At 38.2% G+C, this 71,828-nt stretch overlaps 8 protein-coding genes across 8 annotated transcripts in view; 6 read left to right on the top strand and 2 right to left on the bottom strand.

The window, feature by feature from the left end:
- Positions 1-982, bottom strand: part of LOC106544419 (vomeronasal type-2 receptor 26-like) — a 5,993-nt gene extending 5,011 nt beyond the window's left edge. The window contains exon 1 of the mRNA XM_014060678.2: positions 737-982. Within this exon, the coding sequence (XP_013916153.2) occupies positions 737-982 (246 nt within the window). The remainder of the gene's footprint in view (positions 1-736) is intronic.
- A 1,480-nt stretch (positions 983-2,462) lies between these two features.
- Positions 2,463-9,598, bottom strand: LOC106544418 (olfactory receptor 6M1-like). Its single transcript, XM_087714578.1, has 3 exons — positions 9,492-9,598; positions 4,134-5,121; positions 2,463-2,540 (listed from the first exon to the last, which is right to left on the bottom strand). The coding sequence occupies exons 1-3, from the start codon at positions 9,596-9,598 to the stop codon at positions 2,463-2,465; spliced, it is 1,173 nt and encodes a 390-aa protein (XP_087570704.1).
- Positions 9,599-23,518: 13,920 nt separating this feature from the next.
- Positions 23,519-24,460, top strand: LOC106544417 (olfactory receptor 14A16-like). Its single transcript, XM_014060676.2, has one exon. The coding sequence runs from the start codon at positions 23,519-23,521 to the stop codon at positions 24,458-24,460; it is 942 nt and encodes a 313-aa protein (XP_013916151.2).
- A 10,236-nt stretch (positions 24,461-34,696) lies between these two features.
- Positions 34,697-35,611, top strand: LOC106544416 (olfactory receptor 14A16-like). Its single transcript, XM_014060675.2, has one exon. It carries the CDS (start codon positions 34,697-34,699, stop codon positions 35,609-35,611), a length of 915 nt encoding a protein of 304 aa, XP_013916150.1.
- Positions 35,612-44,482: 8,871 nt separating this feature from the next.
- Positions 44,483-45,421, top strand: LOC106544415 (olfactory receptor 14A16-like). The gene has a single exon (XM_014060674.2). It carries the CDS (start codon positions 44,507-44,509, stop codon positions 45,419-45,421), a length of 915 nt encoding a protein of 304 aa, XP_013916149.2. The 5' UTR covers positions 44,483-44,506.
- A 5,939-nt stretch (positions 45,422-51,360) lies between these two features.
- LOC106544414 (olfactory receptor 14A16-like) lies at positions 51,361-52,275 on the top strand. Its single transcript, XM_014060673.2, has one exon. It carries the CDS (start codon positions 51,361-51,363, stop codon positions 52,273-52,275), a length of 915 nt encoding a protein of 304 aa, XP_013916148.2.
- Positions 52,276-64,548: 12,273 nt separating this feature from the next.
- On the top strand, positions 64,549-65,130 carry LOC106544412 (olfactory receptor 14J1-like). Its single transcript, XM_014060670.2, has one exon. It carries the CDS (start codon positions 64,549-64,551, stop codon positions 65,128-65,130), a length of 582 nt encoding a protein of 193 aa, XP_013916145.2.
- Positions 65,131-68,429: 3,299 nt separating this feature from the next.
- On the top strand, positions 68,430-69,344 carry LOC148046206 (olfactory receptor 14A16-like). Its single transcript, XM_087711945.1, has one exon. It carries the CDS (start codon positions 68,430-68,432, stop codon positions 69,342-69,344), a length of 915 nt encoding a protein of 304 aa, XP_087568071.1.
- Positions 69,345-71,828: the final 2,484 nt, after the last annotated feature.

The raw sequence follows: 71,828 nt of genomic DNA, 5'->3' as shown, positions 1-71,828 counted from the left end.
AAAAATATATTAATTTTAATCCTAAAATTTCTTGAGAATTTTTTTTCTAAATTCATGCTTCAATCCAGACTGTATTTTGGAATAATTTTTCTCATATGAAAAAAATGTAACTAGCATTTCTAATATCCTAACAAGAACACAATTTGGCACTTCTTGGAATTAAAGAAAGAAGCATTTTTTCACCATTGAAATATAATTTTAACTTCTAAATCAGTTTCACCTTTTTCTAAGCCTGTTTCCCAAACCACCAGTGAGCAGCTAAACCCTCAAGATGATAGCTATAATGGCTTCTGATAATTTCATAAGTACTATGATGCAAGTGGTATAGCTTGGACTAGATTTTAGAGCTTAAATCTAAGGTTCCAATACAAATAGTTCCTATATATAGCTATCGAGACAACAGCATGTAATCAGGACATCTGTATATAACTCCAGTGTTATTACATGGACTGATAAGGCATATTGACATCTAGGAATAATGTTATTCAATATTTTTTCTTCTTTTTAAGTGTATATGTTTGTATATATGTGTTACTTTATAAATGTCATTTATATAGCAAAGTGGTGCTGATTTTTAAATAACAAACATGGGTGTGTAAATGAGGGGTATGTAAGACATTAAAATTACTAGGCTGCATCATTAGATGAAGCCCCTCTATCTTATTTTCTCTCTTATCCTTATATGAACATCTTACAAAAATTATTAAAGTCACTATAAATAGATGAATTTTCCTACCTGTGGAATTTTATAAATACTTGAGATCGTGGCCATATGAAGGGAAGTTTCTGAATGAAGTGCCCCAGTGATAGCTATCAAATTCTTCCCTGAATTACATTTGTAATTTGGAACTGTTTTTTTCGGGCTATAAAGGAGATTCATGGTTGTCTGAAAGGTTAACCTGTCATTGAAGTAGCTGTCATAAATGTGAAATCCCATTGTTACATTAGCCAAGAGCCTTGGATTCTCATTGACTTCCTTCATAGCATACAAGAAGGCCAAGACCTGCTGGTAGTTCTTTATTACTACACTGCAATGAAAGCATTGGTATAATCCAACAATATTGTAGACATTTATAATCAAAAGCACATATTTCTTATAGAGACATTTGTTTCTCAGAATGTCATTTATTCTGCCAACAACCACATATTTCATTAGAAGTAAAGTATATATACATTTGAAATGATCAAGAAATGACTCAGAAAGTAATTTTACTCCCATTATGAAAATTTCACACCAGTTATTTAATTAGGTTTAGTGAGAGAAAGAGGCTCTTCTTATTGGTTTCTTTGCTGTTCAGATGCTTTGTCTATAATCAGTGGACAAGGTCTACCTGTCTCTAGGTGAAGACAATACTGTGTGCCAAAGGAAATCACATTTCCAATTGTTCCTTAGGTTAAAAATGTATGAAAGGAGAAATGAATTATGAAGTAGCAAAATACAACATGGTGTATAAACGAGAAAAGCAGCAGTTGGCTGGGCTCAGATTTACTACTAAAGAGTGATAAGACTTTTTCATGCTTAATGGGATGAATGCATCCAGCCATTAGGAATTAGTTAACAAAATATGGTTAAAATATTATTGCAGGGTGACTATTTTCTTTGGAGTTTTTGTCCTGAAAACTGAAAGGAAGAAACCATAGTGTCATTAATTATAGGGTCCTTTGATAAAATTGTCCTTTTACATTTCATCCAGTTATTTGTATAGTAGATATGGCTTAGGCCTAATTGATTTTAGTGAATTTAATTTAACTTTGATTTGATCATGATTATGTGTTCATTTTCAGTACCATGATTTGACTCACTTTTTGGTTCAGATTACCAAACTGACCATATTTACAAGAGTAAAAATGAGAAATGCATGTAGCTGTGGCCCAAGATTTATTTATGAGAAACTTTTCTTTTTCATTTTTCTTCCTTTCATATTTTTCTAGCTCTATAACAACCACATGACAAACACTATATTAAGAAAAGCACTTCGGAACCTGAATATAGGTCTTCCTGGCCCACACCTGACACTTAGAGTAACCACTCTGCTGACTTGCACAGCTTTGTAATATCCTTTAAGAGCTATTGATCAATATAATCATCTCATATATCTTTGAAACAAGAACTAACACAGTAAAAAGGATGGAAAGTGAAAGAGAAAGAAAGAACATGAAACATCTTCATTTATTTTGAGAAATTCAAGCTCTTAGAGATACAATGTCATTAAGACAAAATTGCAGTAAATAAGAACCAATTTGAATCCAAATGTAGAGGCAAAACTGAAGGAAGTGCTTCATATTCTATATGATACAGAAAGGTAGTTGGGATTTAAGAAAACTGTAAGTCTTGACAAATACAGAAAACAACATGATCTGGTAGACACATTAATAGAGTGTAGTTCTCATGAAAGAAAGGTAAAATGCAGAATTGAGAAAATGATATTTTGAAAATCTGTAACTATATATTTAACAATATCTTATTGAAATTCTCTATTTTGCTCAAGTAAGGAAATGTTGTTTCTCTTCTTAGGAATTATGATAATGTTTTCCTGGATCTCTCATTGAAATAAGAAATTCCTTACATAGGATCTTCAATAAACATTGATCTGGGGTGTTCCTGGAAAGACAGAACCTTGAAAAAGGAGACGAACTGAGAAGAGATCCCTCCAATGACAAAGTTACCTGGCTGGTAATATTCATGTGGAATTTGGAGGGCATCAATCCTGTTGCAAAGAATGGGGTGCATCTTACATTCGGTTTGGGGCAAAAACACCAGCCATAACATCAGCAGACATAGCAACAAAAAAATCATTGCAAATATAAAAATGAATTTGTTTCCTTTAAAAATAAAATTCAAAATCCTACTCTAACTCATTAATATCTAAGGTTAGTTTTCCTATAACAATTCATCTTCAACAATTTTTCATTTTGCTGCTCTTTAGCCATGGAACAAATACAAGAAGTGAAATGAAATGTTGGTGGCTTTCTTTGCCCAGCATTTGTTATGTCCAGTTGTAACATTTATCTGTTCTGTTTCTGATTGTGAAACTGTTCACTGAAACTTCATACAAACATAAGCAAGATAATGATATAGTTCTCAATTAGGTCCCCAAAGTGATCACAAGTAACAGAGTATCTGAAGAAAACATGTTTGTGATTTCATTCCATACCTGTTCCTTATTGAGAGAGGGAGGATATTTGTTTCTATAACAAGTAGGAAGAATATACAGCTAGAAAAAAAGATTTGGGAGAAGGTAAAGAAAATGCTTATAATAAAATAACAATGAATACATTTTTTCAGTCAGAAACTTGTGAAACTCTCAGAGGAATTCCAAAATAGATTCCATAAAGTGATCATCCACATATCCATCTTGCTTGAATAATGAGCATACTCTTCAAATAGAAGTTTTGTTGCTGTACTGTTTTAAGAGCTCAGATATTACTATTAACATTGCATAGCAATCCATTTCAGTGTAGTTTTAACTAGCCAGTTTTTTGAAATTTACTTATTTTGTATTTATTTTATTTATTTTCCAACTTTTATACTGCCCGTCCCCCCTACAAGGTGAAAGCATATTTTAAAAAAAGAATGGAGTTCTATCAAGCCAAAGAGAATTAGTTTAAGTGACACTTAAAAGGAATCAGTAAGATTTTCCCCACATTCCTTTCTTGCCACTAAGTAGCAATTTATTTAACTAGAATTATCTAGATTAATGAGATCATATTGTTAATAAGACTTGGGAAACATTACATGATCATATTAGAAGAGGAAGATACAAATAGTGGAGAATACCAGCAGCTCAGGGTTGAAATGAGAGCTCCTTGGTGCACTCTGAGCTTGGTTGTTTTCTTGCAGATATGTCATTACCCAAACTAGGTAACATCACCAGTGCTATCAGAAGAAAAGAGATGTGTATGTTCTGTAATAAGGAGGTTTCTGAGATTATGATGCTAGGACCTGGAAGGAAAGTTGTTGCAGAGAAGTTAAGCACCTTGGTAGCTCTTCAGAAAGCTTTAAATTATAATTCGATAGGAGAAGAAAGGCAGCTAAATTAAGCTCAGAGATATCCATATAACACGAAAAGCCCAAGAGGAAATGTTGTATTTTAATCTATTCTCTTTGCAAAGAGAGAACCAAGATGTTTCACTCCATCTTTCAAAACTTGTTTGACTGCTTTATTTCTAAAGCTATAGATAATTGGATTGAGCAAGGGGGTTACTACTGTGTTGAGCATTGTTGCTAACTTGTTGAAATCCATAGATGAGCTTCCAGATGGTCTGACATAGATGAATATGGAGCTACCATAGTAGATTGAGGCCACAGTGATATGTGAACTGCAAGTGCTAAATGCTTTATTCCTACCTTGGGCAGAAGGCATCCTTATAACTGTGACAATAATGCAGACATAAGAGATAGTAGTGGCAGAGACAGAGGAAAGCAGTGTAAAACATGTTGAGGCAAATTCTAAAACTTGAACAAGCTGGGTATCTGCACATATCAAGTTTGTCAAGGGTCCCATATCACAGAAGAAATGATCAATGATATTGGGTCCACAGAATGGTAGTGTTGACTTGGAAACTATCCCAATTGTAATACAAACAAAACTAATGAACCAGCAGAAAATCACCATCAGGAAACATGTTTGGTTACTCATGATGGCTGTGTAACGCAATGGGTTACAAATAGCTAAGTAGCGGTCTACCGACATTGCTCCCAGTAGGAGGACTTCTGTGGCTCCTGCCAGAAAGTATAATGTGACTTGAAAGATACATGCAAAGAAGGAGATAGATTTCTTCTCTGAAATGAGAATGCTGAGCATCTTTGGTGTGACAGTGGTGGTGATGATAATTTCCAACCAGGAAAGATGTCTGAGAAAGTAGTACATAGGAGTGTGGAGGCGGGAGTCCAGATGGATCATGAGGACAACCAGAGCATTACCCATTAATGCTAACACATACATGATCAGGACAATGCAGAATAGAGGTAGCTGCATCTTCTGTAGATGAGAAAAGCCAAGTAAAAGAAATTCTGTGACAGCATTCCCTGAGATATTTTCTCTGCTCTTCAAGATCATTGGATCAGACAAGTAAACCAAATAAGCAAAAATCCACAAAATAATGTTGCTTCTATAAATTCTGAAAATAACACAAGAGAAAAACATAAATTATGTAATAACTTTATATATCTCAAGAATTTACTGCTTAGGTCTACTTTCCAAACCATCTGAGAGGATCTAATCTATCTATATATTATATTTCATGTACATACCCAATTCTCACACACATTACCACCAAAGTCTATTTTTTATTGGTTTTTCTTTCAAATCAATCAACAGATTTTTTTTTTTCTGGCATACAAAAGAAAATACACAATAAATGTAATGCTGGGCAGAAGGCTGAATGTATGAAATTCATGTACCAGTTCGTGTTAGCTTGTTCTATTTGTTTATTTCTTGTCCAAGAAAAAAATAGCAAACTCCTAGCAAATTATAGTGTGAATAGAAAAAAGAAAAAGAGGAAATAGAGCACAGTTAATCATTAATATCACTGCTTACCTTCTGGCTCTGGAATTTTGCAATTTTGAATCCTTCATTCAGCATTGGCAAAATTCATTGTATATAGTTAAGGGGGGAAGACATGAATAAAAATTATTCAAAATTATACAATAACTTGAATACAAGAGATACTTGTATATCTTAGTTTTACTACTTAACAACTTTATCAATATTTCTTTCTGCACAGATCAAGATTAATCAAACTATTAAAATAAGATAAAAATAAAAGCTGTTCTGCAATGCATTTGGCTTGCATGACTTTCTTTTTCAAACCATATTCTGAATTTTTGATAAAATATATTTCCTGAATGCATTAAGAATCTATATATAACATACAGGAAACATGCAGGAAAAAAGAAAATACTGTCTGATGGCATGAAATTATTAACTATTACAAAAGTTCTGCAGAAGAGGATCATTGACATGTTAAATAACCCTCAGCTATATTTCATTTAAGCTACAATAATCACTTGGGGATAAAGCATTCATACTTCATTGGGAAATTTGTTTCTCAGCACTAAATAAATATTGATTTTCTGCAATGTTATGATACAATTAACTAACATCAAGACCTCTGTAAAATATGAGAAATGACGTAATTGCTATTTGTACATGATGGCATAAGAAAAAAACATTTGAAGTTCGTTTTGAGTGAAAATCTTCAGGGACAACTAAGTTCATGAGAGTTTCTTTTTTGTTTGTTTATCAGATATAATAATGAGCTGTATAGTTAAAAAGTAAATTATATTGGAGATGTACATGAAGGATTTAGAGTCATGCCTGTCAATTTCAAATTATCCAGAAGAGGATATTGGGGTTCAGGATAATTTTAATCTTTGTAGGAATATTTTATTTTATTATTTTAATGTGTTTTTACTTATATTGCAAATGTAAAAATTTCCCACATCATTCACAAAGCATCTCTGGAAGGCTTACAAATTAGTTATAAAACATAAAAAACTATATATACATACATTATTATACCACGAGGCAATTAAAATAAAAATTAAATTAAATTTTAAAAAGGTGGAAGAAGGACCTTTAAGGTACTAACCAATTCCATGGCTACATTATCCTCTTTAAACACCAAGGAAGTCTACAAAGCCAAGTCTTCAGAGATTTCTGCAAAGCCAGGAGAGTGGGAACCTGCTTTACCTTTTTCAAAGGGTGGGGGCAACAATAAAACATGCTCTGTTCCTGACCCTGCCAGTGGAAATTCTTCTACTGACAGAATTCTATCAGTTTGCAAAATTCTTCAATTCTTCTGCAAACAAATCTCACTGTCTCATTAAGAGGAATAGAGTGGTGTAATGGAGTGAACATGGTTCTGCAGGTATCCTGGCCCCATGCCATTTGGGCTTTAAAGGTCATAACCAACACTTTCAATTGGACCTATAAGCAAACCTACATCCAATGTAGCTTCTGCAGCTGAGATATTTTATGGACCATCTTGGGGGCAATTAAGATTGCTTGTGTGGTCTTATTCAATACTAGCTGGAGCATCTGGATAGTTTTCAAGAGTAGCCCGATGTTGAGCCCATTGCAATAGTCTAGAAGGAGATCACCAGGATGTGAATAACTGGGGAAAGAAGTTGCACAAAGGCCCTTCTAGCCACAACTGCTACCTACTCTTTGAATCCCAGATTAACCATTGGGTCTGTTTTGTGTAGTGCAACTATTCACAACCAATGATAATAAACTCAAGATAGAGATACAGATAGGGCCCTTACTCATAGCCACAGATGTAGATAGGCCCTTACTCACAGCCACATATGTAGTCTTTTCTGTAGTCCCCATCCAGGCCCATACAATTTCTATGCACTGCAAAAGAAAGTCCACAACATCACTCTATCCAGAATGGATGTATATAGATGGATATCATCAGCATACTAGTGACATCTTAATCCATGGTGACAGTTTATCTCACCCAGCAGTTTCATGTAGATGAAGGAAGAAGACAGCACCAAAGCCTGCAGTGCACCACAAAGCAGAGGCTTTGAACTGGACCCCTCATTCCTTACCAACACTAATTGACAGTGACTTTGGAAAAAGGAAGTGAACAAGCACAAAACTACACCACCAAACCACAACTCCCTATAATAGCCCAAAAGGATACTATAGCTGATGGTATTGGAAACTGTTGAAAGATCAAGAAAAGCAAGAGGAATGTACTTCCTCCATCCCATTCCTACCAATCATCTAAAAGTGTAACCAATGCTGTATTTTTCTTATACCTGAAATCTGACTAGAAAAGAGCCAGATAATCCATGTCATCCATCTAGAATTGCATTGATACCGCTCTCAAGATACCGCTCTAAAAAAATATGAAAGACTGGATAACAATTATCTAGAATGGTGGGATCCATTGATAGCTCCTTGAGGAGAAACATTAGTGCCTCTTTAAAAAGATCTCAGAAAACTCCCTCCATTAAGGCCTTGAGCAGCTAGGAGAGAGACAGATCTATCTCACAATTTGTTGCAATTACATTCTGGAGGATTCTGTCCAGTTCCTCAAGTCCAACAGAATCAGACTATTTTCAGATGTTCCCAGCCACTTCTTTAAAATTTGCACCATGCTTGGCATCCAACTAGGAATGGATTCAGATAATTATATCTTCTGGATGCATAGAAAATTCTTTTGTCTGGCCCTGCAAATGTAGCCACATTAACCCTAAACAGGCCTATTGGAGGCATTCTGTGGACATGAGAAATATTGATGTTTCACTGCTTTTATCACCAGGAGTTAGGCCTTTATAGCAGTTTTAGCTCATGATTGATTGGATTTGTCTCTTGTTTTCTTCTAGCAGTGCTCTAGATGTATCTTTCTTAATCCTTTTCATCTACTTTAGCTCTTCTGTGAACAACATGGAGTAACGGGATAGTAATGGGCCAAATCAGGCCTCATGGACACCATCATGTCCAAAGTTCTGGCTGCTTCCCTATTCCAGGCAGCTACTAGGACCTCCACAGGTATGTGCAGCAGATTATTAGGTACTACTTCCAGCTCCCTTTGAAACCCGGTTATATCCACCAGTCACCTGGAGTGCCTGAATTGAATGGGTGCAGCCTTCCTGAGCTGGGTAGCATAAAGGAAGCTTAAATTCATCAGGCATGATCTGTCCATGGGATAGAAACTCCACAGCTAAATCTGAAATGGCCTTGGACAGATTAGGTACGGAGGTTACTATGCACCAGGGGGTGCTGATGCAATAACAACAATCTCAACTGCTCCCTTGAGCCTAACTTCAGGAATGGGGTCTCACAACAGGCAATTTGTAGAGTAATTCCTCTAATGACTACTAAAGATTATTGGATGACAACTACTACCCCTACACCCTTGCCCTGAGGTCTTGGTTTGTACCAAACTATAAACCTGTCTGGGCATATTTCAGAAAAAATACCCACCCCACCCCATCCCAGGTCTTAGTGATACATACCAGGTTGGCCTCCTTATTATTGAGGAGCCTTGATGACCTGGTACTAAGCAACCACAGTTAAGAAAAATACCCTCCAAGCAGTGATGTGCGGTGAGGGTTACCATTGGTGAGGCAAGAGCGCAGCAGCGGAGAGAAGCAGCGAGGTGGACATAAATGCCAGATGCCTGTCAGACACAGCGGCGAGGGTGTTGCTTCTCACCGCTGCCACACTCTGCCGCCTCACCCCTCCGCCTCCTCCGTCCCTGCCACAGGACTTTCCAAAAGACTTGGGCCATTGAAAGTCAGTGTCTGACTTTCTACAGAGAAAGGCGCGTGGAAATCCACAATTGCAACCCGACACGTGCTACCAGTGGAGCAAGGGCTCCAGGGAGCTTTTCCACCTTCTCCGACTGAGCTGGGGGGAAAAACACGAAGAAATCGAAGGTGTTTCTCCTCCACCACCGGAGCATTATGCCCCGCTGATCCGGGTGTGCTGACCTCCCTCCCCTTTAGCTCCGTTTCCCCACGCCCTCACCTTGCATGTCCAGATGAACCAGGCATGCGGGTCTCCAACTTAAGGGCCCGGGAGGGGGGATTGAGGGGAGGAATTCCCAAACTGTGGTCCTCAAGACGTGGACCCATCCTCATGGATTAGGTGACCAGGGTAAAGGGCTTGACCGTCGCCATTCTGGCCACGGCGGTTGGGCAGAGGCCCGGTGTTCAACCCTTCAGGATTCCCAGTAGCCTCATCGGAATGGAGCGCTAACCTCGAAGCTGACCCTGGGTGCCACTGAGGAGCAGCAGAGCCAGGAGCAGCAGCTGCCACCTGCAGGCGCAGCTGCCCCTTTCCCTGCGATATGGATGGAGCAGCTCCACAGGTGAAAGGCCGGGAAGTCTCAGGCTCCAGAGATGCCTTTTGTTGCCGCTTTCTACTCTGCTCTGCTGTGCCCGCCCCTTCTTGTCACCCACCCTTATCTCTGCCGCCCCGAGTTCTCTCGCCTCCTCCTATAGTTAACACTAAGCAGACACCAAACCACTGTGACTTGGAATCTGGAAGCAACTACCTTGGCTTTAATTATTTTTTAAAAAAACCTTTAAAATTCTTTCCTTTTCCTGAGGAGAGAGGTGAGGCCCCACCTCCCCTGCCTCTAGTTACTGCACATCTCTGCCTCCAAGCTATACTGATTTGCTGAACAAAGGCTGAGTCTGAGTACAAGAGGCTGGTACAAATCATGAGTATTAAACACCAAGTATGTTTTCCCTGAGAATAGCTCACTCTCTCACTTCTATCAAAATTCCCCCTACCCATTATTACTTGAATATGAAAACTTGCCCTGCCCTCTCCCCAAGACTACATAATCTCCTAACCTCACGTCATGGTTTCCCTACCTTCATCCAAGCACACAACCCGATCATAACAGGCAACTTTAGGATAACATCAATTCCACAGTGCTTCTGAATTCAGCCTAAGTGTTGTTGAAACCCTAAATCATTACAATATTATAACCACTCTGGTTTAATGTAACATAGGTTTAATTTCCAATCACTAGGAGTTCTTGGATCAACTATAACAATCATTCAGAACAAACTATTAAACAAATATTTTGTTTAGAAGATAAAATGAATGGGAACTACCAATAATACTGAACATTGGAAATTGTTAAAATCATTTTTCAATCAAAACACATATGAAAATAATTGCCTTGTTTAAATTATATGGCAGAAATAAGGCATTTCATATTATATGTTTTTTTTTACTTTTTCCTGCACAGAATATTCAAGAAATGTAAAGCACAGTTATTGCATTATGGCTTTAATTATTTTCAAAGAAATGGAATAACCAATGTTATACTCTGTTATATTTGCTATTATCTATCCAATGGCTGTAGTTGGGAAGTTTGTGTTTATTACTCTACAGCAGGAGTGTCAAACCCAAGGCCCGAGGGCCAGATCCAACCAATGGGGTGCTTAGATCTGACCCATGGGGCCACCATGGAAACAGTGAAAGATTGGCCCATGGTGCCTCTGTCTGTGAAAATGGAGCTTTGGAGGGTCAAGCGCTATTTTTCTGGCACAGGTTTGCAGGAGGCTGTCACAACCAAAACCGAGCTCTGTTTTCACTGTCAGAGAGTTGCAGGAAGTTGCAGCTGAAAACAGAACTCAGGAGCCCATTTTTGCTGACAGAGTGCTCAAGCCACTACAGGCGTTCCCAGTATGAGTGATGTTGAGCTGGCCATTCCCACCCTGGCCACACCCATCCCCCTGAAGCAAACACAACTCTAATGTAGCCCTCAATGAAATCAAGTTTGAAACTCCTGCTCTAGAGACCCTCAGCTATAATTTGCATCGGGCCAGAATTTTCCTTATTGAATTTAGTTATTGTTGAGCTGGATGCTATCTCTGTCACTTTTCCCAAAGCCATAACCTATTACTTCATTCACATAAAAATATGTATTCCATCTACAGCCGCGATGGCGAACCTATTGCACATGTGCAAGAGGTAAGGTGACCAGATTTTCAGATTGGTAAAGAAGGACACCATTGATTGGGGGGGGGAGGGCTTGATTAAAAATTTTATATTTTGTCAAAAGGTCACCCCAGGACACCGAAACCAGCATAAATATGAATCTGTTGCCAAACAAAATTGTGATCACGTGACCATGAGGATGCTGCAATGGTCGCTAAGTGTGAAAAATGGTCGCAACCATTAACTTATAAATAGACTAATGTTCTGAAAACCTGACCTAAATTACTATATATTTTAAATAGCTGTAAAGCTATGCTGAAAAAGTTGTTCTCAAGGTATTGTGATAAATTCAATAAAAAGAAGGGAATTCTTCATGAACTTAAGGAGAAATGAGAGTATTGGATAGTAAATGGGCAAATAAGATTACCAATCAAAGAGAATATGCACCTCAGCGTTGAAATGAGATGTTCTCTCCTACTCTTTCCTCTTCCTCTCTTCTCTCTCTGTCTCTCTCATCCTCTTTGTCTTTGTCTCTCTTCTCTTTCTCCTTCTTTTCCATTCTTCCTTCACTTATTCTTTTTTTCTCCCTTCTCTCTCCTCTTTGTCTCTTTCTGTCTCTCATCCTCTTTCTCTTTGTCTCTCTTCTCTTTCTCTCTCCTTCTTTTCCATTCTTCTATCACTTTCTCTCTCCTTCTCCCTTCTCTCTCCTCTTTGTCTCTTTCTCTCTCTCTCTTACCCTCTTTTTCTTTTTCTTTCTTTCTCTCTCCTTCTTTCCCACTATTCTGTCACTTTCTCTCTCCTTCTCTGTCTCTTTCTGTCTCTCTCCCCTCTTTTTCTTCCTCTCTCCCACTCTTTTATCACTTTCTCTCTACCACCCAACCTGTCCCCATACTTATCTTTGACTGATCATGTTTGCAATAATTTACCTTTTCTAAATAGGCGCAGTTCCCTTACCGGATCCCTCGCTCAATCAAACACACACACACACATACACACAGACAGACAGACATACACAAAACCATTTTTCTCCAAACTTTGGTCACAGCATGGTTCTGACTTCGGCTGGTGGGAACAGCTTTCTCCTTTCCCCGTCCAGTTTGACAGCGAGTCTAGTGGAGAGCTGTCCCTATCCCTGGTGACCGGGGTGGAGCGGGGGTAGCGAGAAGGCAGGCCCGGCTCTTCTTGGCTTCTGCCTCTCCTTGCAGCATACAAGAAATGGTTCATGGTCACAGATCAAAAGAGGAGATGCGATGGAGACAGAGCATCCATTAGCACTGCCCTCCCTCCCTTCCCTACTTCTGCGTCCTGCCCCGCTCACCATCTGCCAGTGGGCGATCCCTCGCTGATGGCGAAAAAAAGGCCCAACACCAGGCGGAGGGTGGAGAAGAGCAGCGCCATCGTCGCCTTCACTCTTTCTCCCAGCCGGAGGAGGTGGAACCAGGGTGGGGGCACAGAAAGGAGGCTGGGAAAACCGCCCCGGACGGCTTTCTCGCACACAGGACGGGCGCAACCTGGGAGACACAGAGAAAGGCGCCCTCTCGCCAGTCTGCCCGCCCACCCTTGGGCTCCCGGGGCAGCACCTCGCCAGCGCCGCCGCTGCCTCGCTGCTTCCTTCACGCCCTGCAGAGTTTCTCGCACACAGGATGGGCGCAACCTGGGAGACACAGGGAAAACTCCGCAGGGCGCAAAGGAAGCAGCGCAGCAGCGGCGGAGCTGGGAAGGTGCTGCCCCCCGGAACCCAAGGGTCGGTGGGCTGGCGAGCGGGCACCTTTCTCGCACACAGGACGAGTGCAACCTGGGAGACACAGGGAAAACTCCGCAGGGTGCAAAGGAAGCAGCGCAGCAGCGGCGGAGCTGGGAAGGTGCTGCCCCCCGGAACCCAAGGGTCGGTGGGCTGGCGAGCGGGCACCTTTCTCGCACACAGAGAAGGGGAGGTGGGCAGCGGCGGCTGTTTCACTAACTCCACGCAGGTTACTAAAGGCCCTCAGCAGCAGCAGCAGCCGCCGCCACCGACCTCGCGCGACAGTCCTTGGGGGTGCTGCGGAAGCCCTGCCAAAGCGCCCCTTTCCCCGCTCGGAGCGGGATGAGCAGCGAGTGGAGTCTCATTTAAAACGACAGCAGTGGCCGCTCGTTCGCTCCGCCGCTCTTGCGTGGAGGTCTGAGGAGGCAGAGGGGTGGGAGGGGCGTGAAGGAACCAGTGTGGTGGCACTTGGCAAGTGGGCGCCTTTCTCGCACACAGGAAAGGGGAGGAGGGCGGCGGCTGCTGTTTCACTAACCCCGCACAGGTTACTAATTCCTGGTTTACTCACCAGTGAAGCAGCAAAACAAAGCAAACGGCCGTGAAGGCGAAATGAAATGGAGACTCCTGCGACTCATGTGGTGTGCTAAGCAGACTCCAGCCAATCAGTGAGCTGGCTGGGATGGAAAACTTTAAGCACACCGTGTTTTCCATCCCAGCCAGCTCACTGATTGGCTGGAGTCCAGGCCAATCAGTGAGCGGCAGGCTGGGCTGGCTTAGATTTTTAGAAATAGATGGGGGAACTAATGAGCGAGCTAGTGGCAGCTGATGGGCGGGGGAGCGAGCGAGCCCCAAAATAAAGCAGGGTTTTTCTAGAACGGCCCGGGATGCGGGAAAAATTATGCAAAGGCATTCCTGTCCCGCCAGATGCGGGATGTCTGGTCACCCTAGCCAGAGGTGGTACACGGAGCCCACTCTGTGGGCATGCACACTATCTCCAGCTGCTCTTCTGATTTCTGGTGTGCATGCACACCAGCCAGCTGGTCTTTGCAAGCTCTGGAGAACTGAAAAAACGGCCTGAAAACAGCCACAAATGGCCAAAAATAGCCAAAAACCAGACTATTTTTTCAGGCCTTTTTTGGGCTGTTCCAGCACCGGCAAAGACCAGGTGCACATGCATGCATACATGCTGGAAACCAGAAAGAGCTGGCAACAGTGCATGTACCCACAGAGCGAGCTAAAAATGACCCCAAAATAGCCTAAAACAGTCTAAAAATGACCTGAAAAATGACCAAAATCAGCCAAAAATGGGCATGTGCACTCCTGCCAGCTGGTTTTATGGTTTATGGTGCTCTGGCTTATGTGAAGACCAGCTGGCCAGTGCACATGCATGTGCCAGAAAGTTGGTGCTCCAGTGAGCATACATGTACATTCCGGTTTGGCCACTCAGTGCCAAAAAGATTCGCCAACACTGATCTACAGTAGTGTCTCTCATATACAATTAAAAAGCTGAATCCATTTTCGCCTTTATACACTAGTACTTTTACTCAAGGGCCATGTTTGCTGGATATCTCATTACAATCATAATTAAATTAAGCTACAAATGTTATTTTATTTTTAAAAAATCAACATTCTATCAAAATTGTCTGATATTTACTGGTAAGTGTTAAGGACAAGGAATCATTTTATTATTGGCTGAATTTCATCATGAATTCTGTAATGTATTTTGTAAATGCTAATTTTGAACATGTGCAGCAAGAAGCTATTAATAATACTATAATATATACAGTGCTTATAAGCATGCCAGTATAGAATGAAAACATTAATCATGTCCTGATAGAAAAGTTGGGCTTGTTCTGTTTTTTTCTTAAATATGTGCAATTGTCTTCAACTGGATTAAACTATATTCTAAACTAGTTTAGTATTGTTTTGAGTAATTAACAATATTCTCCATGGACAGGAGTTGCTAAGGACTGAAATTGGGATGTGTTTTATTTTCCTACTAGGAAGCTGTGAATTCTACTTCTCTACTAAAGTTATTAAATGTTTTGTTTCTTGGCAGTCTCTTTTTCAATTATTAACAAAACATATAATTGCTTATTTTCATCAGAGAGATTGCATTAGCTGTTTTCAACATTTCCTTCCATGTTTGAAATATTGTATGTATTTTCTGATAATTGGTTGACCAAGCAATGTATTGTTTCACTGAAGTCCTTAGAGAATTTTCAAATCAGGGAGCTAAACAAAATAAAAAATACCAATAAAGTAATACATTTTAATGACAAACTTTTCAACTAAAATAGTAAGGAAGTTTGGGATAAATTAATTAATCCCATGTGGAATAAAAGAAATAACTGTCTATTGGGAATGACTGAACAAAATATTTGAAGTTATAAGAATAACGTGAAAAGAAATAAAAATACACAAAAATCTACTTTTGAACAGAATGGACATTTATTAAAACTTGAATATTTAACATATCTTGCAATATGATTGGTGGAACTAAAATCCTTTTATGCTGAATACTTATTGTAATCTCAATAATGTTAGAATTTAAAGTCATTTTACTGTTGCGTGTAAGCCACCTGGGGTTATGTGCATAGGATGGACATCTATATCAATCAATCAATTTAAAAATGATAATAAAAGTTATCTTATCTTATCTTTTGATATGTAATTTGAGGTAGATTAAAAGATAAAGGACTTTCAGAAAGTAGGAGAGGAAAGAGATATATGATTTGAAGGGCTATTCTTCTGTGCTATAAATTGGAAGAGACCCACCATTTGAAATGGAGGTGTTTCAACTACAATTACATTTTATGATTCTATGTATAAACTCACTATTTTCTCCATTTATTATAATAAAAATTGATAATAATTGACCAAAGCTGAAAATTATTGATACAGATAAACATTGCTTTATCAATTCTGATTTGTGAACAGTTAAGATGAAATATCTACTATCATAAGGTTGATAAGTAGATGAACAATGAATTTAGGACCAGTGTGATTGAGACAACTGATGCTGGGTTAGCTATCCCTATTGGTTTTTGCAGGCCAGAAAAAAAATGGTGTTTATATATGTGAATGGATGGGTAGATAGGAAGTGACTTTCACTATCACTTCCATACCGTTAGTTCTCAACATCATTTCAACCAAAATTGCCATTGCTAAGACATGTCATCATAAAGCATGATACTTTGTACTTACATTACTTATCAATGACAATCCAAACAGTCCTAATTGCAATCATTACTTCCAGATGTGTAGTTCATTAAGAGGAAACTTTTATTTGAGTGATTTATGACCTTCCCTGATAGCTACCCAATTGATTTTGCTTGTTGAAAGCTGCCAAGGACGGTCACAAATTGCATTTGAGTGATTATGGGATGGTGTGATTGATCACAAATGTAAGCTGGTTGCCAGGTTCCCAAATTTTGTTCATGCGGCAGGTCATAAATCCATTCATTTAATTCTGTCATAACTTTGAACACTTGCTGAAAGAATGGATCTTAAGCAAAGACTACCTCTATTGCTAGTCTTCTGAAGCTGCCACAGCCATTCAAATGGCTAGATTTGAGAGCTGGCTCTCAAACTGAGAAGTTTAGAAGACATTTCCAAAAGAATCATAAGGTGTGTCTGCCCAATGTTCACTTTTGAGGCAAGTTCACTATCCTTTACAGAGGTTCCACCACAAATCCGGGAAGCCCTTATCCGCGGAGACATAAGCACAAAGACTAATTCGCGCCATTCTAAGCACTAAGGAAAAACGCGACCCTACTGCGATGACATAATCGCGGTCAAATTCGCGCATTCCCAAGCACTCAGTACCCTAAACCTAACGCTAAACCTAACGCTAAACCTAACGCTAAACCTAACCCTAAACCTAACCCTAACCCTAACCCTAACCCTAACCCTAACCCTAAACCTAACCCTAAACCTAACCCTAAAACAAACCCCTAAACCTAATCCTAACCCTTACCTTAACTGAAGTCGGCTTTCTGCTGCGGCGCCGTTTTAAAGCGCCCTTCTGTTGCCACGCTGTTGTCGCGGCGGTGATGACGCGCGGTGATGACATCGCGGCTTTAGTGCCACGATTTTATCACCATGATTTTGACGAGCGTGGTTTTGTCGTGCCACACTTTACAGAGACACCAGGTGTGAAGCAGAAATTGCCACCTGTAATTTGATTAGATATGTTTATCATTTAAAAGTAGATGATAGATTAAAATTATTATGTTGTTACTTTAATCCACTTCTTAAAAGAATTTACTATCTATAAATCAGAGTCTTGTCCTTCAGATTAATTACGTTCATTAAATACTGTTAGCAGCAGCCTAAGATATAAATTTAAATAAGTCTTTCACTATTACTCTAGAGTATTGCCCAGACTTGGTCATAAGGTGGGGTTCCTTTGAAATGGTTTTTCCTACCAATTTCAACAACACAGAGATTACCGTCTCTGTGATAAATCTAGACAAAAAAACCGTATCTATCTGCATCTGTGGTGAGTTTCAAATTTTTTTAGAACCTCTTCTGTAGGTGTGGCCTGCTTTGTGGGAGTGGCTTGCTGGCCATGTGACTGGGTGGGAGTGGCTTGGCAGTCATGTAACTGGGTGGCGTGGCCAACTTGTAAAATGTGGTGAAACTCACTTAACAATGCTCTTGCTTAACAACCAAAATTTTGGATCAGAAACTCTGGCATTTGAAGCATGCAAGTCTTAAAGCTGTCAAATTACAAGACCCTTGCATTCCTTACCCTTTAGAAAAAAATCCCAGGGCTGTTCAAACTTGACAGCTTTAAGACTTGTGGACTTCAACTCCCTGAATTTTTCCTCCAGTCATGTTGGCTCAGGAACTCTGGCATTGAAGTGTGCAAGTCTTAAAGCTTCAAGTTACAAGACCCTTGCACCCCTAACCCTTAAGAAAATAACCCCAGGAATGTTCAAACTTGACAGCTTTAAGACTTTAAGGTTTAGATAGGACTCTTAGAGGCGGGTGAGGCGATTGGTGAGCCAACCAATCAGTGAGTGGTGGGTGGGGCAAGCGTTGTGCGGACGGGTGGGGGGATGGAGCTGGAACCGGTTCTAAATGGCACGGTAGATTTGTGGAACCTCTTCTATAGAAGAGGTTAGAACTGGCAGGAACCTACCTCTGATCTGTATCTATCATAGTTTCCATGTTTTCATTAAAAGGATGTTTGCCTATTTGAGATCTCAAATATCAGGATGATATCGAAAATGCTTGGGAATTGTTGAGTTACATTCAAGCTATCAAAAAGGTATATTAAAAGCCATATCCAGGTTTTTTGTTACCTCTGCCACCACTTTCCCAAAACTTTCTTAAATGTATCAAATATAGGCATTTTGCTAAATATCTTGGGGTTCAATATAAGTGCACTTGGGAAAGATGAAATAATTACTGGAATTATCAGGGCAACATTGGTATTTCTGTTAAATGATGGTGAAGGTCTTTCTGTTAAAAGGATATAAGATTCTCTCCTACATTTATTGAAAATTGGGGTCTTGTTTTCCTGCCTTTTTATGAATATTTCTTGTGTACATTATACTTTGCAGTTAAAGTTATTATCTGGCTTTGCTTTATTCAATAAACTGTACCATTTCATCTAACATGTGCAGATATTTTTTCCTAATCCATGAGCCTTCTGTTCAGTTTTGTTTAGCAAAATAGAATGATCCCATACTCTTACAAATTGTTGAAAGTAAAATTGAGTCTGTTTCCAAGCTGGGAGAAGGATGCAGGAGAAATGAATTTGGAGGCAATCTGCAATTGGAAAGCAGGTATCCATTTATTAGGGACTCGGAAATGAAGTGACACAGCAATCAGTTCTGGGATAGCTAACAAAACATCTGGTGAATGAGTTGGTTTTTATATGGTTCTAAGGCTTTGTGATTAGATGCCCAGGTTCATTGTGAAATGTACACATATCTATGTTTGAGTGTGCTCTTTTAATATTCTAATTATTGCTGCTTGGCTTCTATTGTAGCTGAGAGATCATACCTTATTATTGTAGCTGGGTGTGGAATGTAGACTTTAGGTGTCTTTAGTCTCTCTGCTTTTTAATATGATCGGTTCCAGCCTTCTGTGGAGGCTGTAGCTGAGGGCATTTTGTTTATGAATGAGTTTGTGAAAACTAAATATCCATTCATAGAGAATGGTTACTTGATTGGTTTTACTTCAGGGAAGTCTTTTCTCTTCAGGGTGTGGGGTGAATTTCTTTGGTAATATGGGGGCTTTATTATATTAAAAAGGGGTGTGTGGTTTCTCCCTACAAGATTTTTCTAATTCCAGATACATTTGAAGATATACATATATAACATAAGTGGCACGGGTATCACAATTCTGCTGTATTGACTTCATCAATGTCATAGCCTTTGCACCCATCTATGGACACTGCTGCTTTGTTTTTACCTGCTTAGCAGAGCATCTGTATCTTGTACTTCAGAGTATATGCCCTGCCCTTCCAATGATATGTTAATCTTTTCTTCATTTTCAGTTAAGTCTTTATTCTCTTCTAACTAGCCAAAGCTGTGCAGTAGTCAGATAAAGAGAGATGGTTGGTCACCTTAACAATCTGCCTCTAGGGGTATTCTTATTCCAGGGATGTGCAGTCGGGGGGGGGGGCAGGGGAGGCACAGCCTCACCACTGTCAATCATGAAAAGGAAAAAAATGTAAACGGGAAAAGGCAAGTGCTGAGGTTAGGCTAGCTAGCTGCTGCCACACCGTGAATGACTGCCTGTTTAAAAAAGCCTCTAAAAAGCACTCTCTACTATGAGGCAGGAGAACTGCATGCCTCATCTAGTCTGACTTTTTAGGCGCTCAAGCAGAGTTAAGCAAGGCTTAAAAGCCTAAAAAATCCCGAGGTACTTGAGTCACGCAATTAAGATGAAGATTAACTCTAGACAACAGCTTCAAAGGTGGTATGACTCAGAATCCTGAGTCATACCACCTAGACCCCTTCCAGTCAGGCTTCAGACCCGGTTACAGCACTGAAACCGCCTTGGTCGCATTGATGGATGATCTTTGGAGAGCCAGAGATGAAGGACATCCCTCCATCCTGGTCCTCCTTGACCTCTCAGCGGCTTTCGATACCATCGACCATGGTATCCTTCTGCGAAGACTGCGGGAGGTGGGAGTGGGAGGCACCGTGTTACGGTGGTTCTCCTCCTACCTCTCGGACAGGTCGCAGTCGGTGTTAGTGGGAGGGCAGAGATCGTCCCCAAGGCCCCTGAAATATGGGGTGCCGCAGGGTTCGGTCTTATCCCCCCTACTATTTAACATTTACATGAAACCGCTGGGAGAGATCATCCGTAGGCACGGGATTAGATACCATCAATACGCGGACGATACTCAATTGTATCTGTCCGCCCCGTGCCAAATCAATGAAGCGGTTGACGTGATGGACCGGGGACTTGAAGCCGTCATGGACTGGATGAGGATTAACAAGCTTGTGCTCAACCCAGAAAAGACCGAGTGGCTGTTGTGTTTCCCTCCCAAAAATTTGGCCATTAATCCAACACTCAGGCTGGGGGGTCAAATTTTACACCCCTCAGAGAGGGTTCGCAACTTGGGAGTCCTCCTGGATCCACAGCTGTCATTCGACCATCATATAGCGGCTGTGACCAGGGGGGCATTCGCCCAGGTACGCCTGGTGCGCCAGTTGCGACCCTACCTGAACCGGGAGGCCCTCACAACAGTCACTCGGGCCCTCGTGATTTCTAGGCTGGAATACTGCAACGTGCTCTACATGGGGCTGCCCTTGAGGTGCATCCGGCGACTTCAGCTAGTGCAGAACGCAGCCGCGCGAGTGATCGCGGGTGCACCCCGATTCACCCGCATTACACCTATCCTCCGCGAGCTGCGCTGGCTACCTGTCGATCTCCGGATGCGCTTCAAGGTGCTACTGATCACCCATAAAGCCCTACATGGCAGTGGATCTGGATACTTGAGAGACCGCCTTCTGCCAATTACCTCCCTACGACCTATAAGATCTCATAGGTTAGGCCTCCTCCGTACTCCATCGGCCAGCCAGTGTCGGCTGGCAACTACAAGGAGGAGGGCCTTCTCAGCAGCGGCCCCGACCCTTTGGAACGAGCTCCCCGTAGAGATTCGTACCCTCTCCACCGTCCAGGCCTTCCGCATAGCCTTGAAGAACTGGCTCGCCCGTCAGGCCTGGGGATAAGGACCATTACCCCGCCCGAATGTTGTATGCATGTTGCTTATTATTTTATTATGTGTTGTCGTCTTAGTGCTGTATTTCCCCTTCCCTGGTTTCTGTGAGCCGCCCTGAGTCCCCTCAGGGAAAAGGGCGGCCTACAAATAAAATCAATTCTAAAATTCTAAAAATTCTAATCCAATTTGAAGAGATTTCTGTCCTGATAGTAAACAAGGAATTAATTTCAGATTTAACACCTTGGTACTTTTCCCACAGGATAGCTATAAGGAATAAAAACAGTTATAATCTGCAGGAATTGAGTCCAAACCTTCACACAGATAAAATATTTTTGAAATGAAATTAACTGAGTGAACCGATCACTAATAGATACATTAATTATTATTATTAATATCAGTACAGACATTTCACCATATCTCTGGAAATGAATAAAAGAAATTAATGGTAGGATTTCTAAATGTCTTTTTATTTCTTTGTTTTTAAACATTTAAGTATTACCAGTAGCCAGGTGGCATAGTGGAGTATTGCAGACTAAATTTTACTATTGCCAGGATTTTGATCAAGGTTGACTCAGCCTTCCCACATTCTGAGGTTGGTAAAATGATTGTTGGGGCATTGTAAATTGCTCAGAAACTGCTGGAAAATATTATGTGGTGGTATATAAGTTTAAATGTTATTGCTATTGCTATTTTTTACAAAATGTGAGTATGTGATGTTCCACCTTGTTCAAAGAAATGCTGTCAGAGTTCATAGATATGCTGTGCCTTATTTTATGTGCAAACTCTCCTGGATGGGATAAAGATTGCTTTCTCAATTTAAACTATCACTTTCCTTTCTTCTGATTGTTGGAAAAAGGAATTTATTAATTGATAATTCTAATGTCTGATTTCTATTTGTGAAAAATATTGTATAATGAGATAATCATCTATAATGGTTACAAATATTATAAATGCTAATAAATACTTAAATTACAGATAACTTGTAAGTGCTTCACTTTTCACTGTTTAGACTGCTGGTATAACTGCAAGCTCAATTTTGTTATTCAATATGATAACTAGTACTGGAGCATTCATAGGTAGCTAGAGTTAATGGCCAATTATGTTAATAAGCACACTGAAGTCAGTTTTACTTTGGTTTGCTAATTTTATTAAAAAGCACTCTGAAGTAAATTTTATTGTGGTTTTCTAATTATGTTAATAAGCACACAGAAGTCAGCTTTATTTTAATGTACAAGACGCTTGAGGGAAAAAAAGACAGATATTAATAAACATTCAGAATAGGAATTTTTTCAACTGCAGATAACTGTTTCACTGCATGAAGGGAGAGATTTAACACCATGAATCAGAATCCATTTTGGAGATGTGTCTATATAAATAGTAAACAACGAATTAATTATAAGTTCAAAATTGCCAAGTAAAAGATATTGTTATATTTATTTGCTATATTTACATTGCCTTTCTTCTAGAAGTAGGAATCACTATACATAGGACATTCTTCAATTTTCCAACATTTCCACAATCCTGTAGAAGTTGTGAGACATTATGATCCGATATTTGCAGCAATATCCCAGGGATGAAAATGTATCTGAATAGGGTTTTTTTTTCTAATAGCAATAGCAGTTAGACTTATATACCGCTTCATAGGGCTTTCAGCCCTCTCTAAGCGGTTTACAGAGTCAGCATATCGTCCCCACAGTCTGGGTCCTCATTTCACCCACCTCGGAAGGATGGAAGGCTAAGTCAACCTTGAGCCAGTGAGATTTGAACCGCCGAACTGCAGATAGCAGTCAGCTGAAGTGGCCTGCAGTACTGCACTCTAACCAATGCGCCATGCGTCGGCTCTATTCCCAAGCAGTCATTTTGTTCAGTAAATGAAGTAACAGAACTAGAAAGAAGTAACAAAGGTAAATGTGATGTTGTTTGTTTGTTCTTTAGTATAGATGGTTAGAAAGTGGCAAAAGTGTGATTTAATACTGTATATGCCCATCCTGAATCTATTTTTCTCCAGGGTCTGATCCTCTGTTAATCCTGACTGTGCTTTATAATTCATTTATTTTTCTATTCTCACACTATATCAAAATGCTACTTTCAAATTTTATCTAACTGCATCTCTTTCCTTTGATTCCTTACAGCTATGCCATACAGCTTTGTCATAAATGAAACATGGATAATCAAACCACAGTGCCTTATTTTCTACTCCTGGAATTCTCAGCAACTCGGCAACTGCAGCTTCTGTGTTTCTTCTTGTTTTTTGTGTTATACCTGGCAATCACAATAGCAAATCTACTCATTGTCTGTGCCATAGCCTTTGAACAGGAACTGCATAGACCTATGTACTTTTTTCTGATGAATTTAGCACTGCAGGATGTAGGCTCTGTTTCTGTTATTGTTCCCAAATCCATGCTGAATTCCCTTATAGGTATCAGATACATTTCTTACTTTGGTTGTGTTGTTCAGGTTTTTCTCTTTATCTCTTTTCTGGGTTCTAATGTATCTCTTCTGACAATCATGGCATATGATCGGTATGTTGCCATTTGCCATCCATTGCACTATGAGAAGGTTATGAATTGGAAAGCCTGCATTGAAATGATGATTCTGGTTTGGGTTACCAGTCTTCTTTATGGAATGTTGCATACCACTGGAACCTTTTCAATCCTTTTTTGTTCTAACGTTGTCAACCAATTCTTTTGTGAAGTTCCACAATTGCTAAAACTATCATGCTCTGGTTTCAATCTAGTTGAAGTTGGAATTATTGTGGCCAGTGTAATTGCAGGATTAGGCTGTTGTACTTTTATAATTGTATCTTATGCCATGATCTTCAATGCAATGCAAAGAAGTCCTTCTGAACATGGAAGGCAAAAAGCCTTATCAACTTGTATTCCCCACCTTATAGTAGTGTTTATGTTTTTCTTAAATGGATTTTTTGCCTACCTGAGACCTCAGTCTAACACCCCATCTTACTTAGATTTTGGGCTAACTGTTATGTATTCGCTTCTTCCACCACTGTTCAATCCAATCATCTATAGCATGAGAAATAAGAATATCAAATATACTCTTTCTAAACTATGCAGATTCTACACTTCCAGTGAAAAGATGGCCAACTGACACATATCCAGGGAAGGATCCTTGAGGGATTTTCCTCTTGAATATAGCTTCTTCAAATACCAACAGAAGAACCAGCAATCCTTTAACTTACATGTCTCTTCTGGTTTAGGGAAAGTCTCTGAATTATCTCACAAGATCCTCTGATACAGCAAAAGATCTGCAAATTGCTTCAGGAGCTGCTGTTGTGCTGAAAGCTGGGGAGCAGGGTTGTAATCAGTTTGTGATTGAAGAAATAGTCACCTTAGAATTTATTTTTTTAAATGGATAGTAAGTTGTGCCTTTCATTTCTTGATCATTTTAAAAAGCTATTAATCTTTATTAAGCTAAAAGGGGCTCTTTTTTGCTACAGCCTGCTATTCCTTTTTGAAGATCTCCACCATTTGTGAGCCATTCTTTTTATTAAAGAACAAGGAAGAAGACTAATAAGGGAAGCTAAAATAAAGAAGTGAGACTATTTTTTTTTAAAAAATGATGGATAAATATAAGGGTATAAATTGTGATTCTAGTTGATTATTTTTAGAAATTTGTAGCTTGATCTGCTTTGCTGTGGGTGGCTAAAACTAAAATTTTCTGATTTTTATGACTCATGATTGGGCAACAAGTCTTAAGTGACTTATCAAAAAGCTAAGTTTTTCCCCTCATGTCTCTAATATATTCCTCACAGTTTTGCTTTTTCCTGTCTTTTTTTTTTTTTACTTCTATCAATAAAATAATGTTAGAAAGGAGACATACATGAGATGAAGGCCTCTCAAAACAAAAGAATGGTAGAACATCAGATGTTGCTTAGAGAATATCCTACATCCCTAATTGCTAAATGGGGATGTATAATGGCCTCTTTTTCTAAAAAGCATTGCCTCCTTCCTAGAGCTCAGAGAGAGAGAGAGAGTGTGACTGGTCTAAAATTAGTCAGCTGACTTTGTGCTTAAGGTGGTAGAAAAACTCACTTTTGCCAATTTTGTTATGCTGCAGCTTGATTCTACAGTTGTTGAAATTCATTTTTTCTCATTAATCTATACTCAATATCCTGAAGAAGTAAAAATAGAATTTTAGAAATGTCTGTAAATTTATTTTTAAAAAATGAAATATATTGGCATAAGTATTCAAACCCTTTCAACAACACTTGAAACTTAAGTCAGGTGCCTCCCAGTTCTCTTGATCATTGCTGACATTTCTACATCTTGATGGGAGTGAGTCTGTAGTAAATTAAATTGATTGGACATGATTTGGAAAAGCATACACCTCTCTATAGAAGTACCCACAGCTGAACTGCCTGCAGAGCTCAGAGACAAGATGATTGCAAGCCACAAATCTGGGGAAGACTACAATAAAATTTCTGCTGCACTGAAGGTTCCTAAGAGCATAGCCATAGTGGCTTTCATAATTCTCAAATGGAAGAAGATTGTCACAACCATGATTCTTCTAAGAGCTCGTGGTCAACATATTTTATGAAACACCAGAAGGCAAGATAAGAAACAATGGTTGGAAACTACTCAGGAAGAGAAGCAACCTAGAACTAATTCCAGTTCTACCTGGTGATGCCTCTATGAATCTTTGGCTTTTGCTGAAGGAAGTTATCTTTCCATAAAGTAAATAAATAAAATTAAGAGCCGAGGTGGCGCAGTAGTTAGAGTGCTGTACTGCAGCCACTTCAGCTGACTGTTATCTGCAGTTCAGTGGTTCAAATCAAACCAGATCAGGGTTGACTCATCCCTCCATCCTTCCGAGGTGGGTAAAATGAGGACCCAGACTGTGGGGGCGATATGCTGAGTCTGTAAACCACTTAGGGCTGAAAGCCCTATGAAGCGGTATATAAGTCTAACTGCTATTGCTATTGCTAAAATGGAAATTAAAGTTTTGGAAATCTCTATATAAAAATATTCCCCAAGTTATAATAGGGATCTTGCTTAAATATACATTGGAAGAAATTTTTGGGATATTATATTTATCACATTAAATGATAATAGTGATTTATTGTTGAATAAACTTAAATTTAGTAGAATCTTAGAACAAACTGAGTGATAAATCATGGTTATAAAAACTATATAGATTCCCAAAAATATGGTAGCTCCAAAACTAAAGGAACAATATAATTAAGCAAGTTATTTATATAAGGATTTAATGGGACATAATAATTTTCAATGTAGTTTGTTACCATTATTTTATTTAAATGTATATACCTTTTAGAAGTTTTAGCAGTAGACTATTTGCAGATGTTATTTTTCTAAATTACATTTTTCATTCATTTGTATTGACTCAGGAGGGCAAAATTGTTTTCCAACATTTTCCAAATACCTCAAGGTTCTGTCTTGGTTCTAGTAATCTTCAATATTTCCATTAATGATTTAGATGAGGGGATAGATAGGGGTCTCATCAAATTTGCAAATGTCCCTAAAATGAGGGGGGTAGCACTTTGGAAGATATATTTAAGATTCAGAAGGATCTTGTCACAACTTGAGCTTTGGGCCCAAGAAAATGCAGTTCAGTGGTAAAAAAAGTAAAGTCCTGCAACTAGACAAGAAAACCAAATACATAAGTAAAAAATTGGTGACACCTGGCTCAATGTTATTGTGAAAAGGATCTAGGTATCCTAGTGGACCCCCACTTAAGTATGAGGTGGCTGTATGCTTCAGCTACCAAAAAGAGGCATTGCAGCCCTGTGCTGCATCAATAAAAAGATAGTATCAAGATCACGAAACGTGACAGTATAACTTTATACCAGGAATGTCAAACTCAATTGCACTAAGGGCCACATCAGCACTGTGGCTGCCTTCAAGGGGGATGTGAGGGCACGGGTCAGGTGGGCATGGCCAGGTGGTCATTACTCAATGGGTGAGTGTGGCCTTGTTGGGCATGGCCATCTCAGCATCACTCATGTCAGGGGGAAGCCCTGTGGGAGATCAGGCAGGGCTGGGGGGAATAGAGTGGGTTTCTGGCAGAGGGGGGAAGGACCACGGTGGCTGCAAGGACCTGATCCACCAGAGGAACAAAGACAGAGAGATTGCCCCAAGGCAGCCCAGCTGGTCACAGTCACCACCACACTGCAGCCTCTGCATGCTTGGTCCCCACCATCAAACATTCTTTAGTAAGAATACTGCCCTCACCACCCACTTGCAAAGGCCCCAGCCAACAGGAATGGTGGAGAACCCCCATCTCCAAATGGCATCTGGGACTCCATAGTCCGCACAGAGCAGGTGAGTCCAAGCACCGCAATTGCTGGGCTGACGCTCCAAGAAGCAGGTGGAACACCAGCAGCAGGCAAAGGTAGAGGCACAAGGGGAAGCATATGATCCAGCCTGCCAGACACATCAGGCAACTACCCAGCTAGCCTGCCAGACACACCTGGCAGCTGCCCAGCCATATGCCCAGCCATGGGCGAGCAAAGACGGACAGTGAGTCAGAGCATTCAGGCAGATGGACGACTGCCCAGCACTTCCAAAAGGCTGGATCATGTGGCTCCTCCCTGGTGCATCTGTATCCACCTGCAGCTTAGGACCACCTGCTGGTCACAGAACGCAGAACCCACCTGCACAGTATGTGCTATGGAGCTCCTTGGTGGGCAGGCTGCTGCCAGACACTATAAGCCCCTGCACCCTCACTGTCTCCTGTGTGCACTTGGAGGCATCCAATCCCTCATTGTCTCTGTAGTGTCCTGCAGACCAAATCTGGGCCTTATGTTTGACATGTCTGGTTGAAAGTCATTCCTGCACTCAAACAATAAGGCTAGGGCATGTGAGCAAGCAGCAAACTTGGGCCATGTATGGTGTTGGTTCCTAAGCCTGGTCTTAGATATGACCCATGGGATCGCCCTGCCACCTCACCCTCATCCCCAGGTGGGCAGACAGGAGGTGGTGAGCACATGAGCGCTGGATTCCTGGGTTAAAGTTAAGTGCTCAAACCACAGCCAGTTTGCAGGGCACCTGCACGGTATGTGCTATGGAGCTCCTTGGTCCCCATGCATGCTCACTGCATCCTGTGCACACACCTGGGGGCAGGGATGGGTTGGCTCCTCATAGGCTCCAGGGTGATCCCACAGATCTAAGGCTAGTCATGTTCCAGCCTAGGTGGCTGCCACCAGGTTGTAGATCAGCACCGGTCGGCCTGGGCCAGGCAAAAATATCACAGGGAGGTCCTTCACTTCTTCCAGGGCAGCCTTGCCTCCAAACTACTCATGGATCTGATTTGTGGCCCTTGAATTTTACAACCCTGCTTTACACTATACTAGTGATGCCATTCTTGGTATATTGTGTTCAGTGCTGATCACTACAATACAAAAATGATGCTGGGATCCCAGAAAGTGTACAGAGAGGAGCAAAAAGATTATAAGGATCTGAAAGATAAATGATATGATGAATGGTTGAGGGAGCTAGGTATGTCTAGCATATTGAAGAGAGGGATTTGGAGAAATGATATATGTCTTCCAATACTTGAGGGGCTGTCATAGAAAAGAGGGGATTGGCTTATTCTTTAAAGTACCAGAAGGCACCATAAGAAATAGTGAATGGGAGCTTGTTAAAGAGTGATTCTAACTAGAAATAAGGAGAAATATGACAGTGAGTATAATCAGTCAAAGGAATAGTTCGCCTCCTATAGTTTTGGATGTTCCATTGCTGGAGGTTTTCAAAAATAGACTGGGCAACCATTGGACTGGAATGATGTAAGGTCTCCTGCCTTGAGTGGGGGTTTGGACTAGAAGACCTCTAAAGTTCCTTCCAGTCCTATAATTCCATATTCTAATAAAATAGATAGATTATTCCTTTATTTGGACAATGTTAGTTGGCATATTGCGTAACGCACTAGGAAACAAATCTCCCAATGCCCTCAAAATGGTTGTGTTTGTCCTATGATTGACAACTTTTTAGCTGTACATATAAATGCAGAGGGTCTTCTGAGATCTAAACAAAAAAAAAATTCAAATAGCAAAATAAAAAAAGCCTAAATTGTATCTAATTTATTCATCCACCTCTCTTTTTTCAGGTACAGTATATGCATCTGCTAAAATGAAACATGGATAATCCCATGCCTTACTTTCTATTCATTTGATTTTTAAACACTTGACAACTCTAAGTTTTGCACTTCTTCCTGTTTGCCTTATACTCAGCAATTGCAGCAGCAAATTTTCTCATCATTTTCTGCAGTAATTTTGGATGTTTGAAAAAATCCATTCATTCCTTTCTCATTAATGTGGTCCTCGGGAAGGCAGTGTGCCTGGGGATCGAGCGATCGCCTCTCTCTGCTGCCACCATTCCTGGCTCTGGTCATGGCCTCCTCTTCTCTTCTGTTTCATCTCTTGAACAACAACACCGCTGCAACGACTATGAAGATCTTCTGGCATGTCAGTAGCTTTTGCGTTTTTGCCCCATGTCATACGCCCCTCACAGAAGGAGACAACGGAAGACGGAGAAGACGCAGATGAGGATCCAGCGCCCCTTCCAATTGATGCCTATCCCCCTCCCTCCCAACCACTTCAGCCACCTCAGACTTTGGGCCCTTTTTGCACTTTTCCGGGCCTCACAGGAGGGAAAAGAGAGAACGAGGAACTCTCCCTCCCAAACCACTATTAGTTCCAGCTATTCAAACTTGTGCAAACCACTTGTGCAGAATTAAGATCTGCGTTTAACCTGTCTGTTGAGTGCGTGAATGTATGAATGAAGAAAGAATGTGCCCACTTTTAAATTAACTAATTTATTATATTAGTGTATTCTTTTAATGATTATTGTGGGGTGTGTATGAGAAGAGTGCTTGTGTGGTATATATGATAGGACTGAGAATGCGGCCTGGAACCCCCTCCACTGAGTGCAGAAGCAGAAGTGGATTGGGGCCCAGATCTGCCTCCCGGCCTAGAACGAATGGTATGTGCGGCCTGCCGGGAAGAATGGGGGCCATGGGAGAGGGGGAAGGGTCTATGGGGATGGGGGCGGGATGTCACTTGGAATACAACAATGAACTAATATCTGACTCATTTGCACTCCCACCACAAATGCTATTGGTTTCTATGGTTTTATTGTATACCTTATTCTATTGGCATACCACTAGGTTTCTCTTTCTTGAACTTCTGTCCCGCCTTTCACTTTTTGTTTTACAGAAAGGCTTAAATCTTCTATTCCTGTGTTAATAATCTGGATTTAACTAGTCCAGTTTGAGCTCTTTCCCCAGTTGTGGCAGGTAGAATAAATGGAATTTCTTAAAAACTAGTTTTTAAAAGATAATTTCAAGTGATAAAATATAGTTTAGGGAGATCTTCTCACTTGCTTTATGTTTCACCTCTTATAATTTGCACTGCTGGTATAATTGCCATCCCAATTTTCTTAAGAACATTGTGAGATATTATTATTCTATGTGATAACTGGTAGTTTGGAGATTTGGAGGTACAGTTATTACTGGCCAATTATGTTAAGTTAGTTAAGTCAGCAGTCAGTTTTACTTTGGTTTCCTAATCATATTAATGAGCCCACATTAAGCAGTTTTATTTTAGTGTAGAAGATTCTTGAGGGAAACAAAACTGATATTAGTCACATTCAGAATAGGAAGCTCTTGAACTGCAGACAGCAGTTTCACTTCATGAGAATTAGTGGAACATCATTTACTTTGTAAGATATTTAATACTCTTAAAAGCATATAACAGAAGACAAAATCCATGGAGAAAAATAGTCAGTTATAAATTGCAAGTTCATCAGAAAAGGTATTTCCCTCTTTTTTGTAGAAAATTTGATGTTTATTCAAATGCAACTTATATGTTTACAACTTTTTGCTGCAAAAGAATGTTGGCAAATAATTACATAATGATTTAATGAAATAAGTTAGGCTATTTTGGGGAAGAGAACAAATGGGAGGTTTTTTAGATAATATTTTAGAAATTGGACTTCAGACAGTAGATTTAAAGGGAATTTTGAAACAGAATATATTTTGGAGACATTTCAGTGTAAATACTAAACAATGAATTAATTACATATCTAACATGTTGATACATTTTGTGGTATTTACAAAGAGTACATAAGAGATATTACAGAATTTTTGGACCAAGCTTTCATGCATGGACTGATATCTCTGGATACAAATAAAAGAAATGGATAGAAGGATTTCTAAATCTCTTTTTATTACTAATTTTAAGCATTTAAGTAGTATACTTGAAAATGTGCTTACATGGCATTCCACAATGTTAAAAAGATGCTGACAAGTCAAGACTTCATAGTTGCAAAAGCTTGTGCCTCATTTCTGACTTAGTATACTTCAGTAAATATACGAAGGTAATACTGGCTTGTGTAATATTACTATAGGTAATATTGGCTTGTACTGGATAGGAAACTGTTTTTTCAAATTAATGTATCACTTTCCTTTTCATTGTTTGATAAGGGGGTTTATTCATTTTTTCTGCTAAAGTTTGATTTCTTTTGGTTAAATATATATTTATTGTGAGATAATTATGTCTAATATTGCCAAGTGAATATCAAAATACCAGTATTGTTATAAATAGTTATTTTTTCATTTACTATATACCATTAAATGCATGGCAAGAATTTAGTATTTATGTATTAAATTTAAGGGGTTTTATGCTATTTTTAGCCTAGCAGCTTATGGGGAAATTGAGAAAAAATCACCTCCATCTCTTTCTCTCCGTCTTTCTTCCCCTCTTCCTCCTCCCTCCTCCCTCTTTATGCTCACACACATGCACACAAACTCACACTCATTATACAATAAAGAAAATTTTTCTCTCAAAATTTCCATGTTAAAAAATACAGCAAATTAGAGTATTTGTGTATTTATTGGCTAGATTTACATTGCCTTTCTTCTAGAAGCTCAAAGAATCATTAAACATTTTCTGATTTTCCAATATTATCCTGTTTGAATGGTTAGACATTATGGTGGGTTAAATTATTCCCAATAATTTTCCATTGTTGAAAATGAATCTGAGCAGTGCTTGTCTTCTCCTAGGAATGCTTTTGATCATTAGGTGAAGAAACAGATCTGGAAAGAAGAAGGAAGAAAAAATTGAGGTTAGTGGTTGGTTCTTTAGTACAGACAGATAGAAATTGACAAGAGCATGCTCTATTAGCTCCATACTTCATCTATGTTTATCATGCTATGAGCCTCTGTTCATTCTTTTTGTCAGATCCCTAAGCTAAAAAGCCCCATAGCTTTTTGCCAACTATATGGTTCAATAGCAGGGGGGCAGCCAGCTTCATTTGCCACAAACCTCTACAGATAGGCATCGGAAGCCATGAGGAAATATTTACATTTATAGTGGCACTTGGCATGGAATGGCCACTAGTTATGGGTCTTGCATGGCTGAAAAAATGGAACCCCAACATTAATTGGAAACAAGGTACCATAAGAGTGCAGGTGCATGACTTTTGCTGAGAATCCAGGCAAAGAAACTGAGGGGGCAGAGCACCTAGAAACAGCAATGCCTGCTTACACTATGCCAACCCAGGGCATACCCAAAGAATATAAGGACTTGGCTGAGGTTTTTAGCGAAAAAGCATCTGATGAGCTTCCCCCCCCCACAATGTTCCACTTACTGTGCAATAGTCTATCCAGAGCCAAACTCCTTAAACTGAAAATGTATAGCATGTCTCCAAGGGACCTGGAAGAACTGACGGCATTCATTGAGAAAAACCTAGCAAGGGGTTTTATTGAACCAGCCTGGCCAAAAATTGCAGCCCCTAGAGAGAGAAAAGATGGCTCTAAACATTTATGTCTCAATTTTCAAAATTTGAATTCCATCAGTGTCGGAAATATATATCCCCTCCCATTCATGAAGGATATGTTAGCACACCTCTCTAAAGGGAGAATTTTTTCAAAGCTGGATTTAAGGGAGGCTTATTACCGTATCAGAATTAAGGAAGGAGAAGAATGGGAAACGGCATTTAACACCCCTCTTGGATGCTATTCAAAGTGCTACCATTTGGGCTACAAGGGGCCCCTGCAGTATTTATGCAATTAATAAACCAAGGCAGGAGCATTTATATAAGGGCTGCTTGGTCTACATAGATGACATTTTGTTATATTCTGAGACCAAGGCAGAACATGTAAAACTAGTCCGGGCAGTTCTGAACAAACTTTGCTTTGCAAAACTTTATGCTAAACTTTCCAAATGGGAATTCTATCAAGAAAAAATTGATTACCTAGGATACCGCATTTCACACCAGGGCATAGAAATGGATCCTGCTGACAAAAAAAGAGTAGACCCCAAACCTTTCCATGTTGGAGATAGAGTATACTTATCTACAAAATTCCTGAAGTCATTGCAGCCATCAAAGAAATTAGGACCAAATTTCATCGGACCTTTCCCGATCACCAGAGTTATTTACCCAGTAACAGTAGAATTACTCTTTCCAAAGACACTCAGGCAAGTCCATCCAGTGTTTCACATTAGTATACTCAAATGAGAAGTAATCTCACAACTCAGACCACCTGCACCTACACCTCCTGTTCCTATCATGATAGAAGGCAAACAACATTTTGAAATTAAGGAAATCCTGGACTCAAGGACCCACAGGGGGAAAACCCAATACTTAGTTCTTTGCATTTACCTTCATCCCAAAATGAATGGGCAGTGAAACACCATGTTAGGGCCCCTACTCTATTGAAAAAATTTCACTCCCAATACCCAAACCTTGTTAAAATAATATGATGCAATTTCTTTTCCTATCTTTTCACAAGTGGATCTCTTCTTTTTCTAAAGAACGGCAGCATGTCAGGGGGGCCTCGGAATTAAATCACTAGCTGTACCTGTAACAACTGAGATTTACAATTTTTACAACTGGTTTCCTGTTGCCCGAAAGACTGGAGGTCCCAGCACCTCTGGAGGCCATGTGGGATATCTTACTTTAATGTCTAACTAGAAATAGCCATGGGAACATGGGAACATTTGACTCTCAGGGCAGAAGAGTTAAAGAAACATCTTCACACTTGTATATTGGTCAGAATCTGTATTCTGACAAATGGGAGGGGTCATTATCAGTTTAATCCCACTTGCATTGCCTAAAGGGTTTCAGATGCTGCTTTGCCTTTAATGGTTTCCATCCTGCTTAATTAAAGGTTCCTTTTGAAATAATCTATTTCAAGAGTCTTTACTTTCTTAAGTTAGGAGAGGAGTCATTACACTTTCTGTACTTTATGTTTCTTTATGTTTTCTATTCTAATTACATATAAAAATACTACTTCCAAAATTGTATTTAATTTTATTTTCCTTCCTCTCTTTCTTTGCAGTTAAACCAGCTTTGTCATAACTGAAACATGGATAATCAAACAGCAATACCTTATTTTCTGCTCCTGGAATTATCAAAAAATCGTCACCTGCAGCTTTTGCATTTCTTCTTCTTCTTTGTGTTATATCTGGCAACTCTAACAACCAATCTTCTCATCATCACTGCAGTAGCTTTTGACCATCAACTTCACAGTCCCATGTACTTCTTTCTCATGAATTTAGCTCTGCAGGACCTGGGCATTGTATCAGTCACTATGCCCAAATCCATGATCAATTCTCTCATGGATACCAGACATATCTCTTATTTTGGTTGTGTTGCTCAAGTGTTCCTCTTTCTGTCCTTCGAAGCTTCTGATGTATCCATCCTGACAGTCATGGCATATGATCGGTATGTTGCCATTTGCAATCCGTTGCACTATGAAATGGTGATGAATTGGAAAACCTGCATTGAAATAATCATTCTGGTGTGGGTTGCAGGTGTTTTCTGTGGAATCTTACATACAATTGGGACTTTTTCAGTACTTTTTTGTTCTAATGTTGTCAACCAATTCTTCTGTGAAATCCCACAATTGATAAAACTATCCTGTTCTGGCTTCAATCTAGTTGAGATTGGAATTGTTGTGGCTAACATCACTGCTGCATTAGGTTGTTTTAGTTTCATTTTCATATCTTATGGAGTGATTTTCAAGGCAGTATTGAAAATCCCTTCTGAACAAGGAAGACAGAAAGCCTTATCCACTTGTATTCCCCACCTTATAGTAGTGTCTGTGTTAATATTAAGTGTATGCTTTGCCTATCTAAGACCTTCCTCTAACACTTCATCAGAATTGGATTTTGGGTCAACTGTTGTATATTCCCTTCTTCCACCCCTGTTCAATCCAATCATCTATAGCATGAGAAATAAGAATATCAAATTAATCCTTTATAAATTGTGGAGATTCTGAAAAAATATTTTAATGTTTTTATTGTGTTCCCCACAGTTTTTCATTTTCCTGGCTTTTCTTTTACTTTTCTGAATAAAGGAATATGGTAGAGATGGAGGAAATCCAATCTCTCACACCAGGAAAATACTTGAACTCCATATATTGCATAGCAATCTTCCTGCATCTCTAATTACTGTCAATGTAGATGTTTGACAGCTCTGCATCTCTAATTACTAAATGTGGATGTTTGACAACATTTTCAGAATGTGTTTACCACTGCCTCCTGCTTGCTAATGGAGCGAGAGAGGCCCAAAGTCACCCACTTGGATGCATTTTTTAAGATTTAGGTTCTGGTTTCTAGCCTGATGTGTCAACATCAACCAATTTTCAAATCCTATAGCCCAGACTATTATTTTTTTCATGTAGAAATGGTTTGGCAAGACAAGACAACTGGCATGCTAGGGAAGATATGTGAGCTGATACTATCTCGCATGACATTTTCAAATTACAAGAAATGAAAAAAAGTAAGAAATTAAATTAGAATAATGCATAATTCTAATAAAACACACACACACAAAAAACCTTTCAGAAATCTTAAAACTTGATACAAATTGGAAGAGATAATGCATGTTCCCTGATTTAATATCTGGATAAATGAAAGTAGATAGATCTACTCCAAGAATGATATCTCATTGAAATGTGCTGGAGAAATTATGAGTTTCATTTAAGCTACTGATATCAAAAATCACCTTACTGTTTTTATGATATATTGTATCTGCAATCATCCTTATAATGCCTTTTAAAATGTATACAAATGGAAGATTTATCATGTAATTTTGGGCTTAGTATAATTGTATCTGAGAAAGTGTAGTATACTTATTGAAACACGTAGGCAACATGAGCAACTTTCTTTGATGAGGATGAGGGGTTTTCAGCTAAAGGGATATGAAATTTTGTTCTATATTTATAGTCTTTTATTGAACTTTGCAGTCTTGTTTTCTTGCCTTATCTGTGGATATTTCTTGTCCATATTATATTTTACTGTTAAAGTTTAAACTTTCCTCTGCTTTGCTCAATAAAATGTTTCAACTTTTAGAGATCTTTTTTTTGTAGATGGTTGTTTCTAATGCACAAACCTCCTATTCACATCTCGTGTGGCAAAAGGAAATGAGCCCATACCTCTTTAAGAATCTTTCTAATTCCAGTTCCATCTGGAGATGTTCATATGAGCCCTTTGTTTGATGAAAGAAGTTAGCATTCTATGAAGGATAAAGACAAATATTAGATTTCTGCAAATCTGCTAATGGACATTTTCCCTTTTGCCTTTGCTGAGTTGTTTAATTCTTGAAAGACCTAACCAAAGAAATTGCTTGGGATATTTTATTAGCAGAGATGTTGTGATATTTCACATTAAATGATGATTAGTGATTTTATTGTGGAATAAACCACAATTTCCCAGAATGTCAAAGCAAGCTAAGTCATAAATCACAATTATAAAAGATATTAACTAGATTAACAATAGCATACTAAGACTCAAATCATGAAACAATACGATTTAGCAAGTTATAATAAGTAATAACTTCTAAAACACCATTTTTTTATATTTATATTTTAAAAGAAGTTTCAGAAAAGTACTTGGCATTGTTACTTCTGTATTAGTTTTTTATGCATTCATATTTATATATGAGGGCATTTTTTTCCAAAAATAAGAAAAATAAATTATTCCTTTATTTGAGGAATATTAGTTGGGATATTGGATAATACTTTTCTGAACAAACCTAGTAATGCCCTGGAAATCTCACTATATAATTGTCAGAATTGACCACATTTGATTGTAGACATTGCCGAAAAAGATCTTCTGAGTACTAGAAAACATTTTGTAACTATAACAAAAAGTGAGATTGTGAGGGATGAAGAAAATACAGTAGGTATTTGGTTCTTTCTTCAATATACATACAAGTACCAAAATGCAAGTTGTAATCTGTTATCATTTATCTCCCTTACTCCTCATGTCTCTCCCTTTTGCTTTCTAAAATCAAGCTGTAACTTTCTAAATCATATTTAATTTTATTGTCCACTTCTGCATCAGTCATCTTTGTTATCAGTGAAATATGCAAATATGGACATAGTGCTTTACTTTCTGCTCATTTGTTTCTCAAAATTAAACAGATGTTTCTTTTGCACTATTTTTGGCAATTGCAATAGCAAATCTTATCCTCATCTCTGCAATAACTTTGGTGATTAATTGTACAACCCCATGAATCTCTTTCTCATTTGACTATGTGGCATCTGGATCTGTTTCAAGAATTTTCCAAAATATTTTTCATTTATTACTTTGGTTCTACTGGTCAAATCATTCTTCAAACCCCTTTACAGTTCTTGATTTCCTCCTTAACTTTTGCCAAATGTCAAGGAAGTGATCAGATGCCCAAACATTTGGTTTCTTTGGAGCTATAGTGAATAAAGAGATGAATAAATATATGTTAACTTTTATTATCAATCAATGTAAACGGATTTAAAAGTAAAAAATAAAAATCATACAGAATCCAATTTGAGTTGGTCACTGGCACCAAAGGTTTATTCTATTAGAATTGGGCTCATGCTGGACCTCATCCTCGGAGAACTTATCTATTGTATTGTATTGTATTTATTTGTCTTGTATGCCGCCCACTCCTGAAGGACTCCGGGCGGCTCACAATAGACAAGGGAAGGGGGAAGACTAGACAAAGACAACACTTTAAAACAAAACCGCAACATTCACAATTTCCACGGGGCTGGATGTTTCACAGGCCCCCCGGCCTGCTGGAGCAGCCAGGACTTGGTGGCTTTGCGGAAAGCCGGGAGGGTCATAAGGGTCTGGATCTCAACAGGGAGATCTCTCCAGAAGAGGTGCACTGGGCATTATATTCATAGGATTCCTGGTTTTGTGTTGCTTTAAGTTGTTATCTCTCCCCATGGACTCACTGGAGAAGAGCCTAATGTTGGGAAAGATTGAGGGCAAAAGAAGAAGGGGATGATAGAGAATGAGGTGGCTGGATGGAGTCACTGAAGCAGTAGGCATGAGCTTAAATGGACTCCAGAGGATGGTAGAGGACAGGAAGGCCTGGAGGAATGTTGTCCATAGAGTCACAATGATTTGGACATGACTTTGCACCTAAAAATAACAAGTTGTTATCTTGGACATTGATGGATAACTATTAAGTTCTTGGTTGTTGCTTCCTTGTGCCACTGTGCCCTTGGTCAGCTATCAAGACCCTAGTTAACAACTTAAAGCTACCCACTACCAGGAATCATGTAAGTACAATGCCTACAATAGGCAAATGCACATATTCTAGAGAGAGAGAAGTTCTCAGTGATGGGCTTCAACACAAGCCTGAAAGCTTGGAAAAATAAACCTTTGGTCCTGGTGACCAACTCAAATTGGATTATGCAACATTATCCTGGAAAACATATATGTACTTTCATTCACAAAAAAGCATACATCCAAGCAATATTTCTTATAAGCTACCAGGAGTTTGTTAATAACAACAGACATAAAGCAAGTGTGGCCAATTTCTGCATTACCCAATAGTAGGTTCTCTGCTGAAGCTCTCAGCTTAAAGGCCAGTACTGGGTTTTTATTAAAATTTGGCATGATGACTTCATGTTTTTCTTTCTATGGTCATGATACTACAAAACCTACCTTGACCAAGTGGCACATGAATCTGGAATGAGAATTGAAAGTCTGAGAAATTCACCAATCAGAAAAGCTACACAACTATGGCAAGATTTACCCCATGCAGAGAAGGAAGGAGGGAGACAGGGAGAGGGAGGGAGGGAGAGAGAGAGAGAGAGAAGGAGGGGGAACTTTATTCAGCCTGCAAGAGTAAAAAGCAAACAGGTTAGCTCAGAATGGGCTATAAACTTTTAATCTTTTTAAATATGAAGTAGAAATCAAAACATATGGCTAAACTCCTCAAAATATAATGGTCTTCTGCATTGCCACTAGATTTCCTGATAATCATGGCATATTATTATTTGAAATCAAGTATAATTTGAGACATTAATCAGTTTGAAAATTGAAGTGAAATAATGATTCTAGTTTGGATCACCAGTCTCCATGGAATGTTGCTTACCAGCAACATCTTCCGAATCCCTTTCTGTTCCAATGATTTTAATCAGTTTTTTTGTTTATGTGACATTCCAGTTACTAAAAATATTCTGTTTTAGGCTCAACTGGTTGAAACTGGAGTTGTTTCAGCTCATGGTACTGCATGATTAGACTGTTTTGTATCGTATCTTACATGACAATCTTCAAAATAGTGAGGAGAATCCTGTTTATGTAAGGAAGGCTAAAGGCCTTCTCCCTTGTGTTCCCTATCTTACAGTAGTTCACATATTTCTGTAAACTGTTTTGTTTGCATATCTGAGTCCTCTTTCTAGCATCCCAGCTTGGTTAGATTTAATGTTATCTATGTAAGGATTCCTCTCCTAGCTTCAAAAGTAAGACTCTTGAAATGGAGTATTTCAAAAGGAACCTTTTATTAAATAGAATGGAAACAATTAAGTTCAAAGCAATGTCTGAATCCCCTTAGGCAATGTGAATAGAATTAAAGCAGTAGAGACCTCTCCCATTAGTTAGAATGCAGATTTTAGCCAATACACAAGTGTGAAGATGTTTCCTTTACCAACTGCCCTGAGAACCGAATAAACATACATTCCCATGGCTATCTTCCATTAGACATTAAAGTGAACCATCCCACATGACCATCATAAACATTGTAAAAAACCAGTTGTAAAATATCAGTTGTCATAGGCACTGTTAATAAATCAACTCCAAGGTCCCCCTCCTCTCAGTTGAATGTCAGTATCATTTTCAGGGATAGGACAGTTATCTATCCTAAATTCCAGTATTCCTTTACTCTTTAATCCAATGTGAGAAATAAGAATATCATTTATGCCCTATCTAAACTGTGGAGTTTTTAAATATTTCTTTCAGTGAGGGTTTTTTTCTTTTCTCCCAGAAATGGACTTTTTTCTTATCTCTTTGCTCCATTCTTATAGTAAATAGCTACAAAGGGCATTGTAGCTGAGATGCAGGTTTAGCCTCTCAGTTCAATCCTTTGTAAGTCATGCTTCTGAGAAATGTTAGAGATTTAGCAGCATCTGAACTGCCCCAAAATAATGATAGAACTTTTCACATTCACAAAACAGAATCAATTCAATTACTGAATTAACACCTTAAACAAAAATCTCTGGAATTGCAGCTCCACTGAGAGATTTCTATGGGAGTTGTTTGCTTCTGCCAAAAGAAAGGCACTCCATTAAAAAAGAGCCAACATTAAAGTTCAATCTGTGTACATTAATTTCACATGAATCTATTCTCTGAGGCTTCTTCAGAGTTTCTAGAATCTTTGAAAAAAGGAGAATTTCATTTGGAAAACCGTTTTCATAATGCCTTTCATATCTCTTATCTTGTCAGGCCTTTTAAATCATGGTTTATAATATAACCCACCACTTGTGAGGGACATGAAATATGCTGGGGAAAATGACATTATAGGTTTGATAATGACATCCATTATGATGGAATGCTAATATTACTACAACTCAGGCTGTAAACATAGAATTTTATTCTGAATTTGAGGAGATATCAGGTTCAACCCAAAATATTAACAAAACTATTTTGTTAATAAAATATTAACAAGGAAGAAATGAGGTTGATCAGAACCAATAAGAACTGGGGAGCAGAAACACTCTGGAGATCATCAAAAGTTGTAGGAGACACAATCGAGCCATCCTAATAAAGGAGACTTGAAATGCCATGAAAGGCTGTCTTCCACACTGCTTTCACATATAAATGTGAGACTTTAAGGCAATGGTGGGTTTCAAAATTTTTTGGAACATACTCTGTGGGTGTGGCCTGCTTTGTGGGAGTGGCTTGCTGGCCATGTCACTTCGTCAACATGCCTTTATCTATAGACACTGCTGTCTTTGTTCCTATCTGTTTAGTGGTGTGTATGTATTCTGTACCTCCTTGTACATGCCCTGATTTTCCAAATGGGATGTTCAAATTTTTCTTTATGGTCCAGATATTTTTCTGTTCATCCCAGTGAAAACTGTGGAACTGCTAGATACAGAACAAGGTTTGGTCATCCTACAATCTACATCTAGGAATCTTAACATTATTGTACTTTGCAGAGTATATTTCTTAAAAGTTTTAGGCTTAAATTTGTAATCATTGCAAATATTCTTCAACTGAGTGAAAGATGCTGAAATATGAAACCATTGAAATCTACTTCTTTATGTTTTGTCGCATGGGCTACAGATAGATTCTTCTGGTGAAGTGGTCGCAGCTTCAGGAATTCCCTGCAGGTAATTTACTATTACCTTACTGCAGGTAACAATTTATTACAGGAAACACATTGTTTCCCAATAAAATTGAAGATATGTAAACTTATTTTCTAAAACATATATCCATATGACTCTATTTCTAAATCTTATTTGCTGTGTTTCTTCTGTGTGTTTCTTATTGATTTCTATGGATTTACTTTATAACTTATTCAAAGTATTTTATAGGCTTCTATGGGCTTACAATGTATCTCATCTTATGAGCTTTGTTTTAGGTTTGTATTTGCAGTCTTCTCATGCATCCAAATGCACCCTACAAAGTGGTGTGGCTAGGCATATAATAATGAACTATTATTTTGTTTGCACTCCCACTACAAATGTCACTGGTTTCTATAGTTTTATTGTATACTTTATTCTACTAGCATTCCACTAGATTTCTATGTGTTTGGTGCAGAGGTGGATTCCCATCATTTCAGATCAGTTTGGCTGAGTAGGTGTTAACTCGGCCTGCCATACCCCTGAACTGGTTCTCTTGGCAGTGCTGTAGGTGCTGCCATCTTGTTTTTTGCTTTATTTAAGCAAAACTGAAACAAAAAACAACATCTTGTTTTTTTGCATTTTTTTTAATACTGCACATGCATGTCCCTGAGCGAATAGGCAATAGCAGCAGCCAGACCCCACTCCTGGTTTGCTGATATTTCTTTTTCTGCCTTTTCCCCATTTTATTTTGCAGCAAGTCTTAAATTTTCCATTCTTGCATTAATGTTGTGCCCTAACCTAGCCGAGTCCAAGCTCTTTCTCCAGTCCTGGTGTGCAGAATGGAAATTGGGATTATTTAAAAGCCAGAGGTGAAATAGTATCCAAAGTGATGAGACATTCTTCAGGGAGGTCTTCTCATTTGATACAAGTTTCACCTCTCATAGTTTGCACTGCTGGCATGACTGCAGCCCCTATTCTCTTAACAGTTTGAGACATTATTATGCAATATGTTGTTATTATGTTACAATGTTGTTAATAGCTAATTATCTTAATAAATACCCAGAAATACATTTTATTTTGGTGTTATTTTGCAAGACTCTTGAGGGAAACAAAACTAATATTAATATACATCCAGAACAGGAACAGTGAACTGAGTGCACATAGATTTTTTAGTACATGGAAATTATGGGGATAAAGTTTATTTAATATTTAATTTATTTAATACTCTTGAAAGCATACAATAGAAGAATCAATCTATGGAAATAAATAGTAAGGTTTAGAAATTGTAAACGTAACAGAAAATGCATTTTTCTCTTTTCTGGAGTAAATTGGTGTTCATTTAAATATATCTGACTTGTTATTCTCAGGCTTGGCTTTATAACTTTTCCATTGGGAAGAGAATTGAATCAAATAATTGTATAAAGTAGTGTTCAGGTATAATGGAATAAGAAGCTAAATTCTTTTGGAAGAGATATGAATATTTTTAAAAAGATTATTTTTACAAAATGTGAATCTTAGCATATTTAAAAGTAAATATCAATCAGAATCAATCATAATTTGGAGAAATTTCAATATAGATAGTAATGGTAATTTTTCAGTTACATATGTATAAATTTTGATTAAACCTCTATGCATGTAAATGAATTTTGAAAGAAAATTGAGTGATTGAACAGATCACTAATAAGTAAATTAGCATGAACAAAGTAATTTACAACCTCTGAGGAATGAATGAACGAAATGGATGGTAACATTTCTAAATGTCCTTTCTCCTTCTTTCATTTTTGCATTTAAGTGTTATTGTTGAAAATGTGGATCCATATTTTTGTAAAAATGCTGAGATGTCAGAGATCATAGTTGTAATAGGTTATGTCTCATTTTTCCATCTAAACACTCATGGAAGCAGGATAATCATGTATATCACCAAGGGAATATTAAAATAGCAGTTACATTTTAAATAAAGTGCTATCTTACTTCTTCTAACCATGCACCATTATATACATGTGTAGGAATCTCATGTATCATTTTAAGGAACTTTAATGCTATGTTTTTAATCTAACAGCTGCTAGGGCAACTGAAAGGGAAAAAATTCCATCTGTTTGTCACATAAACAAACACACCAGGATTTCCAAGTAAATGATACAGCAATTTATTTTTCTATTCCTTTGTTAGATTTACATTGCCTTTCTTCTAGAAACACAGGGCACCACACAAAGCACAACCTCCAATTTTCCAACATTACCACCATCCTTTACAAGTAGTGAAAAGTTGTTACTTCTCCAAATATTTCATGGTTGAAAATGGACTTGAGCAGAGTTTTCGGAATCCTAGGCAATCCTGTTGATCAGCAGATGAAGTAATAGAACTGGAAAGAGGAAAGAAGGAAAAATGTGAGGTTTATGGATTTTCTGTGGTTTTTTTTTTTGTATTTTTGTTTTTAGCACAAAAATGTTGTTTTTTCCCCATTGTCTGATTCTATGTTTATTCATCCATGCTTTACTTTTCATTTTGTTTTCTGTTCTCAACTGAAACGGTCACTTTACAAATTTCATTTAACTGCTTATTACTCTGCTTTCTTGCAGTTATGACATGCAGCTTTGTGATAAATGAAACATGGATAACCAAACTGCATTGCCTTACTTTTTGCTCCTGGAATTCTCAGCAACTCGGCAGCTGCAGTTGCTACATTCTCTCTTGTTCTTTGTGTTATACATGGCAATTACAACAGCAAATCTTCTTATCATCTCTGCAATAGCTTTTCACCAACAATTGCACAGACCCATGTACTTCTTTCTGATGAATTTAGCTCTGCAAGATGTAGGCTCTGTTTCTGTCATTGTTCCGAAATCCATGGTGAATTCCCTCATAGATACCAGACACATTTCTTACTTTGGTTGTGTTGCTCAGGTATTTCTCTTTGTCTCCTTTCTGGGTTCCAATTTATCTCTTCTGACAGTCATGGCATATGATCGATATGTTGCCATTTGCCATCCACTGCACTATGAGAAGGTTATGAATTTGAAAAGCTGCACTGAAATGATGATTCTGGTTTGGTTTGCAGGTCTTCTCTATGGAACATTGCATACTACTGGCACTTTTACAATCATTTTTTGTTCTAATGTTGTCAACCAGTTTTTCTGTGAAATTCCACACTTGCTAAAGCTATCCTGCACTGGCTTCAACCGGGTTGAAATTGGAGTTCTCATGATTAGTGCTGCTGCAGCATTAGGCTGTTGTACTTTTATTATTGTATCTTACACCATGATTTTCAAGGCAGTGCTAAGAATTACTTCTGAACAAGGAAGGCAAAAAGCCTTATCCACATGTATTCCTCATCTTACAGTAGTATTTATGTTTTTTATAACTGGATGCTTTGCCAATTTGAGACCTACCTCTGACACCCCATCTTACTTAAATTTTGGATTGACTGCTTTGTATTCTATCCTTCCACCCCTATTCAATCCAATCATGTACAGCATGAGAAATAAGAATATCAGATTTGTTCTTTCTAAACTATGGAGGTTCTGAAGAAAATCTTTATTTTTTTATATTCTATTAACTACAGTTTTACATACTTTTATTGCAAAGAATAAAGGAAACCAAAAGTAAAATATAGTGAAGGGAATAATAGTAATGAAGGGACACTTATCATTCTATAAACATTTGTTCTATTGTAGAAATATATTATGCCGTTATTAAAGTATTTTCCTTTTAATCATTTAATTGTTAAACATGTACTGCTGTAAAAGATATGCATAAAATCAATTGTAACCTTTTAAAATTACAAATCCTCTTATATGATTCTTTTATAAGAAAGGACATCATCTCTCATGAAGAACTTTCATTTCTAACTTTTTTGCGTACATTCCTTAATGCTAGAAGAGTTAATGTGTAACAGATAGATATGAGAGAAAGTAATTTGAGCAAACAAAGTAAAAAAAGATAACTTAGTATTCTGATATAGGAAATAAGAAAATTCAAAAATAAAATAATATGTAGGTATATAGTAGAAATATAAATAAACCTTAGTCTGCTTTATAATAGTTAGAGAAAAGGACGTATACAAATCTATAACAGTGTTGTGTGTTAGAAATAAATGTTCTTTTGTTTGAAGATGGTTAGAAAGAGGTCCTGCTAAGGAAACGTTCCTTAATGCCCAGGAGATTGAGATAGGAAAAAGCCATGCTAGCAAATTACATTATGGCCAGTTTTGGGGTGGTGTTGATGAACATGTAAAGAGATTATGTTATTTCAAAAGGATTACCTGTGATCAGTCAATGGATCTGATGTAGAAGGGGCATGAGGGGGCATCAAGATAGAAAACTATAAAATGTAATCTTTTGAAATCCAAGGTGTGTTTCTTGACTAAAAACCTCCTGTTGAAGGTGTAGCCCAAGGGCATCACACTTTCTAAACTGCTTTCTTTTTCTTTCAATAAAGTCCTTTTGTTTTCACTGACCCAGTTTTTGTTGGCTGTTTGTCATTTCCTACATTACCTTTTCTTTTTCTGATCTGAAGAAGGGAATATGTTAGAAATGGAGACATAGGTGAAATACAGGTAAATCCAACCTCACAAACAGAAGAATAGTGGAATTCCAAAAGTTTTTCAGCAAATATTTTTCATCCCTTATTACTGTTAATACACATCAGATGCTAAATGTGGATCTTGGACAACTGTGGCTTTCCAGAAGCTGAGAACACCTGAACTTTAGTAATGTGAAGATCAGGGTATAAAATGGTTTCCCTTTTAATGGTGGCCCATATTATGACTAGTTAAATCTGTATTCTTTCCAATAATATGCAGGCCTCTATATCTCCTTTGCTTATAGATTTTGATATTCTGTACTACTGAAACAGTCTTAACTGGAAAAGTCTTGACACACACACCCTTTTTTTTAAACTAGAGTTCAATGAGACCTGTTGGAGCTGGAATAGAGGTGATTTCCTACCGGTTCCGCCTGGTTCAGCTGAACCATTAGTGGTTTGGCAGCCTGGGTTGCTGGATCCCTGAACTGGTTCTCCTGGCTATAGGTGCCACCATCTTGTTTTTTGATTTTGCACATACATAGAACAATTTTTATTGCACTAGCTGGTCATGCCACCAAACTGGCCCGCTCTAACGCTTGTCCTGCTTTGCCATCGCCATGTGGATCCACAGAACTAACTCCTCCTGCCTACAAACAGCTAAGCAGTATTTGGGTTAGCAGGGAAAGCGGCAAGCAGGCGAGTGGGCAGGCCCGGCCTGGCCTATAAGTAGGAAAATGAGCACCTAGACTTGACGAGGCAGCCAAACTTTTTGCATTCAATTTTCGTGCTTCTGGGTAGAGCAGAGCACAGAGCCAGGATGCCACACAGGGCCCGCTTCCCTCCACCCAAAGGCATGAAAACAAAACATGAAAGGAGAAACCAAAGTGGCTTGGGGGCACCTCTTATGACTGCAGGACACAAGTGCGTGTGTGCAATCCAGTGTCAAGTCCCATTGTGGAACTCACCATACTTGGGGGGTGGAGGTGGTGAAGGGAGAGGCATGGAGGGATCTGGTGACACAATCCACAGCAGCAGCATGCTCAGGAGTGGATCCTCATCAGCTGTGGAGTCTGGAACATGGCCAGTGGGTGGCCTATCAATTGTCAGGGCTATGCCAGTGAGCAAAGTTTGAACTTGCAGACACTAACAGCACTTCTCTATTGAGAAGCACTTCTAGAGAAGGGGAGTTTTGATATTCAAGCTCTGTGATTTTCCATGTCCCACACCATACCTGGTTTTTTTTGGGGGGGGGGTTGACAGCTGTGTCCTCCTCCCCCCTTCTCCCAAGCCAGGATCGAGTGAACTTTCCTCCCTCCCTCTTGCCCTGCTTGCACAGTTTAGCATCTCCAACTGCATTTTTTCTATCTACCACCCTTTCCTTTCCATTGTTCTCTCACAGCCCACTTGCCTACCCGGTTTTCTCCTGGATTCCTCCCTCCTTCCCTTGCCTTCTCCAATGTCCCCAACTGCTTTCCCCAGTATGCAACAGTTTTCTTCTGTATACTTGCCTCTACAATCTCCCCAACTACTGCGATAGTTTTCTCCTGAATTACTCCCTCCCCTGCCTTCTCCAATTTACCCAATTTTGCCCCTACATTCTCCAAAAGTCTCTTTTGGGGAGTTTTCCCCCTCTCCTCCCCCTTCCCTCCATTGGAGTCCCATTTTTTTTGCCACTGTTTCAGTTGATGTGGCTTGGTGGTGGGGTCATGTGACTGAGTATGTGCTAGTGATGTCAAGTTGGCCACACCTACTCAGTCACAAGCCCCTTCCACCTAGCCACACCCACAGAACTGGTAATAAAATTTTTTGAAACCCACCTCTGAGCTGGACCTCTCTTTAGATTATCAACAGTTTGGGGAAATCATATTGACCAGTCAAAGGAAAGGACTTACAGTGTCATGAAAGGCATTCTTTTACCATTTTCATATATAAATGGACTATTTTAGTGTGTGTTTAAAAGGGGTGGTAGTTGTACCACAATGCTGTTCCCACTTCAGCTGACTGCTATCTGCAGTGTGGCGGTTCAAATCTCACCGGCTCAAGGTTGACTCAGCCTTCCATCCTTCTGAGGTGGGTAAAATGAGGACCCAGATTTTTGGGGTGATATGCTGACTCTATAAACCGCTTAGAGAGGGCTGAAAGCCCTATGAAGCGGTATATAAGTCTAACTGCTATTGCTATATTGCTACTCTTGTCTCCACATATGGACATGGCAGTTTTTATTTCCATCTGAATAGTGGACTGTATGTATATTTACTTTCCAGTACATGCCCTCCCCTCCCAAATCGAATGTTCAGGTTTTTTTTCAATTTCCAGCTATTTTCCCTTCATTCCAATCAAAGCTGTGGAACTGCCAGATGCAAAGTGAGGGTTAGTAATCCTACAATCTTTCTCTATGGATCTTCTTATTTAATACCTTAGTGCATGAGTGTCAAACTCACATTGTCACCGCAGCATCACATGACATATAGGGACTTTCCCCCACTTTGCTAAATTGGATGGCGACCAAGGACCAGAAGCCAGACCGCAGCTGCATCATAAGCCACTTTAAACCCCTCCATTCCATACATGAAGCAGACTGACACCCACCATGAAGACCTGACACAGACACAAACACAAAGCCAAACCACAGCAATGCAGTTTACCAGCTCAAATCCCCCGGCAACTCAGACTAAGCCGAGCACAAAACCCCCAACCAATCAGAACACACCTCTACCCAATCAGAACACAGCCAAGCTCCCACCCAATTAGCTCACAACCCCACTGGCAGTTAATAGGAAGAAACAGCTTCAATCTCACCTTCGTGGAAGTTGTTGAGCATCTCGGAGGAGGAGCTGTGCTCGGGTTCCCCCAAGTTGGTGGCCCAGGAGAGTGAAATGTCCAGGATCTCAGAGGAGGAAAAGTCCTCAGTGTGCCACCTCACAGGGCACCGAGGGGCCACCCAAGCCCTGCTGCACCTCAGGCTGACATCGCTGCTGCCACCCCGTCAGACGGACCTTGGCAAGGCCCCTCACTGTGAGAGGGGGCTGAGAGTGCATGCAGCCAGCTGGGCTGAGGAGATGCTCCACCTCCGCTTCCTCTGGAGCTCTGCTGGGCTAGCTGGGGGTAGGCTGGCTTAAGGGTGGGGGGAGGAGGCTGAGGGATGGCGCAGGTGGCGCCCTGCCACAGACAAAAAAGTCTGGGCGGGAGGGGAGGGGGAGGTTGAAGGGCTTCGGCTCCACTTGGAGGAAATGGCCAAAGCTCATCAGAGGAGGGGCGGAAAGGGGAAAGGGTGTGGCCGCAGCCCAGCCACACATATAAAAGGACCATCGGGACGAAGCTGGAGAGAGGCCGAACTGTTCCGAATATAGTATACTCACTAAATGAATGCTATGGTAAATGACACAGCTCAATTACAATGCAATGTCACATGAAATAATTAAATCAAAATGAAAATAAATTGAAATCTCTGAAAATTCAATATAACAATGCAATCGGAAACATTGAAATGGAATCATGAAATATTTAGTATAGCGTGTGTTGCTTTTATGGCCACCAGATGGTGCTGGAAACATTGAAATGGAATCATGAAACATTTAGCATAGTGTGTGTTGCTTTTACATCCACCAGATAGCGCATGATACAAAAAATCATGTTTTTACCTGTCACAGGTGTGACATCTATGTAATATACGCATATAAAACATTCACGTATTTGAATGCAATGTTGTGTCAAAATTTCAAAGCAATTGGTGAAGAACTTTTGGAGATTAGTGATTTTGAACAAACAACCATTATATTTTTATTTATATAGATATATAGGTGATGGTGTTAACTTGGTTAGAACTGATTTGGATTTGATTACCTTTGTATCATTGTCATTTAGTGTTGGTTATCACGTAGTTTCTTAGATAGAGATAAAAGTTTTTCACCAAGCAAACTGAATCTCTGTTTGTTTGCAACGTGAACGCCGGAACATGACAGCAATACAATAATCATAATGGATTTTTTTTGCACTCCAACTACAAATGCCACTAGTTTCTGTGATTTTATTGTGTAACTATTGACATTCCATCAGGTTTCTATGGGTTTCCTGGTAATTCTTTTTTCTGCCTTTTTCCTTTATAATTTGCAGAAAGGCTTAAATTTGCCACCCCTGCATTAATGATGTGGCCCTACCCTAGCCTAATTCAAATTCTTTCCTCAGACATGACATGCAGAATAGAGGATGAAAATTTTAAAATCTTAGACGTGAAACAGAATCTCATGCTTGAGGGAGATTTTCTCATGTGATCCATGTTTCACTTCACAATTTACACTGCTGATAAATTGTGTTAACAATTTGAGCTATTATAATTCTGTGGGTTATAATAACAGGCCCTGTAGTATTTAGAGATAGCTATTGTGTTTTTAATGACTAATTATGACAATAAATGAACTTTTATTTTAGGATACAAGTCTCTTGAGGAAAACAAAACAGAAATTAATATAGTGTAGAAAATCTCTATGAGTGTAGATAAATGTTTCACTACATGAAAATTAGTAGGACATCATTTACTTAGTGGTAAGATATTTAATACTCTTAAAAACCTAAAAGATATAATCTATAGAGACAAGTCAGTTATAAATTAAAAGTTTAACAGAAAAAGTATTTCGTTCAATTCTGGAGAAAATTGGTGTTTATTTGAATATGTTTTATATGTTACATATCAGAGTTGGCTTTATAATTTTTCTGCTGGAAGAGATTTGAAGCTAATAATTGCATAAAATAGTTTTAGTATAATTTGTATAAAGTAGATAACAAGGTTTTTAAAATATTTTTTCCCAGAAATTGGAATTCAGGCAGTATATGAAAAGATATTATGAAACAGGAATAGAATTTGAGGAGATTTCTGTGTAGAAATCAAACTGCATCTCCCTCCTCTGTTTCCTTGCAGTCATGTCAGCTGTCATAAATGAAACATGGAGAATGAAACTGCAATTACATACTTTCTACTCTTGGAATTCTCAAACAACCGGCATCTGCAGCTTTTGCATTTCTTCTTCTTCCTTGTGTTGTATCTGGCAACTATAACAACAAACCTTCTCATCATCTCTGCAGTAACTTTAGACCATCGACTGCACAGCCCCATGTACTTCTTTCTCAAGAATTTGTCTCTACTGGACCTGGCCATTGTTTCAGTCATTGTACCCAAATCCATGATAAATTCTCTCATGAACACCAGATACATCTCCTATTTTGGTTGTGTGACTCAAATCTTTCTCTTTCTCTCCTTTGGAGCTGCTGATTTTTTCCTCCTGACAGTAATGGCATATGATCGGTATGTTGCCATTTGCCATCCATTGCACTATGAGATAGTAATGAATCGGAAAACCTGCATTGAAATAGTTATTCTAATTTGGGTGATAGGGTTTCTCTATGGAATGTTGCATGCCATTTGCATTTTTTCCGTCGTTTTTTGTTCTAATGTGGTCAACCAATTTTTTTGTGACATTCCACAATTGTTAAAATTATCATGCTCTAGCTTAAATCTATGTGATATTGGAGTTCTTCTAGTTGGTATCATTGCTGGACTAGGTTGTTTTACTTTTATAGTTCTATCTTATGCAGTGATATTTAAGACAGTGTTAAGAATCCCGTCTGAAAAAGGAAGGCAAAAGACCTTATCCACTTGTATTCCCCACCTCATAGTAGTGTCTACCTTATTATTAAGTGGATGCTTTGCTTATCTGAGACCTCCCTCTAACATTTCATCTTACTTAGATTTTGGATTGACTGTTCTCTACACCATACTTCCACCCCTGTTCAACCCAATCATCTATAGCATGAGAAATAACAATATCAAATGTGTCCTTTCTCAACTATTGGGATTCTGACAAATTATTTCAATGTTTTGTTCTATTCTGTTCATTACATTTATTCATTTTACTGACCTTTCTTTTACATTTCTGAATAAATGAATAAAAATAGAAAAGGATGGTTGGGAAGGATGTAAATACTATCTCTCAAACCAGGAAAACTGTAGCATTCTGTACATTACTTAACTAAACCCTGCATGCCTAATAACTATCAATGCATTTTATAGATGCTGAATATGGATATTTGGAAGTTTTGGAATTCCAGAAGCTGATATTTCCTGATTTGTAGTGAAATGAGGATCAGGGTGTAATGCAATTGGGTAAACGCCTGAAATGCAGAGGAGTTTAAATTGTGTGGCCTATTTTTTCCTGTTCTTTCCTGTATAAAATGGCTCCCCTTTAATACTAGCCTATAATATGGATAGTTATAGCTTCAGCCTTTCCAGAAGTACATAGGCCTTTTAACACTTATCTCCTGAAATAGTCATTTCCTCACAAACTTTGTTATTTAGCACATTTCAGTCAACCTCAACTCCTGGCAACTGCATGATCAAGTTTCTACAGCTTTCTTGGCAATAATTTTCAGAAGGGATTTGCCATTGTCTCCTTCCAAGGTCTGAGAGAGGGTACCTGTCAAAAAGTCACTTACCTCTACATTTTCAAACTCCTGGTTTTTAACATGATGTCTTAACTTCTACATTAAAATGCTTTCCATATTCTTTAGCTAACAATATTATTTCTCTCCTTTAGAAGTGTTTTGGCAAAGCCAGACACTTAGCAGGTTGAGCTGATATTATCTTGCATAACCTTTTGATAACCACAAGAAATGAAAAAAATAAAATAAATTAGGATGATACATAATTCAACTAGTAGATCAAATAAGCTTTCAGAAATTTTACAAATTGATGCAAAATAGAAGAGATAATATATGTTTCCTGGTCCAATACCTGGAGAAGGAAATATACATAGATCTACACCAAGGATGGTATCTTTTTGAAATGTACTTGAAAAATAATGATTATCATCTAAGATACTGATAGCTTATACCAAAAGCCATATTGCTATTTTGTAATATCCCTGCTGTGTACAAAATGGAAGATTCAACAAGTATTTTGTGGCTTGGTATAAGTTTACTTGGGAACGGTGTCATATACTTGTTGAATAACTTAGGCAGCCTCAGTAACTTACGTTGATCAGGCATTTTCATGAAATGGAACATAACATTTTCTCCTACATTTATAGTCCTCTATTGAATTTTTCTGTCTTGTTTTCTTGGATTATCTGTGGATGTCTCTTGTCTGTGTTATATTTCACTGTTAAAGATATTGTTTTGTTCTGCTTTACTGAATAAACTAAACTTTTAGGGGGGGTTGTGTGTATGGTTGTTTCTTTCTAATCAACCTCTTTAAGTATCTTTCTAATTCCAATTTCATCCAGAGATGCCTATATCAGCCCCTGATAGACTTCTTGTATGAAAGAAGTCAGTATTCTATCAAGGAAAAAGAGAAAATTGATTTTTGCAAATCTGTTGATGAACATTTTCGCCCAAGTCTTGAAAGATCTAACATAAGCAATTGCTTAGGGCATTTTATTACCACATTTCATATGATGATAAATTATAACTAATAGTTCTACTGAGGAGTAAACTACAATTTGCTGGAATATCAAAACAAACTAAGTGATAAATCATGATTATAAAAGCTATTAACTACCATATTTTTTGGACTATAAGACACACCACTGTGTAAAATGCACCAAGATTTCAAAGAGGTAAGTAAGAAAAATGGTCAGTTATGGAATATCCATAAAGGGAGGGAAAGTTTTTGCCTTCTCTCAGCCCCCAGCACACTCTACAGACTTCAGCAGGACTGGAGAAACGCCCCCGTTTCTGCCTTGCCCCAATCCTGCTGAAGCCAGCAGAGGGCTGTTGGGGGCTGAGGGAAGGCAAAAAAGTCTCCGTTTTTGCAAAAAAATGGCATGTTTTTTGAAGAAAGGGGATGGGGTTGGGGCTTTGGGAGGCTAAAAATGGCTGTATTCAGTGTATAAGATGCACCAACATTTCCAGGTTTTTTTAAAGGGGGAAGTGTGTCTTATACTCTGAAAAATATGGTACATTCACAATAGCATACTACCCATCACATTAAGAAACAGTGTAGTTTAGCAGGTTGTGTAAATAAGGAAGTAATTATAGAGTAGCCCAATTATTTTTTTCATATTTAACTTTTAAAAGACATTTTGGAAGAAGAGTACTTGGCAATGTTACTTCTGCATTAGGTTGCATTGACATTGATGCACTGGGTTACTAGATTATATATTTGAAAATGATTCTGGTAATGCCCTAGAAATCTCCCTTTGTGGATATTCCATGACTGACCACATTTGGGTGTAGATGTAGATGAAAAAGGTCTTCTGAGTAGTAGACAAACATTTTTTTTCAACCACATAGAAAAAATATATAGAAACAAACTGAAATTGTGAAGGTTTAAAAAAAATGTGATGGAGATTGGTATGAAAATGTAGGTTGTATCATGTTCTCATATCTCTTTTCTTCCCTCCCTCTATGTCTCCCTTTTGCTTTCTGATTTCACTAAATATCAAAATGTACCTTCCTAAATTGTATTTAATTTTATCTCTTTATCTTAATTTTATTTACCACTTCTGCTTCCACAGAGTTTCTGGAGTCTTTGAAAAAAGGAAGTTTTTATCTGGAAAATCACTCTAGCAGCTTTCATATATCATATCTGGCTAGGCTTTTTAAAACATGATTTATAATGTAATCCATCACTTGTGGGGGTGGGCAAATATACTATGGGAAATGACATTAATGGTTGATAATGACCCTTTGTGATGGAATGCTACTGTTATTAAAACCATGTTGTAACATAGAATCTCATTCTGAATTTGAAGAGATGCCTGATTTTTTAAGATAGGTCAATCAGATAACCAACTCCACAAGCTTAACTAAAATTATAGTTTTAGAATCTTGAAATACACGTCATGATTAAGCATGGCTTGTAAAATTAGAACAAGAGAAAAGTTTGATCCAAAATATCAACAAGTAATAAATGAGGTTGACTAGAGTCAATAAGAATTGAGGAACTGAAACTCTCTTGAGATCATCAAGAGTTCCAGGAAATCAAAAACACCCATCCAATGAAAGGAGACTTGCAGTGCCATGAAAGGCTGTCTTCTAACACTTTCATGTAGAAATAGGAAATTTTAGTGTATAAGTAACAATAGTGATGCTTGCATTATAATACTATAATACTGATGTTGTCAATGTGATCACTCTTGTCTATGGTGTTTTTGTTTCTACCTGCTTAGCTTTGGGAACAATAACCAGACCCAAACACGAAGAAGTCAATTAGTTCTTTTATTGGTCAAACCTTTACAAAGGAACCATCTCAGATGTAACTAGATAAGAATTAACAGCATCAGTGTGTGTGTGGGGGGGGGATGTCAGACTTTTCCCCTTTAATACCAACATAGGGATTCCAGACTAATTCTCCATTTGACTCCTCCACCTGGTTCAATATGTCTCTCTCCTATATTAGCAGACGGTATGCATCTTCTGGTCCACAATACATGTCCTCTCCATGGGATGTTCCATTTTTTTCTTCACGTTCTAGCTATTTTTCCATTCATCTCAACCAAAGCTGAAGAATTCCCAGATACAGTGAAAAAGTCAATCATCCTACAATCTGCCTCTTAGATTTTATATTTTTTTAATCTTACTCTTTATGTTCCTTTAAACTTTTAGGATTATGTATTATGCAATTCTTGCAAAAAAAAATTAAGCTTGAATGAAAGATACTGAAATATGAAAAATGCTGAAATCAGTTTCTTGATGTTTTGCCATATGGCCAATGGATGGGTTTTTCTGGGGAAGTGGTACAGGCCATGGGAGGTGGGGAGAATAAATTCTGCAATTATCAATTGTCAATAATTTATTGCATAAAATATTTCTAAATAAATTTGAGGGTATGTACACTAATTTCTTACATAATTATTTATATAACTAATTCCCTTTCTAAATTTTCTCTGCTGTGTATTTTTTTTCCTTTCAGATTCTTTTTAATGATTTCTTTGCATTTACTAATGTAATGGGTGTAATTGATTTTTCTAGGAAAGTAGTACAGATTGCCCGGGGGGGGGGGGTCTATTACAACCTTGTTGCAGGAACACTTTATTACGGGAAACAGATTATTTACCAAAAACACTGAGGATATATTTACTTATTTTCTAAAACATCTATATAACCCTTTTATATAACCCTTTATTTTTGTGGGTTTTTTCCTGTGATTTTGTTTATTGATTTCTAATGAATCTATTGAATTGCTTACTCTAGTATAGGTATTTTATAGATCTCTGTGATCTCTCTTCTTTACTCAAGCTAGGAAATGCACCATAGAAAGGGGTGTGGCTTGGAATAGAACAATTAATTATCATCTTGCTTGTTTACCCTCCCACCACAAATGCCTCTTTTTAAAGACCTTTATTGTATATCTTATTCTATTGGCATTCCACCAGGTTTCTATGGGTTTCATGAACTTCTTTTCAGCTTATTCCATTTTTTTATTTTATAGAAAGTCTTGAAAATTTTCACTCTTGTATTAATGATCTGGGTTAGTTCTCAGCTCCAGCCATTATGGATCAACTAGTGGATGACATTTCTTAAAACCTAGAGCTGAAAGAGAATCCCAAATGATGAAACTTGCTTCAGGGAAGTCTTCTCATGTGATGCAAGTTTCACCTCTTACAATTTGGATTTCTGGTATGACTGCATCCCCGATTATATTAATATAATTTTGAGATATTATTATGCTATCTGGTAATTTGTACTGGAGGCATCTACAGAATTGTTAATAGCCAATTATGTTAATAAGCACATAGTGCTTGGTTTTAGTTCACATTTCTAATTATGTCAATAGGCATACAGATATCAATTTTATTTTGGTTTGATAATTATGCTATGTATTATGTTGAATTAACACTGAGAATAGAAACCTCTTAGACTACAGATAATTATTTCACTATATAAATATTAGATCAATAATAGAAAAATTGGGCATACGATTAACAGAGTTGGACGGGACCTTGTAGGTCATCTAATCTAACCCCACCCCCACCCAAGCAGACACTACACCATTTTTGATAGATGGCAGTCCAGTTTCTTCTTGAAAGCTTCCAGTGATGAAGCTCCCACAACATCTGAAGGCAAGTTCTTCCATTGGTTGATTGTTCTCACTGTCAGAAATTTCTCCTTATTTCCAAGAATCTCTCTTTGTTCAGTTTTCATCCATTATTCCTTATCTGACCTTCAGGTGCTTTGGAAAATAGTTTGATCCTCTCCTTTCTGTGGCAGTCCCTCAAATATTGGAACACTTTTATCATGTCTTCCCCGATCCTTCTCTTCACTAGACTAGCAATGAACAGTTCCTGCAACTGGTTATCATATGTTTTAGCCTCCAGTTCCGTAATCATCTTGGTTGCTCTTCTCTGCACTCTGTCTAGAGTCTCAACATCTTTGTATAGTGTGATGACCAGTGACGTGCAGTGAGCTTTATGGCTGGTGAGGCAGCAATTTTTTTAGACTTGTGGACTTCAACTCCCCGAATTCCACAGCCAGGCATGCTCAATTCTGATTTAAAGCGACAGCATTTTTTCCCCTTGCAAAATAAGTTTTCCTTAATTCTTTTTCTTCTCCCTCCCCCTCCTTCCTCCCTCTCTCCCTCCCTCCTCTCTCAAACAGACACATGCACACAGAGAAGTTGGATCCCTCTCTCACTCACTCACTCTCAAACAAACACAAACACACAAGTTGGATTGGATATATTTTCCAATGGCTTGAAAGCAGCTCCTCTGCCTCCCCCCCCTTTCCCCTGCTGCCTTCCGATCCGAGCCTTTGATTGCAGGTGGAGCCATGTTGCCTTTTCACAACATGAAAGCCCAGCTTCACTGATTATAATCAGTGAAGCTGATAATCAGTGAAGCTGGACTTATATACTTTTATCCAGCTCTGTGTGTGTGTGTGTGTGTGTGTGTGTGTGTGTGTTTGAAAAGGCAATGTGGCTTTGCCTGCAATCAAACTTTTTGAATTCCTCCCCCCTCCTCACACATATGCACCTTTTCCAGCTGTTTCAGAGAGGATTTCAACTCTGCTCTTGCCTGCCCTTATAAAAAGAAAAAAATGTGAAAGGAGAAAGGCAAGAGCTCTGAGGTCAGACTGAGCTAGTTGCTCCCAGAGAACTCTAAGAAGCCTCTAAAAATGCATTCTACAGGAGGCGAGAGAACCACGTGCCTCCTTTGCATAAGGAATTTTCCCCTTTTAACCCTTGCTTTACTCTGCTCAAGTGATCATAAAGGTAGAGTAAAAGAGGCATGTGGTTTTCTCGCCTCCTCCTGCAGTTAAGCACTAAGCAGAGTCATCCACTGTGACTCTGTCAGCAACTACCTTAGACTTTTTCCTTTTTCCTTTGTTTTTCTTTTCCTGATGACAGTGGTGCGGCCCTGCCTCCCCTGCCTCCCCTGACTGCACGTCCCTGGTGGTGACCAAAATTGAATGCAGTACTCTAAGTGTGGTCTTACTAAGGCTTTATAGAATAGTATTAGTACTTTCCTTGATCTTGATTGTATCCTTCTGTTAATGCAACTTAGGATCATATTGACTGTTTTGGCTGCCACTGCACACTGTTGACTCATATTTAATTGGTTGTCTACTAAGAGTCCAAGATCCCTCAGAGAGTTACCACTATTAAGCCTGTTTTCTCCCAGTTTATATGTGTACTTTGGGTTTTTCCTGCCTAAGTGTTACTTTTCTCTACTTTGAATTTCATTTAGTTAGAAAGGGCTAGTGTTCAAATCTCTCAGGATCCATCTGGATCTTGATTCTATCATCTAGGGTGTTGGCCATCATTTCAAACCTGACATGAATAAAAGAGATTGAAATATTCCTAAATATATTTTTAAAAACATTTAAATATTGTTGAATATGAGGGTCCACATTATTTAATGTGATGGTTTTTTTAAAAAAAATGAGTTGAAAATGACAAAGTGACAAAATTAGTGATATACATTTTCCAAAACATCTGTGTACATAAATCTATATTTTATTTATTGTGTTTCTTCTTTTGTAAGTTTTTCTTTCTGTTTTCTTATCACCCTCTTCTTTGTGGCAGCCCATCAGATATTGGAACACTGCTATCATGTCACCCACAGTTTTCCTTTTCACTAGACTAGATGTATACAATTTATTTAAACATTCTCCATTTGTTTTAGCCTTCAACCCCAAATTATCTTTGTTGCTCTTCTCTGTGCTCTTTCCAATGTCTCAATATATTTTTTATATTGTGGTGATTGAAACTGAATGCAGTACTCCTGAGGAGGAGCCAAAGTCACGACGATATGGACGTGCGGTCTCAATGCTCTGAGACCGCAGCCGATACTTTTGCCGCTGGGTGGTCCAATCGGACCTAAACCATCACGTAGAGACAGCGAACAGGAAGAATATGTCTTGCTGATCTCATGGATGTTTAGCTAGAATAGGACCTACAGTAAATATTCAGTGTTAATGGAGGATTTTAGAAATAGTAAATGAAATGCCAGTATGTGGTTATGTATTAAATCTTGGTATATTTTATGATGAAGGATGTTTAAACAATTATAGTCAAATGAAAATGGAGATATTATGATAGTAACATGTATAAATATCTGAGTTAAAATACTTGAGTTAATATGAATTATGTTTGTTGACTGTGGAAGAGATGCACAAAAGTCTTTTTGTAACCAATTGATACACTTTCTACAGTATGTAAAGAAGGATGTGTTGTGTTTATTTTGAAAATTAAAAATAAAAAAAATATTTAAAAACTGTTGGAAGAGGGCATTTACTAATCCTTTCTGCTAATGTCTGATTTCTTTTGATTCAAAATATTTTACAGTGTGATGACCATGTATAATATCACCTTGTGCAGTGGTTCTCAATCTGTGGGTCGTGACCCCTTTGTTGAACAACCCTTTAACAGAGGTTGCCTAACACCATCCACCTCCACTGGTGTTGTCCATGCTCAGGAGCATGTCCTAAAGTGGCAGCTGCATGAAGAGTGCTGGGTGGTGAAGCAGCCTCCTCCCACTTCCGGGCACAGCCTAGAAGCCACCCTGCCCAGTCTTCATGCCAGGAAAAGGGTGACATGCCAAAGGAGGAAAGAGATGGGTTCTTCTGGGTGGTGGATCAGCTTCAGCTCCAACGGACATCTGAAGCGAGTGGAATTGGTGGTGCACCAGAAAGCAGGAGACCAGTGAGGCAGTTGAGCCACCCACTTCAGCCAGGCTCTCGCCCAGGCAGGTGCATGCCGGGATTCAAGCTGCCTTGTGCCTGGACATTGCCTTTGCTGCCCCCACTGTTGGTCCTGTCTTGCGGGCTAAACTGAACTCAGAGGCTTTTTGGCCCCCGGGAAGGGCTGGCAGGAGAGGCGGAGGGGAGGACAAGCTCCCTCCACCCATTCCATCCATCCCGAGGTATTCCACTCAGGATGGAGTACAGTTTGATGTAGCTTAAGCCTCCATTTAAAATCGCATTTAAAGGGCAACTTCTTAATCTGTTTTTAAGGAAGGAAGGAAGGAAGGAAGGAAGGAAGGAAAAGGGAATAAGGGAGGAATGGAAAGAAAGAAAGAAGAAAAGGGAGGGGGAATGGAAAGAAAGAAGAAAAGGAAGGGAGGAATGGAAAGAAAGAAAGAAGAAAAGGGAAGGAGGAATGGAAAGAAAGAAAGGAAGGAAGAAGAAAAGGGAGGGAGGAACAGAAAGAAAGAAAGAAAAAAGAAAAGGGAGGGAGAAATGGAAAGAAAAAAGAAGAAAAGAGAGGGGGGAATGGAAAGGAAGAGAAAGAAGGGAGGGAGGAATGGAAAGAAAGAAAGAAAGAAAGAAAGAAAGAAAGAAAGAAAGAAAGAAAGAAAGAAAAGTGGATAGGTGTGTGTGTGTGGGGAAATGGAATGTAAAAAAAGTAAACTTAAAGTGAAACTCATGTAAACCACGAACTGCTGCTGGAGGCAAGGAGGAAGGTTGTTTTATCCTGGAAAATCCCAGCCTGGCTGATCTTCTCCCAAACCAAGATTGGCAGATTAATCATTATGCTTTAATTATGTTCAATTTGTAATAATGAAAATACATCCTGCATATCAGATATTTACATTACAATTCACAACAGTAGCAAAATTACAGTTATGAAGGAGCAACGAAAATAATTTTATGGTTGGGAGTCACCACAACATGAGGAACTGTATTAAAGGGTCGTGGCATTGGGAAGGCTGAGAACCACTGACCTAGTGAATATTAATAGAAGATTTATGTTGTAAGTAAAGCTCATTCTTTAACTGAATTATACACAATTATATATAATTATAAATAATTAAATACATGCTAAGGAATTTAGTATTTATATATTAGTTTTGATGCTTATTTTTCTATTTCAGAATTCAACTCTGTTGTCACTGGAGCTCCTGGCTTCCAAAATAAAACCTCTTTTCACAGCAGCTCACTTTCCCATCTGCTCATTTTGTTCATCACCAACCTCGTCATCGTTGCTAGAAGGAATGATTATTCTTCTGACATTATGTACCTTGTGCCTCCCTGTACATGGGTTCCCCTTTCACTGGGATGTTCAGTTTTTCTTCATTTTGTAGCTGTTTTTCCCAGACATTCAAAAATCTGTGTCTAGGGATCTTCTAATCCTTGTATCTTATCTTGTATATATCTTAATTTTGTGGGGATTATTTTGTAATATTTGGAAATTTTTGAGTAAAAAATACTGAAATATGAAAAAGGATGAAATATTTTTCTTGATGCTTTGCCATATGAGTTTAATTGGTTCTTCAGGGGATATGGTAGAGACCACAGGGGAGAATATTACCTTATTTCAGGGAACAATTTATGGCAGAAAAACAAAAATTATTAACCAACAAAACTGAGGATCTGTACGCTGATTTTTAAAACATGTATCTATATAAACTCTCTTTTTAAATTTTATTTGCTGTGCTTCTGTGAGTTTTCTTATTTCTACATATTTATTGTATTACTTATTCTACTATTCTATTACAACTATTTTATAGCTCTCCAGAGGCTTACATTATACTTCATTCTATGTTTTAGGTCTGTATTTGCAGTGTACCCAAACAGCCAGAGTTGGGAATGACTAGCATGTATGTGCGAGGGAAACCTTTACTTTTACCAAACAGCCAAATGGACTCTCGAAAGGGATGTAGCTTGGAATACAACAATTAACTATCATCTTGTGTGTTGACACTCTCAATACAAATTCCACTGTTTCCATGGTTTTATTGCAACTCATTAAGCGTCTATGGGTTTCCTGAAGTTTTCCTCTTCTGCTTCCATTTTTATTTTCCACTCTTGTCTTAATGATATGTGCTTAACTGGGCTTAACTAACCAATTTATCAGCTGTTCTCCTAGAGAAAGTGGGATTTCTTAAAAAGTAGAGGTGAAAGAGAATACCAAATGATGAAACATGGTTCAGGGACTTCTTCTCACCTGATTCATGTTTCATCCTTCACATTGGATTGCTGCAATCACTGCAGTCCTATTTCTGTTAGCATCATTCTTAGATAGATTAATGTTATGAGATAACTGGTACTGGAGTATTTTGAAATAGCTATAAAGTTACTGATAGCTAATTATGTTAATAAGCACGTAGAAGTCAGTTTTATTTTGGTCTTCAAGACTCTTGAAGAAAAAATAACATAATAAACATTCAGAAGAAGATCCTCTTAACTGCAGATAGCAATTTCACTACCTGAAAATTATATCAATCATAGGAAAATTAGCATCAGCAATGTAATTTCAAATCTCCCTGGATATGAATTAAAAATGATAATATTTAAGTGTTTTATTTTAAAACATTAAAGAATTATTATTGAAAATGTAGGTTCACATTGCTGAAAGAAATTCTGAGATCTCAAAGTTCATGGTTGTAATAGTTCATGGCTGCATCTCAATTTGTGGCCAAACTCTCTTGGATGGAATAGAGTTTTGTATTTGATGGGAGAATGGTTTCTTCAAATTGAAGTATGACTTTCCCTCTGATTGCTGAAAAAGGGAATATATTCATTCATTTTGTCAATATCTGATTTCTAGCTTAAAAATATTTTCCAGTGTTCCAATGTTTATTATGTATAAGGTTGTGTTTTTCTTCTGTTTAATTACATGTCATTAATGCACGTTTAGGTTTCTAGTATTTATGTACCAGACTTAGAGCTTATTATACTATTTTTTTCTTTTTTCAAGTAGATGTAAACATAATTCCATCTGTCTGTCATATAACACACACACACACACAACACACACGCACGCACGCGCACACACACACACACACACACACACACACACACCACATTATCTCCTCTCAAGATTTTCAAGTGGAAGATACAGCAAATTACTGTTATATTTATTTGCTAGATTTACATTGTTCTCCTTCTAGAAGCACAAACAACACACATAACAAGCACATCCAACAATTTTCTAACTCAGTCACAATCCTATATGAGTTGTAAGAGATTGTAATAGAAGTAATCTTCTATGTCTGAAAGTAAACTTCAGCAGGGTTTTCCTAACCATAGGCAATCCTTTTAATCGGGACATAAAATAACCTAACTGGGAGTAGGAAAGAAGAAGGGGAAAATATAAGGTTGGTGTTTGTTTGTTTAGAATGTGTGGATTACAATGGACAGAAATTAAAGGTGAACTCTTCTACTTTAATGTGTCCATCCTACATGTATTCTTTCCATAGTCTGTTTCTCTCTTCATTCTGTTCATATTTTATATCCTTTTTTGATTACTGTTCTCACCACATATCAAAATGCCACTTTCCACATTTGATCTAACCACATCTCCCTTCTCTGTTTCCTTGCAGTTATGCCCTGGAGCTTTGTCTGAAATATAACATGAATAATCAAACAATTTCTTACTTTTTGCTGCTGGAATTCTCAAAAAGTTGGCATAGACACCTTTTACATTTTTTATGTTCTTTGTGTTGTATCTGGCAACTGTAACAATAAATCTTCTCATCATCTCTGCAGTAGCTTTTGACCATCAACTGCACAGCCCCATGTACTTCTTTCTAATGCATTTGGCTCTACAGGACTTGGGCATTGTTTTAGTAATTCTTCCCAAAGCCATGATAAATTCTCTCATGAACACCAGACGTATTTCTTACTTTGGTTGCTTTGCACAGGTCTTGAACTTTGTCTCCTTTGGAGCTTCTGATTTATCCCTCCTGACAGTCATGGCATATGATCGGTATGTTGCTATCTGCAATCCACTTCACTATGAAATGGTGATGAATTGGAAAGCCTGCATTAAAATAACAATTGTAGTATGGTTTGCAGGTCTTCTGTATGGACTGTTGCATGCCACTGGCACTTTTTCTATCCTTTTTTGTTCTAATATTGTCAATCAATTTTTCTGTGAAATTCCACAGTTGCTTAAACTATCCTGCTCTGGTTTCAATCTACTTGAGGTTGGAATTCTTGTTGCCAGTATCATTGCTGCACTAGGTTCTTTAACTTACATTTTTGTGTCTTATGCTATGATCTTCAAGGCAGTTTTAAAAATCCCTTCTGAAAAAGGAAGACAAAAAGTGTTATCCACTTCTTTTCCCCACCTTATTGCAGTATCTATGTTACTATTAACTGGAAGCTTTGTCTGTATGAGATCTCCCTCAGATACCCCATCTTACTTGGATTTTGCGTTGACTGTTCTGTATTCTCTTCTTCCATCTCTGTTCAATCCAATCATTTATGGCATGAGAAATAAGAATGTTAGATATGTCCTGTCTAAACTGGAGATTCTGAAAAAAAAATTTTAATATTGCTTCTATACTATATATGTATATGTATGTGTTATGTGTATATATGTGCATGTGTATATTGTTTGTACACCGATTTTCTAAAACAAGTATTTGTATAACTCATTTTCTAAATATTAACCACTATGTATCTGATCTATGAGATTTTATACTGACTACAATGGATTTATGGTATTATTTACTCCATTATAGGTTTTATAAGTCTGTATGGGCTTACATTGTATCTCATTCCCTGAGCCTTGTTTTAGTATGTATCAGTAATCTTATCAGGCAGCTACATTCTCCCTACAAACAAATGTGGCTTGCAATACAACAATATAATAATCCTGCTTTTTTTGACTCCTACACAAATGCCACCTATTCTATTATTTTGTTTTGTAATGTAAGGTTTGAGAATACGTTGAGACCCATAGAAGTTGAGAACACATCCAAGTCACAATGAACCAAACATGAAACTTAAACAGAGGCTTGAATAACAACCAGAATTTAATCTTTGATCAAAGACATGATGGTCGGTTGTTCCCAACATACCACAAGGATATGCGAGGAAGAACTACCCTTTAGAGAAGGTGTAGCTGCTTTTTATACAGTTAGAATAAAATCCTGGCTTTACAACACTCCTCACTAGTTTTACCAACTGTATCTCTTTCCTCTGTTCCCAGGATTGGCCATTTGGCCCCCTGTTGTGAAGGGCACAGATCAAAGGTGAGATACCTTCTCAGGCAGAAGGGGGACATATCAAAGGTGTCAGTTTTACAGCTCTTTACAGTTCCATTTGGATAGGTTATATGCCCATAGACTGCAGATTGATAAGAGTTCAAATGGCAAGGATTTGACATTTGCCAGATATTCTACAGACCCTAATAACAGTGCCACAGGAAGTCAGTTGCAGGGAACAAAAGGCACTGACAGAGTGCAAGCTTATATGTTACAAATACAAGGCATAATATATGTGCGTTACAGAAAACAAATATTTCTACTAAAACCAACAAGTTTGTATCCTTATTACTATTCCCCTTCAGTAACTGTTGGCATTCCATTAGATTTCTGTAGCTTTCCATAGACTTCTTTTTGGCCTTTCCCCCTTGTAATTGGCAGAATTATTATCCACTTCTAGATATGTGGACATACCTAGCCAAGGTCAATATCTGGTTCCTGCTGGAATTCTGCCATTCTGAAAAGGAGGGTGTATGCTTCTTGTGGGTATGCTTCTTGGAATTGAATTCTTTGAATGCTTTCACTTTTGCTGTAACTGCATGGGAATTAGGGAGGGAGATTGTTCCATCATGATGGATTCCCACCAGCCAGTTCCAGCGTGTTACCCAAATCTATGGTGCCCTAAGGATGATTGCTTATCACTATCCCATCTCATAAAACCTTTGTGGAATCATAATGGCTACCAGTGGGCATGGGCACTAGATGAGGGTTGAACAGGAGAAATTAGCTTAACATTTCACACAAGAATCTCCAGACTCTGCCTGACTTCTCTGCTGTCACTTCTCTCAGTAAAAGTATCTTTTGAACTATGATTTGTTTCAAGAATCATGCTTTCCTGAGAAGATAGTCGAGGCAGGTCCTTACAGTCAAGTTCTTCCCCTTCATGTGGGATGCAGGATAGAGGGTGAGATTTTTAAAAACTGGAGGTCAAAGAGAATCACAAATGATGAAACCTTTACCAGGGAGGTCTTGCCACTTGATTGTTTTTCATCTTTCAGAATTTACACTGCAGCCCTCATTCTGGTAATAATCTGAGATATTATTATTCTATGTGATATGCTAACTAATCCTTGGGGAAGCTATAGTGTTTTTAATGGTCAATTATATTAATGAGGACACAGAAGTCAGTTTTATTTACATTTGCTAACTATGTTAATAAGCACATATAAGTCAGTTTCATTTTGGTGTACAAGTCTCTTGAGGGAAATAAAACAAAATTAATCAACATTCAGAATAGATATATTTATGACTGTAGATAGAGGTTTCACTACATGAAAATTAGTGGGACAGCATTGATTAGTGGTAAAGGCAGATTTGGAGAGCTTTCTGTGTAGACTTTAAAAATGAATTAACTATATATTTAACATTGGCACCTTTTCCACATGATAATTATGAAGAATAAAAAGCAGTTATAATTTGCAGAAATTTGGAGCAAATCTTCATGCATGAACTGATCCCACATGGATGCATTAGCATTGGCAAAGACATCTCATCATCTATCTGTATATTAAAAAAAAATGCATGGTAAAATGTCTTTTTATTTCTGTGTTTTTAAGCAAGTTAAGTATTATTGTTGAACATATGGTAACATGGCTTTCGACATTGTTAAAAATGGTGAGATATCAGAGTGAAAAGGTGCAATAGGTTGTGTCTCATTTTCTGTCTAAACCCTACTATAAATGTGTTTGATTTATATTGGATGGGATACTGCCTTTTCAAACTGAGTTTTCATTAGCTTCTGATTGTTGGACAAGGGGATTTAATAGTTTATTCTGCTGATATTTGAGCTCCTTTGATTAAATGTATTTAACAGTGATATAATCGTGTGCTTATCACTAAGTGGATATCAAAATAGCAGTTAGTTTGTAGCTTAAGTTCTATCATTTTCTACCTAATACTATGCTATGAAATACATGATTAATAATCTTGTATTTAAGTATTAGTTTAAAAGCTTTTTCTGCTATTATTTTAGCCTAATATCTGGTAAGGAAAGTGAGATAAAAGCATTGCCATCACTTTTTTTTAACACACAAAGAGAGATTATACAAAAGGAAATGTGTGTTCGCAGGATATGCAAGTAAGAGATGTAGCAAATCATTTTTATATTTATTGTGTAGAGTTATACTCACTTTCTCCCAGAAGCACAAAGCATCATACATTGGATTTGTCCAATTTTCCAACACTTTCGCAATCCTTTAGGAGTGGAGACACATTATGATGGATCAGATTATTCAGAGTAATCTTACATTGATGAAAATAGACCTAAACCAACTTTGTTGTACTCCAAGCCAATGGTTTTTATCACTACATGGGATAACACAACTGAAAAGAGGAAAGTAGAAAAAATGTCAGGTTGATGATTGGTCATGAAGTGGAGAGGGGTAAAAATGGGAAACAGTGTGCTTTGCTATCCCCATCCTACATCCCTGTTTTCAGAACCTCTGTTCATTGCATCCATGTTTTATGTTTCTTGATGTTTTCTATTCTCACCACATATTAAAATGCCACCTCCAAAATGTTATATAACTGAATTTCTCTCCTTTCTTTCCTTGCAGTTATGCCAGCCTTGTCATGAATAAAAGATGGAGAATCAAACTACAGTGCCTTATTTTTTGCTTTTGGAATTCTCAAATAATCGGCATCTGCAGCTTTTGCATTTCTTCTTTTTCTTTGTGTTATATCTGGCAACTGTAACAACAAATCTTCTCATCATCTCTGCAGTTGCTTTTGACCATCGACTGCATAGCCCCATGTATTTCTTTCTTACGAATTTAGCTCTACAAGACATGGCCATTGTTTCAGCCATTGTCCCCAAATCCATGATAAATTCTCTCATGAACACTAGACAAATCTCTTACTTTGGTTGTGTTACTCAATTCTTTTTCTTTCTCTGCTTTGAAGCTTCTGATTTTTCCCTCCTGACAGTTATGGCATATGATCGGTACGTTGCCATTTGCAATCCATTACATTATGAGATGGTGATGAATTGGAAACACTGTGCTAAAATAATTCTTATAGTGTGGCTTACAGGTATTCTTTATGGAACGTTGCATACCAGTGGCACTTTTTCCATCCTTTTTTGTTCAAATGTCATCAACCAATTCTTCTGTGATATTCCACAGTTGCTAAAACTATCATGCTCTGGATTAAATCTACTTGAGGTTGGAATTCTTGTGGCCAGTGTCATTGCTGTAACAGGTTGCTTTACTTTTATACTTGTATCTTATGCAGTGATATTCAAGACAGTGTTAAGAATTCCTTCTGAAAAAGGAAGGCAAAAGGCCTTATCCACTTGTATTCCCCATCTTACAGTAGTGTTTATGTTTGTATTAAGTGGGTGCATTGCCATTCTGAAACCTTCCTCTAACACTCCATCTCTTTTAGATATTGGATTGACTGTTCTGTATACCCTGCTTCCACCCGTGTTCAATCCAATCATCTATAGCATGAGAAACAAGAATATCAAATATGTCATTTCTCAACTTTGTAGGTTTTAATGAATTCTTTTAACGTTATTTTTATTTTTACTCTTAACATTATTGGTATTCTTTTTTTCCATTAACCTGCCTTATTCCTTATTCAGAGAAGGAAAAGAACAGTTTGTAAGGAAGACACTTCTTTTATTCCTGAAGAATGGTAGAACTCAAAAAGTCACTCAGCAAATATTCTGCATCACTAATTATTAATACACTTTTGGAGTGCTTACTGTGGATGTTTGACAGCTTCTGGCATATCATAGGGTTACTCCCCTTGATTTTTGATGAAGTGAGTATTGGGGAGTAATGTCATTGTGGAAAATATGTGCAATGGAGAATAGGATTTGTTTTTTAAAAAAAAATCTCATTTTGCTTTCCTGTATAAAATGGCTTTCTTTCATTGTTTTCAGATAATATGGCAAAGGAAAGCTTTATGTGCTTCAAACTTTAAATGATCAGTTGCTCACTCTTTTTGTTATTTTGTTCCTTTAAGTCAACATTTGCCTTGACAAGTACCTGCATTTTTTCTTGGTGGGGTTTTCAGAAAGAATTTGCCATAGTTTCTTTCCTAGAACTGAGGAGAGGGAGAGTGATGGCCCTAAAGTCCCCCATTTTGCTTAGTTCCTACAACAAAAGTAGACCTCACCGACTTCTGGTTTTAATCTTGATTCATTAAATTCTACATCAAACTGTTTTTAACACATGCACACCAGAGCATTCTTTCTTTCCCTTAGAACTCCTTTGGGAAATTGAAAAACAGGGTGGGCAGGATGAGTAAGTTGGTACTAACTACCATAACCTTTTGGGAATCACCAGAAATGAAAGATCAAGAGGTATAATTCAAAACCGATATAGAATATCATTTAAGATTTAATTAACACTAAATTGATACAAAGTGGAAAATATAAGACAGGTTTTATTGTATAATACCTGAAAAAAGGAATATAAATAAATGTACATCAGGTTGATATTTTATTGAAATGTTCCAGAGAAGTATTTAATCCAAGCTCATGAAAAGATACTCCAAAAGCCTTATCCAGGTTTGTATCATCTATGCCGCCATCTGTCCAATACTTTTTAAAAAATTATTTTAGTTAAATGTATATAACATCTATACTTAAATGAAGATTCACCAAATAATGGCTCAGTAGGAGCATATTTTGAAAGGTGCAATATGCTTAGTGGCATCATCTAGGCAATATCAGTATCTTCCATTGAGAATGAGACCTTTAAATTAAAAGGATATAAAATTTTCATCTATATTTGTGCACCTGTATTCAATGGTGGGATTCAGCTGGTTTGCACCATTTCAGGTGAAACAGATGTTAAATTAGTATCCCCCCTGGATCCAGCTTCGATCATGCTGCCAACTTAATTCTTCGCCCCTCTCACTTTTACCCACAGACTGACCAATAGTCCCTGCACACAGCTACAACCCTCCATACATTTCCCCCAATTCTTCACCTTCCTGCACATGGTCTCCGGAGCATTAACTCCTTGTCTCTATGGTAACCCCCTCCCCATTCCTTGGAAACCTCACCTCTGAAATAAGCCTAATCCAGATCGCTAAAACAGCTGAAGACCAATGTGCAGAAAAGCACCATAGGAAACAGCCTTTTGGCAAACAGTGAAAATTTAACAACCGGTTCACCCAGGATCAGTTTGTTCATCTCAGGAGGATCATTCCACGTTTGCGGTGGAGGATGTGGATGGGCCACACCTCTCACAACAGCCAACCTGACCCTGGCAGAGGTGGGTTGCTCCTGATTCAGCTGCTGGACCACCACCATTTTGGTTTTTAGTCATTGTGCATGTGCAATTCACTGTAAATTGTTCTGCATATACACAAAGAACAATTTACATAGAATAGCACACATGCATGCAGCGCGTGGTTTGAGAACCAGTAATAAAACTTGAAGCAACCCACCTCTGTATCTTGGGCAACCTAATTGTTAAAGTATTTGAATACCACCACTGCCTGCATTTATGGTTCTTTTCTTGTGTATGTGCCCTATTTATGTAATTTCATGTTAATAGTATACTCTGCAGTTGTTGTTATTCTTAGTTCTGCTTTATTAAATAAACTCTTTCAACTTTTACTTAATTTGTGTGGGAATCTCTGTGTAATCCACACACCTCATATTCATATTTTTGTGTGGCATATAGAAATGAGCCCATACCCTTCAAGCGTCTTTTTAATGCCAGTTTCATCTGAGAGTCTCCAAGACTCTTGGATGGTAACCAAAAGTTATAGACCATAACAAATATGAAGAGCTTTGAAACTATGTGAAAATTCCCCATCCCCTTTATTGAGCGAGTACAAGGGAAAAACGAGCAAGTTAGCTTTAAAGGACTCTAAACTTTTAGATTTTTCTTAATATGGAGAAATCCAAATGTGTCATTAAACTTATCCAAATATAATAGTCATTTTCACTGCCACTACTCTGCATCAAAGTTATAGAATATGATTACCCATGCTGTTACACCAAAATCCCATTCATATGT

The sequence above is a fragment of the Thamnophis sirtalis genome, unplaced genomic scaffold (assembly GCF_051295495.1).
Source record: "Thamnophis sirtalis isolate CommonGarterSnake01/CBP01778 unplaced genomic scaffold, rThaSir2_p1.2 scaffold_4, whole genome shotgun sequence".
NCBI lineage: Eukaryota > Metazoa > Chordata > Lepidosauria > Squamata > Natricidae > Thamnophis > Thamnophis sirtalis.
Note: the sequence above shows the minus strand (reverse complement) of the source record. Positions and strands in the feature narration are given on the sequence as shown.

Excerpts from the sequence above, each read along its gene's own strand:
- LOC148046206 (XM_087711945.1), top strand. The coding sequence starts at position 68,430 with ATGGAGAATCAAACTACAGTGCCTTATTTTTTGCTTTTGGAATTCTCA.
- LOC106544412 (XM_014060670.2), top strand. The coding sequence starts at position 64,549 with ATGGCATATGATCGGTATGTTGCTATCTGCAATCCACTTCACTATGAA.
- LOC106544417 (XM_014060676.2), top strand. The coding sequence starts at position 23,519 with ATGGATAATCAAACCACAGTGCCTTATTTTCTACTCCTGGAATTCTCA.
- LOC106544415 (XM_014060674.2), top strand. The coding sequence starts at position 44,507 with ATGGATAACCAAACTGCATTGCCTTACTTTTTGCTCCTGGAATTCTCA.
- LOC106544418 (XM_087714578.1), bottom strand. The coding sequence starts at position 9,598 with ATGGGTCCACGTCTTGAGGACCACAGTTTGGGAATTCCTCCCCTCAAT. Across the intron at positions 5,122-9,491 it reads GGTTCATCTGGACATGCAAG|AATTTATAGAAGCAACATTA; the intron begins GTGAGGGCGTGG and ends TGTTATTTTCAG. Across the intron at positions 2,541-4,133 it reads AACAAGTTTTGAAAGATGGA|ATCCAGGAAAACATTATCAT; the intron begins GTGAAACATCTT and ends TTTCAATGAGAG.
- LOC106544416 (XM_014060675.2), top strand. The coding sequence starts at position 34,697 with ATGGATAATCAAACAGCAATACCTTATTTTCTGCTCCTGGAATTATCA.
- LOC106544414 (XM_014060673.2), top strand. The coding sequence starts at position 51,361 with ATGGAGAATGAAACTGCAATTACATACTTTCTACTCTTGGAATTCTCA.